The sequence below is a fragment of the Lytechinus pictus genome, chromosome 4, assembly GCF_037042905.1.
Source record: "Lytechinus pictus isolate F3 Inbred chromosome 4, Lp3.0, whole genome shotgun sequence".
Lineage (NCBI taxonomy): Eukaryota > Metazoa > Echinodermata > Echinoidea > Temnopleuroida > Toxopneustidae > Lytechinus > Lytechinus pictus.
Genome location: NC_087248.1, coordinates 23314272 through 23386360, shown reverse-complemented (window position 1 = coordinate 23386360; position 72089 = coordinate 23314272). Strand labels below are relative to the sequence as shown.

Below are 72089 nucleotides of genomic sequence, written 5' to 3'. Positions count from 1 at the left end.
TGAATATCAGTAAAGTAACCAATTTAGTGAAATTAGACATGGTATGACTATATGATTGTAGCTAGATGTACAAGTAGGCCTATATGCCTCGCTGGGTATATCTATTTGAATCTAATTTACAGGGAAAGTAAAGTGACTCACTCCCATGCCATAGTTTAACGCATGGTCAAACCCATTGCTCCCTGTATCTGGGTATTAACGGCCAATTGCTCTGAAAATAAATCGTATATCTATGAAATAGAGAGCAATAATGACTCGCTTCTAATACAGGACACCCAAGGGAAAGTTTAGTCTGCAGGCACAGACCCTAAGTTTTCGCAACTCGCATAGTGCATAATGCAGAGTCTGAAGTAGTGAGACTAAACTCACTACGTCCTGTGGCTGGCTCTACCGTTTGACACAGACAGAGTTTGGTATCTAGTCTTCACTCGAGACATGGTTTGGGTTAAAGTGTCAAATTTGAGTCTGCGCTTGTAGACTAGAGAAAGTTAGTGCATTGGATGCTGAGGGCATTTAATTAGGAATGACCCATTTTGGGGATGCGATCTCTTTGAGAATGGTCATCCAGCGTGATATGATATGATAACATCCTCATTGATTCATTGATCCTCTTCGGACCTCACCTGGACTCGGCACCGAGAGCTTCCTTGCTCATGTACATAACCAGTAGTCAGTTACAACTAGTTGGTGTTGGTATTGGTATTTTAGTGGTGGTGGTGGTGATGGTGTTGGTGTTTTAGTGTTGGTGTTGCTGATGGTGTTAGTGTTGATGTTGGTATCTTAGTGTAGGTGGTGGTGGTGATGATGGATTTGGTGTTGGTAGTGTGATGATGTTGATGTTGGTGTGTTATTGTTGGTGGTGATTATGGCGTTGACAGGTGTTGGTGTTGATATTGGTGATCTTGTTGGTGTTGATGTATGTGTGATGTAAATGTTGAGAGCATGAATGATGTTGCCCCACATAGCTCCAACATCAATGTGGATTCATGACAATGATACTTGATAGCTCAACACCTAGTGAGTTCAATATAAACACCAGTTTCATGTCAAGTACAGTGTTTTGGTTGGTGTTTGCCTTACACCAGCACCTGGTATTCATCATTGAAATTTAAATTGTATTTGTTAAAACATGATTCTAAATAAATTGTTTTCATGAAATATTGAAAATGTATAGAATTTAATTGAATTTACAAACAGGAAATATATGTCAAATGGAATTTTGAGTACAAAGACCGAAACAGATAAAAAATATAAATCAGAAAACATGTGAGAAAAAAAACACATTTAATTGTGACATGCAGTAGCGTCAACTGCTTTACTGTCCCACCCCTGTTTCTTACCTTGTTGTAGAGCTACTGTATGGATGAATAAAGTGAGGAAAGATAATAAGGGGGCACATCTGACCCATGCCCCCCCCCTTTGAGAGTCATACATTGTCAATATTATTTAATGTAAAAATGCCATTCTTACACAAGTGTGCCCCCCCCCCTTTGAAAGTTACAGCAAATCATTTAATTGAATCATTTTAATCATTTAATCATAATGGGAATATATGTCGTTTATACACAAGTGAGGACCTTTTTTTTTCCTCGGGGGAAAATGTGCCCCCACCCTTTTGGAAAATCCTGGATCCACCCCTGATAATCAGGATGAATGTAATGGTGATATATTCCTCATGAATAACAGTTGTTTTATCTTTTGCACAGGCTATCAAGGAATCGTTGGATGACTTGGCTCCGTCCATCGAGTCGGTGAAAGAGAAGGAGCATGTGGCGGTGTCTCAGGTCGGTGCAACGCAACGCAAAGAGATTCAGGAGGTGATGGATCGCCTCAGAGAGAACTGGCAAAGACTCAATAGAGAATATGAAGAAAGGCATGGGTAAGTCTATCAGAGAATGAGTGTGAGTGTGAGAGACAGACAAACAGACACACAGACACACTGAGAGAGAGGTGCAACACAACGCAAAAAGATTAAGGAGATGATGGATCGCCTCAGAGATAACTGGCAACGACTCAACAGAGAATATGAAGAAAGGCATGGGTTAGTCTATCAGAGAATGAGTGTGAGAGACAGACAGACAGACACACTGAGAGAGAGGTGCAACGCAACGCAAAAAGATTCAGGAGATGATGGATCGCCTCAGAGATAACTGGCAACGACTCAACAGAGAATATGAAGAAAGGCATGGGTAAGTCTATCAGAGAATGAGTGTGAGAGACAGACAGACATACACACTGAGAGAGAGGTGCAACGCAACGCAAAGAGATTCAGGAGATGATGGATCGCCTCAGAGAGAACTGGCAAAGACTCAACGGAGATGAAGAAAGATATGGGTAAGACTATCAGAATGTGAGTGTGAGAGAAAGGCAGACAGACATACACGCAGACACACTGAGAGACAGAAAGAGAGAGAGGGAGAGGGAAACAGACAGACAGAGTGAGAAAAGAAGAAATAATGAGACAGAGTGAGAAAGAAAAAAAGGGACAAACAGACGTGAAAAGACACAAACAGATCGAGACAGAAAGAGATAGAAAGATATTAAACAGAAAGAGAGAGACAGACAGAAAAACAGACTGTGTATATATAGAGAGAGAGGGAGAGAGACAGACAGATAGAGGAACATAGAAACATTGAATATAGAAATATTTGTTACCTTTGAACAGTTGGCTATGTGTTATTGGTGTTAAAACTGTTCTAAATTTGCCTTGTGTGTATTACTGTATTAGTACTATTGCCCTGTTGATGAATATCATTTGTGTAATATGAGAACTGCCATCCTATGTCAAAAGGATGGTGGTGGTGATATTTTACCTGATTGCTAAGAAAGCATGAATGCTTATCAGCAAGCAACCAGAGGACTGACAGCTTGAGGTCCTTTCCGAGGGACCTGGTAATGAGGATTAATGCCTTACCAAAGGGCACCAGCGCACAAAGTTGGAATCGAACCTGGGCCACCGGAATTTGAAACCCCCGCTCTATGGACTGAGGATGCAACCCTGTGGAATGTTTAAAATGAAAAAAAAATGAAAATCCATAAAATATTGTTCGAAATAGACATCAGAAATGAAATACTCTGAAAATTTGTTTTGCCCAATTTATAGTGGGCCCGGCAGCCACTGTGCAACATCAGATCGACGAGGCTCTATCCCTTCAATTGTTGAACGCCAAACAGGGTAGTAGCAACTCCCATCTTTTAATGTCTTTTGGTCTGACGCGGCTGGGGTTTGAGCTCCTGGTTGTGAGATGGACGCTCTACCAACTGAGCCAACACACCTGTTGTGAGGAAATGGGGAAACTGTGTCATTGTTGCTTGATTTTTAAATGTCTATATTCCAAAGATAGGGGGGCTGCGATGACTCCAATTTCTTTACCATCATGTAGAGCATGCAGGAAATATAAAAAATCACGAAAAGGGCAATTTCTTGAAGAAAAAAAAATTAGAGCTGCTTCCTTTTGGCATGGGACGGCAAACAAACGGGTGAGCATTTCTTTTGAGATGATGGTATCTTGTTCTCTTGCAGTCAATTCCAGCGATGCTTCGACCAATGGAGACAGTTTCACTGTGATATGAGAGATTTAGCATCATGGTTATCAGAAGCAGAGAGAACCATTCAGGATAGCAAGAGAGCTGACGGGAGACTTCATATAGAGAAAGCATGCAAGCATCAACCGGTAAGAACTTTAACCAGTCGTGTCTTATGCGATCATCCACCCCAAAACCAGCAATGAGTCGCCCAAAATCAATTTTGAGACTTTAATTTAGCTTGAAAGAGCACGTCCTAAGCTTCGAAATGATACCTAACCCGTCGAAATTGGTCAAAGATAACCTACCCAAGTACTATTGATTGAATGCAGAAGGTATTCAGTGAGTGCTTCAAGAAGTCAGAGAAAACAAGGTCTGAAGTTTGGGGTTTTCACTCAAGCATGAAATATGCATACTGTGTATTCTCTGTAAGACTTCTAAGCAGCCGAGAATAAATAATATCAAAGCTTTTTGGCCATTTATAGAGAACCTTCCCTCGCAACTTATTGTTTTTTTTTTGGGGTGGCTGGTTACTTGCGACATTCATATAGCACTTGCGACGGTGTTTCTATACCCTTGCCTTGGCACTGTTTGTCTGATCAGGTGCTATAGTATTCAAGCTATTCCTTCCTACCAGGTACCCATTTACTACACATGAGTGGAGAGAGGCAAATGTAGATAAATACATGTACCTTCCCAAAGTCCAAAGACTTATCCTCGGAGCCACAACAACTCTACACCTCAACACCTATACCTGAGTTGAAGATCACTTAATGAAGTCGCAGCAAACCACGATTTTATAAAATGTCTTCAAAATCAAGGTTAATTTTGTCCATATTGAAGATCTAGATCGGAGAAATTTATAAAAAAATCTAGCTTTGTGAAATCTTTAAAAGCTAAAAAGCTAAATCTGGTGATCACCAACTCAGATAAGCATATGTGGGTCAGTGTATTATCATTGTTTAAGAAAAGGCCAGACCACTTCCTGGAATGCTATGGTTACAGTATCTTACACATTTTTCAGCAATTAACTCATTTCTACCAGCATCGATTGGCACATATTTTTTATGAATACAAATTAAACATATGTGTATTCATTTTAGTGGATTCTGTTGGATCTAATTTTGAGTTTGATCCTACAAAGTTGGATTTATGATTAATTTCATTAGGCTACAGTGTATAGAAAAATCAACTATTTCACTGTATGATTAAGTCCCACGCTATAAAATATTTGTACTGATGTGCCTTTTTTTAAATACCCTGTACCACCAGTCCACCATCATGCCGGATCATATTCATACTGCAAAAAGTGTCATTATTTTGCTCTAATGTAATTCACATCGTATACCAGCATTCAACAACAAGCTATTGTATGCATGGCTGCGAAGATGATTGAATACCCCAAATTATTTGTCTATCAAATATATGTGTAGCAGCAATACGGCGTACATAATTTCAGTTGGGGTAGGGCAAGAGTTGATCGCATGAATAAAGTAGAATCCATCATTAAATTGGTTTCAATGTGCTTGCCATTGGATATAAAAAGGCATTGTATTTTGGAGTTATTCACGAAATGAATATCCATTTGGAACAATTTCGTATGAATCGGTCTAATCGAGTTTCAAATGCCGAGTACTGAATTCTGTAATATCATTCAATTTTGTACAGGAAACAACTGGTTCCGGTACAAAATGTGTGAAATGTTTAAGATAGCTGTAATAAGCCTCTTTTTACATGCAGTATTGTCACAGCAGGTGTTATAGCCATTTCATTCATTTTCCAAGACCTCTTATAATCAATCGACGTCAATCATTTCTATGCCACGTTCTTCCCATAAAAGTAAAGTAGGATCACCCTATGCTTATTATTCATTTATCTTTATGATACAATTCCTGTAAATGTGGACTCCTTCCACCTTAAAGGTATTGTTTAACTTTGTGAGCAGCCGATTTAAAAAATTCTCAAACCAAGATGAAACATGTGTACAAGTGCATGTATTAGAACTAATAAACCCTGAAAACAACCATTATTGAGAATGAAAAGCTAACACTACAAGGCAAACCCCGATTTTGTAAATAGGCGTCTTATAGACGCCTAAATAGTACACATAAGTGTATGGGATGAAATTAAGATGGTGTTTTCGGTCACTTTATATTTCAATTTTTGAAGCACTAAATAATTATTTTCGAACGCAATTTTTTTCTGGGCTTCATTTTTGTAACATATCACAGACACAGTGTGACCTTCTAGCTCAGATTTTTTAAAAGTCAAACCAATGTTAACCAATCACTTTAATATAGCGGAAATGTTCTTGATCTTATCAAAATGAATTAATCTTTACTCTGCCACAACCCTCCTATAAAGTGCAATATAATCATTTTGTATTGAAATTCATATTAATTTGATAAACACATAAATATAGCTGTAAGTTACCTAGTATTTTGTTCGTCATCTTAAACTACCAAATGCTTCTAATGTCACTCCCCCACCCCCTCTGCCTACCCCCCCCCCCCCATACAGCACCCAGTTCACCCATATAACCCCGGCATCCATCCTGCTGTTGAATCGCCATGGCAACGGTAAAAACGTGCATGCCCTTGCATGTCACGGGACGGATCAGATCAAACGCATTTAGCGCATTTGTCACAATGCATTTTGGCAAATTGGAAATAACGGGTGGAAATCAGAGAAATTGGACCATGAGTGGAAAGACTACCACTCTCTTGCATTGAGTGACATGTTTGATCAAATTTTGACATCCTTTCCATTTGTCGTGTTCCCATTTTCGTCTTTTTTTGTTGATGCTTTCTTGCATACCCACCAGGGTTTTTCCCATATTTTTTCTTCTAGCTTCCCGTCCAAATTTATTGGCATGATTGATCAAACACAGTTTATTTTGTGAATGAGTCCTTCATATCGACTTCCTTGCTTATGTTTTATTTTTCTTATGTTTTTCTAACGTTGATACTTTCGTTAGGAGAATGGGAAGTGCACGGCATGAATTGCAAGATCTTTTCACTCTTCAAATCATTTGGAATTTATTCTTATTTTCTGCTGATATGCTTGAATGGGAATGTGACATAATTTCAAAATTTACTTCCTTTAATTTAGATGTATATTAATTGTTATTATTTTCATTATTTACTTAATCATTTGCATGAGTTAATACATGTATCTGCTAATTTCTTTTTAAACAGAATGGTTTGACTAGAAATTTGCATTTGATGCATATTGCATTAAATGAATACTAGTTAGCAAATATGTTGAACTGGGGAATATTTCTTTTTTTGTTGTTGAAAAAACATGATGAATGTAGTCATTGGAGATGTTTTTTTACTCAGAAATTATAATTGTTGCTTCATTCATAAAAAGAAATGAGACTGAATATTTCTCTTAATAATATAGACAGCAATGATTTTGAAATGATTGGATTGGTATATCATAATCAGGAGAGCTTGAACATCAGCAATGTTTTAATAAGGTAATAAAGCAAATTACAAAAGATATACTGTTCTAATCTTCCTGTGGTGAGTTTGGCATACGACATTTGCTCCTGCGACATTTGCTCTGGTCTTAATATCTCAGAGGGCCCAGGGTTAGAGTTAGGCATACGACATTTGCTCTGGTCTTAATATCAGAGAGGGCCCAGGGTTAGAGTTAGGCATACGACATTTGCTCTGGTCTTAATATCACAGAGGGCCCAGGGTTAGAGTTAGGCATACGACATTTGCTCCTGCGACATTTGCTCTGGTCGTATTATCTCAGAGGGCCCAGGGTTAGAGTTAGGCATACGATATTTGCTCCTGCAACATTTGCTCTGGTTGTAATATCTCAGAGGGCCCAGGGTGAGTTAGGCATACGACATTTGCTCTTGCGACATTTGCTCTGGTCTTAATATCTCAGAGGGCCCAGGATGAGTTAGGCATACGAAATTTGCTCCTGCGACATTTGCTCTGGTCGTAATATCTCAGAGGGTCCAGGGTTAGAGCTAGGCATACGACATTTGCTCCTGCGACATTTGCTCTGGTCTTAATATCTCAGAGGGCCCAGGGTGAGTTAGGCATACGACATTTGCTCCTGCGACATTTGGTCTGGTTGTAACATCTCAGAAAGCCCAGGGTTAGAGTTAGGATTGTAATAGAGTCTTGGTTCAGAATAATATAAAGATAAGGATTATTAGGGTTTATTTAGATTTTATGTTTGGCTTAATGTGCAGATATTTGATCGGAGCAATTGTCGCTGTAGAGCAAATGTCATGGAACCAGTGAGCTCATATCAGGACTAGTATTCCCCAGTGATGTGATCATACAAAATGTATCAGGGTGGATCTTGTTGAAATCTGCAAATTGGCAACTGATATTATTCCCCTGTGATGAGTTCATATCAGGAGTAGATCATGTTATAATTTGCAAATCAGCAACCGAGTCTGCTGTAGAGTTCATTTCTTGGAAGCATTTAATTAAATGAAACACACACTGATTTTTCACTGATGTCTGTGATAAGCTGCTGAAATCCTTGCATCTGATTGGCCGAGAGCAAATTAGTCAGTAAACAAAACTTTTCATTAGATGTTCCACCAAATTCTTGTCAAATTGGCAACCAATTCTCCTGTATAGAGTTAGTATTTTTTTCTTTCATGTCAAAATCTTCAAACTTGCATTACTAGTAACTGATATAAGTCCCCTGTGGGGAGTTCATATCTGGAGTAGATCATGTTTAAATTCTGCAAATTGGCAACCAATTTTAATCGCATTTGATTAGTTCATATCAGTGGAAGATCATGAGAAATTCATGGCAACCAGTATTAAGTCCCCTGTGCAGAGTTCATGTTCATGAAAGATCATGGGAAATATCAGTGCCATTGTATTTATATAATGACAACATGAAGTAAAATTTGACAAATCTGCTACTGCTGTAAGTCCCCTTTATGTTCGAATCACAAGTTAATGTCAAAAGTTTAAAATTGGCAACTAATAGAAGTCCCCCGTGGGGAGTTCATATCAGTGGTAGATCATGTGAAAATCTTCAAATTGGCATCCAATATAAGTCTCCTGTGGGGAGCTCATATCAACGCTAGATCATGTGATGTCGTCGTCTCTGAACGAGGTCTTAATTGTAGATGTCATGGCTGTCTGGTTTCACAAGCCTAGGGTTCATTGATTGGTTGATATTCGTACAATCTAAGCTGTCACTCCCGAGTGTGTGCATGAATGAACATTGGGTGTAGCTTGTTTATGTGGTCCCCCATGTTCACTTACGTGTCGGTGCGCTGTGCAGGGATATGAAATGAAAGATGTGATGCTGATAATTATTTTGCTTCCCAAGAATGAAGTCAATGTACTAGACTATATTTCTGTTGTGTATGAGAAAATGGTTTGATCTAGGGAAATATTAGCATTTGTGCGTGTAAACCACACAATTAAATTTGATAAATTATAAGTAACAGTTTTGTATCCCATGAACTAGCTGTTCATGACATTGTTGCTTGAAAATGCTTATGAATAATGCAAGATGTTTAAGAGAAGCATAATGTAAATTGTATGAAAAGCATTTTTTTTTTTTAATATCATTTCATTAGGAATTAATTTCAATAAATTCATGAAGTTTCATATAGGCTCCCTACATATCCAATTATTTCTTGTGAAACCTTTGTGGGGGTTGATTTTCTCTTTAAACTTTGTCATGCATTCCCAAATATATTTTCCCGTCTCAAAAGTATTTAACATTATAATATAAAATGAAATGATAATTGATAATTTTCATACCCGCATGAATTGTGAGATATTAATTTTATTGTTGATTTTACAGTGATACATACTGTAGGTATAGTAATGAGATTTTCTAATATCATGTCTTTTGCTTTGCAAGTTAATATTGTTTTATTACCCTTGATCATTCAGAGCTTATACAGTGCTTCACAGAAAAAAATGATTTATTTTCTGTGATTGAGCTATCAAATGTAAGATCATACTAGTATATTGAACCTTTTGAACATTTGATTTTCTTTTTAAAATTCAGATACCGCCTGCCAACCAAATTGTTATTCTTTCTTCAAATTGTTTATCCTCACTCATGCGTTAATGAGGAATCTCCTAAGTCATACCGGTTGAAAGAGGAGACTAAGCTTTACAATGGTAAAGTTATTTGTCTATTTTTTTCTTTGTTTTTTATTTTTAGTGGGACGCTCTGTATATTAAACTTTTCATCTTGCTGGAATTCAATATGCCTGTTAATTCAATTTTATCCAATGGTATTATTAAATGCAAACAAAAAATCCATTATTGAGAAAATAAATCAGATTGTAGAGTGGCCCTTCAACTTTTGAATAACATTACTTGGCCTTGATATTATTAGGTTTCTGATGAAAATTGCATAATTTGTTGGTGGTAGAACAGCAGTGCAAATAGAGAAGATTAGAGTCTCTCTCTTTAGGAATAGTTTTGATTATCTAGAGAGAGGCAACAACTTAAAGGTCAAGTCCACCCCAGGAAAATGCTGAAATGAATAAATAGAGGAAAATCAAACTAGCATTGTGCTAAAAATTTCATCAAAATCGGATGTAAAATAAGAAAGTTATGACATTTTAAAGTTTCGCTTATTTTTTTCACAAAACAGTGATATGCAAAACTAGGTGAGTCAGTCGATGATGTCCATCACTCACTATTTCTTTGTTTTTTATTGTTTGAATTATACAATATTTCATTTTTTATAGATTTGACAATAAGGACCAACTTGATTGAACCATATAGTATTAAACAATGCTAATTCCCTAATGTTCAGGGAGGAATTAATCGTATCACTTGACAATGAGGAAAAAATTAGAATATGTCATATTTCATATTATAAAATGCAATTTCTTTTTGCATATAATAAAATGCAAAAAGAAATAGTGAGTGGATGACATCATAGTCTCCTCATTTGCATACCAGCCAGGATGTGCACATAACTGTTTTGTGAAATTAAGAGAAACTTAAAAATGTCATAACTTTTTTATTTTACATCAGATTTTGATGAAACTTTCAGTGTTTTGCTTGTTGGATTTTTCTCATTTTATTCAAATCAACTTTTTGTTGGGGCGGACTTGTGCTTTAAAACGTTATTCATCAGGAGCCACCTTCCCCAACCCCCCCCCCCCGATTCTGTGACCCCTGTTCATCATAGTACATCAGAATAATAAAAGGCATAACTAAAAATCTATTCTCAACCCCACATCTCAAGGAATCATGGATGCATGAACCGTCTCTACGTGGGTACTTCTCTGTAATTCTTGCATTCGATGAAAATATATTCTAAGGAAACCCATTTTACATAAGGTATTTACTGAATACAAATTTGTCTTTCTACAAAACTGAGTATTCCAGCGCAGCATATATTTTAATCTGAAATTGATCATATAATTATCCCCACATTGACAACAAATGTATGTAATATATCTATGGACAGAATATGAGGCAAGCATTTTGATTACTTTAAAATGAAGAAAAAAATTCACCTTTATTCGATTGTTTTAGATATTTTTCTTCATCCTTGAAAATGTTGCCAATTGGTGGATTTTCACATTCATCTTTCCTCCTTATGATTCCTGCCTCAAATCAATAAGGCGTATGCAAAAAACCCATGCTGCTCTTGATTTTCACAATCCTTTTGACGCAGATTCTTCAAAATCACGATACTGGGGGGGGGGGGGGGAAACTCGCTTTGAGACAGTTTCTTCAAAATCATGATCAAAACTTGAAATTACCTTTAACATTTGAAGTAAGTACCCTGGAAGAATATAACTCATTTGTCAGCCTTGAGTTATTCATTGACAAGCTGTATAACCAGCCATATCAGTATTCATGTCCATAAACTGGAACAGGTAACAGTTAGTCAACCATATGGTGTAGATAACGCTTGACTTTCATTCTACCTGATTGCTTAGAAAGCATGAATGCTTGTAAGCAAGCAACCAGAGGACCAAAGGCTTAAGGTCCTCTCCGAGGGACATGGTAATGTGGATGAATGCCTTGCCAAAGGGCACTGGCGCACCAAATGGGAATCGAGCCCGTGTTATCAGAATCCGAACCCCTGCTCTGCCGATTGAGGTATCCTGCCTCCTCATATAGCAGACAAACAATTTTTAAGCATGAAATGAAAATGAAATGAAATGAAAAGTAGGAAAATCATGAGTTTCTTTATTTTTGTATTGTCCTTCAGATGAATATAGGACTTTGTCTCTATCATTGCTTTTAGGATAGTAGTAGATGCATGGATGTTTACATGGCTGGCTAACATGCAAGCAAGTCTGTGAGTCCTCATTAAGCTAATTGATATGAATGCTCCGATAGGGCAGACATGCACTGCACATGATAAACATGTATAATTCCATTTCATTGATAATGCATGGGGTTAATCAGTAACGTTCAATCACATCCCAACTGGGTATGTGCTCGATGTTAGTGCAGTGATATTTAAAGTGATTTAGTAACTGTTAGGGTTTCCTGACCCCACATGCTATAAAGGACTTAGATTGGGCCTTGGAAAGAAAAAAATGAGTGGATAGAATAATTTTTCAAAAATATAAATGAATGAATGAAAATATAAGAGAATGTATACAAAATAAAAGTAATAATAAAACAAATAAGAATGATATTAATGATGATAATAGTGATGGTGATGATAATGATGATGATCGTGATTAAGTGAATTTTTAATTAATCTGTACTTTTTTTTTTTTATTTTTTTTTTTTATTTTTTTTTTTTATACAACATTTTACAACAAATGCATGTACTATCAGTATCAATTTATTATTTAATTTAATTTATATCGTGATATAAGTGTATTTAAGATGTAGAATTTGTGTAAATTCAGTTGTTCTTTGTTTGATATTGATTGTATTTTTTATGTAAATGATTGTAAAGGGTAATGCAATTCGGCTTTTCGGCCGCTATAGACACCCTTGTTGAATTAAACCGTTTTAAATTTAAAAAAAATAAAAAGATGATGATGGTGGTGATGGTGATGATGATGATGATGATCTTGATGATGATAATGAAGATGAGAATGATGATGATGATGATGAATGAATGAATAACATAGAAAAGAAAACAAATCATATCAGAAGATTATTGTTTCTATCAAAAAATATATTAAAATATGTTCTTGATATTGAAATTAGGTTATAATTATTGTATTGGGCTGCTTTCATACTATTGCATTGGTTACATTAATATTGCATTGGGCTTGTACCAGTATACTAGCCCTAAACTGACATCTTTTCATGGTATTGGGGTATCACTTCTTCTTATCCAAAAATCGTAATAGGATTTTGATTTATGTGTTGATATCTAACAGAATAATTATAAGCATAGTTTATGCTAGTCATGTATTATTGTATTGTAATCTGAGGGTGAAGGAAAAATCAAATTAATTGTGAATGTTGATTTGAAGGCAGAAATTAGCAACAGGTAGAGAGAGAGAGAATGAGACAGACACAGATTGAGATAGATATGAGAGAGAGGGGGGAGAAGGAGAAAGACAAGGACAGAGAAAATGGAGAGAGACAGACAGAGACAGAGAGAGACCAAGAAAATCGTAGAGAGGCAGAAACACGGGGAGAGAGAGACCAAGAAAATTGAAGAGAGGCAGAAACACAGGGAGAGAGAGAGACAGAGAAAGAGAGAGGCCAAGAAAATTGAAGAGAGGCAGAAACACAGGGAGAGAGACAGAGAAAGAGAGAGACCAAGAAAATTGAAGAGAGACAGAAACACAGGGAGAGAGACCAAGAAAATTGAAGAGAGGCATAAACACAGGGAGAGAGAGACCAAGAAAATTGAAGAGAGGCAGAAACACATGGAGAGAGACAGACAGAGAAAGAGAGAGGTGGAAAGAGAAAGATACACAGAAGATAATAGTGATGAATACCAGAGCACAATACATTCACACCTTCATACTATGCTACCACTGTCCGCCCATTGACAGAATAACTCACCGACCGCCTACAAGCTATTCCACTCCCGCAGCCTTGAGAAATTGGATAGCCCTCATTAAAGCCTCAACTTGAATATGAACCAGTCATTCGGAACATTACCTCCTATTCAACACACACAAGGCGAGCTCTGGCAATAAACCCATAAACTCCCCCTGCTGGCAGCATAGCACCATGTGATGTCCACTTCCACAGCTGTTTTCATTTCCACATCAAGGTGTTTCCATGGCGGCCAGTCCGACCCGCTTTCCTCCTCCTCCCTCCCTTTAATCACGACTCCTCCTTGAAGGTGCCAATTTAGCCATTCAGGAACATATGTTTAGCATTACTGATTGGGATGTTTTATTCAGCTGGCCGAGGATGACTGGTGGGGTATATAGTGCATGAACTTGGAAGTATATAGACTCAACCCCGATTTGGATAGATTTTCAAGTGCTTGGACGTATACATACCAAAGGAGGGGTAGGCTCCGAAATATTCAGGGGAGAGAGTCGTTGGCTTTGTAAATAAAGGTGGTATTGACGTAGGCATAAGACAGCATTGAAGTGTATGTGTGGGATAAGAGATTAATCAAATGGAGCTCGCATCGGAGGATAAGTGACACGATTGAAGAGTATTATACCCAGGGGGAGCGTATGGAATATACACACAAAGCGAGCATATACCGGAGGGAATATATGGATGGCATATTGTCAGGCTGGCGAACGGTAGTATTATGCTGAGGTATGTATGGTGTGCTACATCTCTTAATTTCATATCAGGGTTACTTTTGTATACAATAGGTGGTTCAGATGTTTTAATTTTGCGTGAAATTATCATTTCTTCTGCAATGAAAGAGCCGTGGTGTAGTGGTTCCGACTCTCGCCTTGTAATCAGAGGGTCATGTGTTTGAATCCCACCATGCATGACCTAGCATCCTTTGGCAAGGCATCGATCCACACCTCTGCCACTCTTCACCCAGGTGCTACATGTAAATGGATGCTCAGTAGGATGTGGAATGAGCTGATACTGCATTGTGAGCGCCTCATATGGCGACTGGCTAGAATACTCCCCAGGGAGTGGAGGATGTGCATGCATCGTGTATAGAATGATTGATTGAAATGGATGACCGGGGTAAAATCAAAGGTAAAAGAAAGTAGTTGCAGCAAATAAACTTTTCATGAGAATGTCTTGTAAATCAAGGTTACATGTATTTGTCAAAATATTAGCATACATCTAGATCTGGTACATTAATGTAAACTCATCTTTGTAAAATCATGAAATCTTTGCTAAAAATAAATCTGATGATCACTAACACAGAAAAGCATATGTGGGACAGTGTATTAATATTGTTTCGAAAAATACCCGACATTTGTTGGAATTCCGTGCTTATGTTGCTCATTTCTCAGCAATTACGCATTTTGTTCCAGAGCTGCTTGGCACACATGTTTTATTTACACTTGTACATACAAACACTTTGGTGATAATTTCATTGGGTTATATGTTGGAACTCACTTTGGATTGTTACCCCAACTGGTATTTATCTTTAAGGGACATCTTGTCTCAAGGTTATTCACCCTTCAGTTGCTGCGACATTTCCAAGACCACTCCTCAGTCTCTAACACATTGTTGGCAATGTTGCAGAGATGTGGCTATACCACATTGCAAAAGTTGTCAAGTGATGAAGATGTTACGTAGACCCGCTTTGAAACTGGTTAACTCTTTAATACTGTAAAAAAAGATATGTTTTATTTTATTGCAATTCCACAGTGAACCTGATGGCCCGACTACACAAAGGTGGTTTTGAAAACCCACGGTTGAATCCATGGTTTATGCAGACTACCTGTATAAATTACGCTTAATTTACCGCGTATATTAAAAAATGTCCAATGCTGAATCGCGTTTTTGTCACAGTGCGCCAAGTTGACGCCTGTTACCGTGGTTACCCACGCTATTTTATTCATGAGTCCACTGTTTTGAAATGAGTCCACTCTTCAAACAGTGGACTCATGAATAAGAGTATATTTCTTCTCTAGGCCCGTCTGCACCAGCCCGAGTTTTCATATTAGCCCGCTATTTCTGATCAGGCAAATTATCCTGATCTGAACAATCTCGAGATTATTTGTAATGGAGACGCAATTATCCTGCTAGTTCGCTGGATTAATCTCGAGATTGCAATCCCAAGTCAACTTAGGATTTTTTGCAAAATAGCGCGGTATTCACGAATTATCCTGCTAATTCGCAGGTGCAGACGCACTTGGGATTATTTATTCACGGCCTCAGACCATAATACATCAATGCCTAGCTCGATCAGGAATCGCTCTTCTTGCGATGGTGGAGACAGGGTTTCTTGAATCTCGAGATTAATCGCGAAGAGGGCCGGTCGGGCTAAAATCTCGAGATGAGCAAACCCGGGCTGGTGCAGCACCGCCTATTGAGATTAGTACATGAAACAGCTACAAAACAGTGGATTATGTAAATTTTTCACAGCTTTGCTTACTGTGTATCTTGGTTAATCCTCCTTTGAATAAGAGAATGCATTACCTTAAATGAAGACATACATGTACACTGTAATGATTTTCCAATTGCCATTTATAAAATTAGTTTCTAATTGGCTCTTTCACTTTCGTATCCTTTCATCGTGATATTTCACATATTGCAATAACTTTATTTTTATTATGTTGGAATAATGTAGGAATTGCTTCCTTGTAAGTACTTAAGAAGGAAGTGTAGTTGAGCTTTATGCAGGCAAGTGTTTGATGTAAACAAACAAGTATATTTGTTGGATTTTCATTTTTCATCAAAACACTCTGAAAGAGTTTAGCAATTTAAGGTTAACCTTAAATCTCTGAATATTTTATGCTTAGGAGTTAGCATCATTAAATAACTATTCTTTTCTTTGTTTTTTAATATTTCATTGAAGTAAAACACAACAACAAACAAACAAACAAAAAATTGTGCTACGCTCTACCCAGATGAATGCTGTATTAATCACATTAACAGTATTAATGATAAATTCCTAGTTTAATTTGAGAATGCTTTAAAGGAGCTTTGAATGTTTTTTCAATGTTAGAAAATTTGATCATGTGCTTAGTCATGTATTGATTCTGATGTGTTGGTGGTTTTATACTGAACAGAGAATGAACATTACATGCAATATTACCCCCCCCCCAAAAAAAAAAAAGGAAAAAATAATAGATAAATAAATAAATGAAAATAAATTAAAGATAAATGAATGAATAAATAAACAAATGAATGAATGAATGAATCAATCAATCAATCAATCAATCAATCAATTAATGAATGAATAAATGAATTAATAAATTAATGAATAAATAAATGAAATGAATGAATGAATAAATAAATGAACAAATAAAATTGTACCCTCAAGGTTTTTCGAGTTGCAAGCATGAACGGAAGATGAATAGTGTACAAAATCAAAGGATAATGAAAATTAAGAGAACAGTTTGGAGGTCTAATTGGCTATCAGAAGATCTTGGTAACCTTTTTAGTATTGCCAGTTACTAAATATGAAAACTTGCTGAAACGATACAAGTGTGTGCACACACTCTTTCTGTCATCATAGAATAAGGTATGTTAGTTTTTTAAAGGATTTTAAAAGGATTTTAAAGAAATATAATCATAATGAAGGGTTCAATTAAAAATATGATTGTGTATATATGTCATACTTAATCAGTTAATATGTGAGCTTTTCAACATCCGACATCCATGTTAAGTGCCTTAAAAGTTCATTATCATTGTAATCATCATCCTAAAAATATAATAATACAATTTGTCATGTTGTAATTGAATTAAAAAGTAACAGATTTCCATGCTGTGCACTATGGGTTGATTTCATTGTCCACGCCACCAACCTTAAAATCAATACTTAAATTTGAGCAAGGCAGACAAAATCAATACCATTTACACATGCAACCAACACATAGGAAATCATCAATCGATTCTCTTTGTATGTTTGATTTAAGTTCTGTATTCAATATTGAATTATATGATGTTGTATGATATGTCATGATGTGATATGTATTATGGTTGATGGCGAGACAGAAAGGGAAATTTAAAGAGAAAGAAGTAAGAGATAGAAAAATTGATAAATCTGGAAGAGATGAGAGAAATGTATAAAAGGGGATATATATAATTGGATTTTAATTGCATATTTTTACAATAAAACTATCAAAATATACACTCACAAGCAGTTCGAAGAGTGAAGTATGCGACTGTTTACAAATAGAATCATAACGAAACATGAAGAAAACATTATAAGTAAATATTCGAATACAAATATACAATACACTGATTCATAAAAAAAGTAGTATCATAAATGCATTAAATTAAATGAATGGGAAATGAGACCCAAAAAGAACTAAGAAAAAGGGGTTTGGGGACAACCAGGACCCCAAAACTGACCTTTAATTTGAGCCCATATCAATCTAGATATGAAGTATAGAGAGGGGATGGTGATGTGTACATTTTGAAAATGATGTAGTGCCTTTCTTCATCATGTCCTTATTTTTATAAAATGTGGAGCCTTCTGAAGAAAGAGATTAAATGCAACTCAGGATATTAAAGGAGAATGAAACTCTTGGAGCAAGTTAGCTTTTGTGAAAGCAGAAAAATCAAAAAATAAGATCAACAAAAGTTTGAGTAAAATAGGACTAGCAATAAAAGAGTTATGAGCATTTGAATGTCGAGATCACTAATGCTATGGAGATCCTCCCATTGGCAATGCGACCAAGATCTGTGATGTCACACACGTACAACTCTCCCATTTGGACACTGAAAATATACCCCAAAACATTTCTTTTTGCTCATTCTAATCATATGACAAACGATTCATCAATGATATAATGTTGTGAAACCTCTGTACTTGTCATCTCATAAAGAGAACACCTCACTTTGTGATAGACTCTATAAAAGTGAGAATATAAGTGAAATAAGTACTAAAGTAATGAGGGAGTTGTACGTGTGTGATATCACAGATCTTGGTCGCATTGCCGATAGGAGGATCTACATGGCACTAGTGATCTCAATATTCAAATGCTCATAACTTTCTTATTATTCATTCAATCTTCCTCAAACTTTCAACAATGTGTTCCTTTGATTTTTCTCTTTGATATGGATTCAGCTAGTTTCAAGGGTTTCATTCACCTTTAACCGCAAGTCCTTTATACATGTTTTCATTTGTTGAAAATGAAGTTTTTTAAATATTTTTTTGAGTTACGTTTGATCGCAACTGTTTCTGTCATAGGCCCTGTATCATGTATTAGGGAATTCAATGAAACTAAAAATCAAATATCTTGAATTATTCATCTTCCTTTACTGACTTTCCAAGGTTGAAATGTATGATACTGTACATGTACATCCCAAGTGAATGTTCTCAAAATGATATGGCAGCATCTCTCAATGCCAATGGAGAAGATATCGTAGCCCATTCTTCCTCTGTGGATAGGGGTATGCTTTTCTGCCATGTCTTGTGTTTTTTCAAAGAACATCTCACCATTCTTGTTCCCTTCTCAGGTGCTGGAGGATGGTATTGCCACACACCAGGCTATGGTAGCATCTCTCAACTCCAACGGCGAGGATATCGTAGCCCAGTCTTCCTCTGTGGATGGGGGTATGCTGCAGGAGAAATTGGAGGGACTCAACGCTCGCTGGAAAAGTGTCTGCGCTGAAGTGGCTTCTTGGAAAGAAAGGTCAGTAACAAGGAATTTCATTGGTTTGATATGGTGTCGGATCTATGGTTTGTTGCTTGTCGTCCTCCACAGGGTGACCTTTATACATGGCCATGTGCCTGTTATAATGTTTATATCAAACGCCTACTGACTGAAAACAAAGAATAGTAGATAAAGAGGCTTTAATAGGAGGAAATTATAATTTGTAAATTTTCGGCATTTCTCCTATGTGTTTAAGATCGCATGCTCAATCTGTAATGAAAATCATAAGTCAGAAAAAATTGGAACCAGTGGGATTCGAACCTGCCATCTACTGCTTTCCGGGCATGCGACTCAACCACCAGGCTATTCTGGTTCATTTAGCCAAATGGAAGTGACCGATGTGAGTCCAGTCACAGGGCCTTTAGGAACCCGACTTGAATTTCTTATGTTAACTATTGTTTCTGACTCGTGATCGCTACCTGAGAGGAAGCAACCAATCAGCAAGTGTATTGCATGACCCTGGGGTCTCACCAACTCTCTTCAGGGCCCCGTCTTACAAAGAGTTGCGATTGATTGGATCAATTGCAACTATGGAAAGCCAGCAAAGTCAACATCTAAAATGCATGTCTATTTTTAAAAAAAATCTAGATATGAATGTATATCCATCAATTTATTGATTTCTTGACAATTTGGTGTGATCTCATTTCTTTACAAAGGACATTTTGCAAATGTCCTGTAGAAAAATTATGACACTGATGGATTTCCATAGAGTTATGATTGATTGGATCAATCGTAACTCTTTGTAAACAGGGCCCTGGTCTCAGCCACTACTTGACGAGGAGTATGGCCAAGTCACGAGCCCTTGTCAAAAGGCTATCCACGGTAGAAACTGGCCATAATTACTTGATATCTAGATTTGATGTAATTTAAGGGTTAATTATCTGGACTACGAAAAAGAAGTTACTGAATTTAACCCTCCTTAAATACTAATGGTGAGCTCTTTACTGGTGGTAGCTACATGTACTGTCTAGGACCATAAAACAAGTCCTCTGAAAAAAGCGTTGGCTTATGTGGGTTCTCCACCATGATCATCATCCTTGTGCAGTTTCCAGCAACATAGTTTCTATCCTGTAAATATCTAAAATGATTCACCTTTTACATGTACCTGTTACACAAATGCCAAGTTCGTTTTGAGTTTCTACGATATTTGACATGTTTTCTTTCAAAAGGTTTGAGTTTAGTCCAGAGAAAGTTGATACCTTCACGGAGGATTGGAGCCATCTGCAGCATTGGCTTTCCGAATGCCAGGCTTTAATAAGACTTCAGGCACAAAATATACCACGGGATGCTAAAGTATTTAAAGAACTTCTCTCCAAATTTTTTTTGTTTTAAGGTTTGAGTTCAGTCCAGAGAAAGTGAATGCCTTCACGGAGGATCGCAGCCGTCTGCAGCAATAGCTCTCAGAATGCCAGGCTTTTAAGACTTCAGGCACAAGATATACCACGAGATGCTCAAGTATTTAAAGAACTTTTTCCCCATAACTTTTTTTGTTTTAAGGTTTGAGTTCAGTCCAGAGAAAGTGAATGCCTTTATGGAGGATTGTAGCTGTCTGCAGCAATAGCTCCCAGAATGCCAGGCTTTTGATAAGACTTCAGGCACAAAATATACCACGAGATGCTCAAGTATTTAAAGAACTTTTTCCCCACTTTTTTTTTAAAGGTTTGAATTCAGTCCAGAGAAAGTGAATGCCTTCATGGAAGATTGCAGCCATCTGCAGCATTGGCTTTCCGAATGCCAGGCTTTGATAAGACCACAGGCACAACCTGTTCCAGGGGATGCTACTGCATTTAAAGAACTCATCCTCAAAATAAAGGTAAGAATAATCATCATTCCCTCTCGTGAATAGTGGTTTTTCGCCATATGATAATCTCTCTATGGGAATTGAAATTGAAAAGATGTTCAGCCGGGGGTGTTTCATCAAGTTGTTAGTATGTTATGAGTGACTTTCCGCATGACTGGTGAGCCTTTCTTGTGCTAAATGACATAGTCGTATGTAGCTGACTTAGTATCTAAGAACATGCTCCAGTCATGTGTGAAGCCGTGCCTAAGTTTATGAGCACCTTTGTGAAATGCCTACCAGGATTCTTGCTAACGCTAGCATTCAGTCCAAACAAAACTCTCAAAGCCATTAATAATAAACAGAATGATCAACATAAAAGCTGACACCCAGATTCGATTCAGAGGAAATAAATATGATATGACACTTCTTAAGAGAGTTGTAGTCCTCTAAAGTCAGAAATTGGAAAGTAAAATGTCAGGAAATAATGGGATAAGTCCCTTCTAGTTAATCAGTAATCTCGGTCAAGCCAATAAATTGGTATTCAGGCATGAAAAACTTTACACTCATCCTTGATGATTCCGGGGGAAAAAAATCAGAAGCGAGATCGTTAATCTAATTTTGGAGCTGATGATTCAGTTTTATACTTGTGTGAGCACCATATATCACCACATCCAATCTCCCTTACTCTCATGCTGGTTTTTCTTTCTGTCTATCTTTCTGTCTGCCTTTCTGTCTCTTTCTCCTCATCTTTCGTTCTCTCTCTTTCTGTCTCTGTCTCTGTCTTTCTGTCTCTCTCTTTCTCCTCATCTTTCTTTCTCTCTCTTTCTGTCTGTCTGTTTCTCTCTTTATGTCTGTCTGCTTCTTTCTTTCTTTCTCTCTCTCTTTCTGTCTTTCTGCCTCTTTCTATCTCTCTTTCTATCTTTCTGTATTTCGGTCTCTTTTTTCTGTCTTTCTGTCTCTCACTCTTTCTCTCTGTCTTTCTGTCTCTCTTTCTCTCTCTCTTTCTCTCTGTCTTTCTATCTCTCTTTTCTTCTGTCTCTCTCTTTCTTGCGCTCACTCGTATACATCCGAATACTATTGCATTCACTCCGGTTTGTTTTGATTTGAGATCAAATAAGTATAAGAAAGATATTTGATGTGTTACTCCAATGGGAGGCTTTACTCTTATGATAATAATGATAATGGTATTTTATTCATCAAAATCTCAAGCAAGCATATACAAAATGATTTACAGAGTACTATATAAAATGGTTAAAATACAAAACATTACTACGATAGCAGAAATTCTGAACTGTACATGTAGTAACATTGTTTACACAATAGGTGGCCTTTGACAAATTCCAAATACATATTATAATTAAATATTAGAAAGTATCAACGGAATGTGAACATTACAAAAGAAACATAATGGTTTCTGAAATTCCTTTTGCCTGTCATCATTTTCACGTGTGTATATGTGGAATTAAATTTTTACAGTATGAATCCAATATTATCGTTCACCTCTGGGACTGACCTTTAATGGGCTCCATCCTCAAATTTCTCTGATCAATTTGTACCTTCCCCCCCCCCCCGTAGCTTCGAACAAAGGCACATGCCACTATGATTTCTCGGTTACACTTCGTAATTCCGAAGGTTCGTAATTCCGAAGGCAAATTGCCTATACCTCGATGTTCATTAATCCGAAAACGTAAAAGGGTTCGTTAATCCGAACATTTGTGGCGTTATTCCGAAGATTTGTTATTCCAAAGGTTCGATAATCCGAAAACGAAATAAGGTTCGATGTTCCGAAGGTTTGTTAATCCGAAAACGAAATAAGGTTCATTGTTCCGAAGGTTCGTTTATCCGAAAACGAAATAAGGTTCATTGTTCCGAAGGTTCGTTAGTCCGAAAACGAAATAAGGTTAGTTAATCATTTAGTTTTCGGACAAACGAACCTTCGGAATAACGAACCTCATTTCTTTTTCGGATTAACGAACCTTCGGAATTACGAACCTCGTGTCGTTTTTGGACTAACGAACCTTCGGAATTACGAACCTTCGGAAATACGAACCTTCGGAATAACGAACCTTCGGAATATCCGAACCTTCGGAATAACGAAGCTTCGGAATTACGAATGTATGCGGATTTCTCAGTCTTGTAAAACCTGGGCCCCGTCTTACAAAGACTTACGAGTGATCCGATCAATCGTAACTCTTTGGAAATCCATTAATGTCACAATTTGTTCTACGAAAAATTTGCAGTGTCCTATTTATGCAAAGAGTAAGCACAGTGAATTTTCAAGAAAACAATGAATGCATGAATATACATCATAGCTAGAAAATATTTTGAACAAGCATGCGTAATAGATGTTGACGTTGCTGGCTGTCCATAGTTAAGATTGATCGGATCAATCGTAACTCTTTGTAAGACTGGGCCCCATCTTACAAAGAGTTGCGATTGATCCGATCAACCACTACTATGGAAAGCCAGCAACCTTAACATCTAAAACATGTGTTTGTTCAAATTATTTTCTAGATATGATGTATATTGATACATTCATAGTTTTCTTGAAAATTCAGTGTGCTTTTCTATATTTACAAAGGGCATTGTGCAAATTTCCTGATGAAAAAAATGATGTTGATGGATTTCCATATACTTGAGGTTGACCGGATCATTTGTTATTCTTTGTTAGATGGGGTCCTGGGCTACTCACATGTATAATTCTGTTTTGTTTACTATTGAAGGCCTATGTTTCCTAAACACCTGCTAATGAGTAGCCATTGTGTTGTGAATATCTTTGTTATATTGGATTCCTCAGAATGGAATATCAGAAATATTCCAAGAGTTAGGGTCAGTTTTGCACAAATCGTATATGAGTGTAATATTGGCCCTTCAAAAATGGAACATTTCCAATATATTGCTATCTTCAATTATAATAATTCATTAGACCATTCAATATGACAGGATATTGTACCACAAATTTTCTACATTGGGAATTCTTGAGATTTCAACCCATCGTGCAATATGCTTTAATATTGCACAGGCAAACAATGCGCACCAAAATACACATTTTTGATTCACCACCAAAATACCATTATATTGTACAAATGATATACATATATGAGTTAACATATTTGCAATATAATTTTGACAAGATGATGAATTTTTCTTCTTTTTTCAAGGAGCGTGAAGAAGAATTAGAGCAAAAGGCCGAAGTGAAACGGAGGACAGAGGAGAATGTACATATTCTTCTGACGGGAGGTTCCATTAGCCAGGAGAGGGGGATCAGCATCAAGAAAGAGACCGAGACGCTATTTAAATTATGGGAGAAGGTAAACGTGGTAGTGCAGTAATTAGATAGATTGGTTGATTGTAACTTTTTTTCAGTGATTGATGGTTTGCGAAATTAGTAAGTATTGCCGAAAATTACAAAGGGGCGAGGGATGGTCAAGTTCATGGGGAGTGAATCAAAGCACAGCAACCCCCCCTCCCCCCCCCAAAAAAAAAAACCTGTGAAATGAATTTTACTTACCCCCTGAAAGTCATTTCATTCTTCTTTTTTTTTTTTATACAAATGTGATATCTTTAAAAATGAGACATAAAATTGACATGTGAGAAATTTTCAAATCATAGAGAGGATTCTGAATGATCTTTGAGTTATGTTGATTATAGTTACATGTAATTTGTGTTTGGTTTTCTTGTATCAAAGAGTACACGGACTTGTTGTAGATAGATTTTTATGCTTTTAAATAAATTATTTGGCCCGTATTCTGAAGTCGGGTTAAACTTAAACTCGGGTGTAAAGTTGTGGTTTAAGTATGGATAGCAAATTGTTACATAAATCACTAACAGTAGAGATATCATGTTTCAGCTCATTTGGCTCTCAAATCATTCATAATTGTCTAGGAAGTATACAGATGATTGTCTTCACCATCGATGAATCAGGAAAGAGCACAGTAAACATAAGAAACATACAACTTAATAAAAATGTTGACCCTTTTGGCTTCCCATAATTTTAGCACAGAGTTAGACCATGGTCTATGTCAAACCTGACTTCAGAATACGGGCCATTGTATTTATGGTTACACTTCGTAATTCCGAAGGTTCTTTATTCCGAAGGTTCGTAATTCCGAAACACGCAAATTGCCTATACCTCGATGTTCGTTTATCCGAAAACGTAAAAGGGTTCGTTAATCCGAGCATTTGTGGCGTTATTCCGAAGGTTCGATAATCCGAAAACGAAATAAGGTTCGATGTTCCGAAGGTTCGTTAATCCGAAAACGAAATAAGGTTCGTTGTTCCGAAGGTTTGTTAATCCGAAAAAGAAATAAGGTTAGTTAATCATTTAGTTTTTGGACTAACGAACCTTCGGAATTACGAACCTCATTTCTTTTTCGGATTAACGAACCTTCGGAATTATGAACCTCACTTCGTTTTCGGACTAACGAACCTTCGGAATTACGAACCTCATTTCGTTTTCGGACTAACGAACCTTCGGAATTACGAACCTTCGGAAATACGAACCTTCGGAATATCCGAACCTTCGGAATAACAAAGCTTCGGAATTACGAATGAATGCGGTATTTATCATTGCTATTATCCCTGTCAGTACTGTTTTTTGGTGTCACTGGGGTGGGTTTCATGAAGCTGTTCGTAAGTTAAGGGGAATCCAATCCAAATAAAAACTTGTTTTTATAAGGAAAAGAAAAATCAGACAAGTTGATAGGTGAAAGTTTGAACAATATTGGACAAACAACAAGAAAGTTATGAATTTTTAAAAGTTGTAAATATTTGTAATCACTATACCCATGGAGACTTCAAATTGGCCGCATATGAGATGTCATAGTGATGTAAGGCAAGGACTACTCTTCCTTGTACTCCAATACATATTATGGCTAAAATGTCATTTTTCCCAAAAGTTTTATTTCAAATTATATATTTCTTTCATGAGGACATAAAACAATGTACTACCTGGGTTATATTTAGATTACTGCCCCAGGGGAATGGGTACTTAGGAGAAAACCACAAATCACTGATAATAAAGTACATGGCCTATGGGAAAGTTGTCCTTGCCCCTTGTCATAATTTACTAACCCAGTTGCCAATTTGAAATCTACATAGTATTAGTGATCTTAATTTTAAAGCAGCTATAACTTTCTCATTGCTTGTCCAATTTTTTTTCAAACTTTCACCATTCTGTTTAATTTATTTTTCTCCTTCCCAATACAACATTTTATGGCCAAGGCTGGATTCCCCTTTAAGAACGACTGGTGATCCTTTCTTGTGGTAAATGTTATACACCATTGGCGATGGTTTAGCGCGTACGAAAGGTTATGAACAGCTTTATGAAACGCCCCCCTGGGCCCCCGTAACACAAAGGTTAGCGATTAATCACTTATTTGAAAGAACAATGCTGATTGGTTTCTTGTCCTTCTACTGAGCAAAATACGCATGCAACGATGATCTTGATAGGCCATTACATGTACATTTAGCGATTAATTGATTTCCTTTGTGTTCCAGGGCCCTGGGAGATAATTGAAGGAGAGGTTAAGAGTATATGACATCACCTAGTCTGCAGGCACAGACCCTTGGTTTTCGTAATTTGCGTCGTGCATAATGCAAAATGCAGAGTCTGAAGTAGTGAGACTAGATTCACTGTGTACTGTGGCTGGCTCTGACACAGACACATACAGCCTTTGGCATCTAGCCTTCACTCTAGACATGGTATAAAAACTGGTTAAAGTCTCAAATGTGAGTCTGTGCTTGAAGACTACACCTCACCAATGTTAGAAACCTTTCATGCACAATCCCTTTGCCCCCCCCCCCCAAAAAAAAAAAGAGTTGAGAAATATGTTTGTTCTCCCCCTCCATACATGTAGGTCTCTGGCACGATACCCAAATACCGAGCACAGCTGGAGGAGAAGCTGGAGAAGACCGAGGCATTCCTCGAGGAGCTCCAGCAGATGAGGGCGTGGGTTCAAGCCACGATGGATGTCCTTGAGACCCAGGGACCGGTGGGATCGGCGACATCCAACGATGAACAAGACTCGGTCGTGGTTGATCCAAAGGTATGGCAATTATGAAAAAAAGGAATGAATCAATATTGTCGAAATTTGAAAATTTGCTTCAGGAGGAATGAGTGGTGTACTTTACCTCTTCTTCCGCTATAATATTCAACAATACCTAGTGAGCATTTTCATGAAAGGAATTGTCAGATGTTTTTTCCTGATAATTTCCATAGGAACTCTGCTTCTCAGCCGATCAAAGTCAAGAACAGTTGTCAGGTTTCACAACTCGTCAGACAAGAATTTTGATGAAATGTTTCCCAGAAGTTTTGAAACGAAACCAAAATTGTTAACTATCTAAAAAGATGACAAATACATGTAATCAAGGTTTGTTAAACTATAACCAAGACCATACCGTATTGGTGTCCCAGCACAGCGTCATGTGACGCAAGGAGACCAGAATGGCGGTACTCTTGTAGCTTGATTAACTAATTGGCTTATAGAACTGTGGTCATTGGAGGAGGTGACAGAGGACAAGGGGAGGAGGAGGAGGAGGAGAAGGAGAAGAAGGAGAAGAAGAAAAAGGGTGAGGAGGTGGATGAGTAGCTAGTGGAGGGGGAGAAGGAGGTGGAGGAGGACGAGAAGAAAAAGGAGAAGGAAGAGGTAGATGAGGTGGATGAGTAGTTGGTGGAGGAGGGGGAGGAGGAGGAGGAGGAGAAAGGGAGGAAGAAGAAGGAGGTTGAGTAGGTAGTGGAGGGGAGGAGGAGGAAGAAGAAGAAGAAAGGGGAGAAGGAAGGGGTGGAGGAGGTTGATGAGTAGTTAGTGGAGGAGGGGAGGAGAAGGAGGGGGAGGAGAAGGAGGAGGAGTGGAGGGGAGGAGAAGGAGGAGGAGAGGAGGGGGAGGAGAATGAGGAGGAGTGGAGGGGGAGGAGGAGGAGGAAGAAGAAGGAGGAGGAGTGGAGGGGAGGAGAAGGAGGAGGAGTGGAGGGGGAGGAGAAGGAGGAAGAAGAAGGAGGAGCTGTATTTTTTTTTGGTTGTTGATTAGTCAGATTTGTTAGGGATTTAGCAAAAGCTGTGTTGCTTTTATATATAAATTTCAGAATTTCTTATAAACTGATTTTCCTCTCCATTGACAACTCAGACGATGAACGATGCCCTCAAAGCCCGGCAGGAGAACATGGACAGCATCAACCGTCTCAACACCCAGCTGACCGCGGAGGCTCAGGCCGCCAGTCGACAGCTTGCCGACCCTCTCCGGGGGGACGTGGAAAGGCTGAACACAGACTGGGAGAGGATTCGATACCTGGCTGCTCACCTTCGACCTAGGTCAGATGTCGAGCTGGAGAGGAAGGTGGTTATACAGCAAAGAATAGGTAAGAGGTCACTTGGGGGTTAGGGAAGGTCATTGACCTTTAAGAAGATTAACCTAAAGTCATCAGTTCTCCACGATAATGATGATAATATTTATATAGCGCCATCTGGGTAGAAATAATATATCCCAGGGCGCGCTACTTTCACCCTGGCTTTAGCTGAAGCTGCCATTCTCGGCACTAATTGATTTTAAAAAATACAGATTTCAAGAAGAACACTGAATTTCGTAGCTATCGCTATTTTTCAGGCTCCAAAAACGAATGCCCAAAAATGCAGTAAAATTATTAATATCAAAGCATATTTCCAACAGAACAAAACTGTTTATTAGCAGAGAATATGGCGATAGAAACCTGTTTGCGCTGTTAATCATGTATATTCACTAAGATTTGTCTGCATCTCATTTTAGCTCATAATATTTTCATATTATTATTATTTTTCTTCAAAATATGAAAATGACCGGATAATAATGAATAAATTGTTGCCAATTTGTGAACCAAAATTACATGAATCTTCACCTCATGAAACCTGTGTACTTCTATGGGTTTAAGAAGAGATATGCAGTCCGTCTTCGTATTGTGGGCAGTGGCTTACAGCAATCCTTTGCCTAATTTCTTCTCTTTGTGCTATTTTAAATGACACTGACCCCGGCTCACGAACAGTAAACTATCTAATTCCACCGACTGATTGACGTTCTAGTAAACCTGGCCTATCCCTGCTTATCAATGACCTCCATATCCAGTATCAAATTTCCCTGTAATTACCCCGGTACAAGATCTTTAAGGCCAATCCCTAAATAGCAGAGAATATCAAGTTCTCAGAGGATATTCGTGGACCACATTTTTGCTGTTATTTATTTGTAAATTTCGAAAATGCTTGAGGTACAGTGTTAGGTGTGCATTGCAAGTCTAAGGTCAATAAGTCTTCAATAGATAATTTGAGGTATTTCTTCCTTTAACCCCTTGCCTACTGGAAGCAGGTGGTCCTTGACAAAACCTACACATGTATGGAACTAATGAGTCGGTAGTCAACAGGTTATTTGCATTTATATGTCTGATAAAAATCAATTTGTTTGATTATGCAGGCTTGTTCTTATGATAAATGAAGTTTCTCTTTTCAATAATAATAATAATAAACAGTTCTTAATTGTATAGCATATATCACATTCTGATTATAACGTCTCTGTGCGCTTCCAAAGGACTTGGATATGGTTACCCAGGCTCACTGTAATAGTAATAATTTTGCCATAATTGTTTGGCTGTTTCCTGGTGCTGACAGGAAAAAAAATAAGTTCTTAAAGCCTAAACATACTGAAGAAAACATTAATGTTCAAATGGCACTCCATAAAAGTGTGATCTGAGTCAGCCTGGGGTCAACTGAACTATTTGCCCGCCACAGCCAGAATCACTCCAGCGCCACATTCATTTCATGGTGGCAACGTACCTGAAGAGGGGTTTTGCATGGACTATGCTAATTCAGCTCACAATAGCTTTTGATTGGCTTATTGTAAAGAAAAGCTTTGTGTGTACACAATACAATGCGATGCACACATCACTATTGTGTATGTGTGTATGAACAATACACCCTGTGTGTATTAATTGTGATTGATTTGTGACTTGAGTCGAAGTTGGCAGCCTGTTGTATGTGACTCTAGTCGAACAAAGCGGGCAAAGAGTTAACCACTGACAGAGAACACTATTCAACGAACCTTTTTTCTCAAATTGGTTATCTTATCTAAGATAAAGAATATGAACAATATTTTGCATCCTGTAAATTCGTGAAACATCAGAAATAACAATGGAATTCTTGTATTTCGCTTGGAATAGATTACTTAGTCAACTTCCTGTGTGTAATAATCCTCTGATTCGAGATATACTCCCTATTTTTTCGTACTTTTTTGGTCTGCCATGAATAAAATGGGAACACGGAATAGTTCTTTGGATTTTTTTTTTGGGGGGGGGGTCTTGATGCCAATCTGTCAGAATGATCGTAAACTTTATTAGTATGACTGACTGCTTGTATTAAATAGTGCCATCAATTATATAAATCAGCCCACTGATCTATGGTTACGTTTCGTTTGTTATAGGACCTGGACTCCATTTTCATGTTCAAATTGTTTATTCATTGTCATGAGAGTGACAAACATAGAAAAGTAGTAATACATTTTGTCCTGCTCAAAATAAGATTCAAAATCAGATATTGATTATTCAAAATCAGAATCTTTAAAACTTATTCCTTGCTGTTGTATGCTGTAAATTGAAATACATGTAACAAAAAAATCAAGAAACATACTGTAATTCTGTTTCATAATTTTTTTTAAATAACACAAGGTTGGGGCATCTGGAATGTACTAAATGTATTTGAATGGCTGATAACAAAGTCATATAAATTTGAAATATTCCTCAACAAATTTTATGAAGCTGAAGCTGGCACTGGATGAAAACACCCCCCCCCCAAAAAAAAAAAAAACCGAACAGATTTTGTTTCATGAAATTTGTGATAATAACGTAAGTTAGAAGCTTCTGAAATTGGACCGATTGACTGGCTAATATTAATGTATATTCAAGTTTAGTAAAGAACAAAGCTTACAATTTTTTTTTTTTCATGTACATGTACATGTAACTTTAACATAATTCTTTAACAAATTTGTACCATTTTAGTGCCTGATATCAGAAATAAACTGTAGTTCAGTATAAAAGAACACAGTAGGAATAACCGTTTTAATAGATAATATAATATATCAAAGACTTTTTCATTGTTCTTTAGCAAATTTTTGATGAAACTGGTACAAGATGATAACAATAACATTTCTTCTGAACCAGAGATTGCTGACATCATGCGGTTATGAACAGACGCAACCAAGTGACTAGCAATGGTTGTTATGCGGTTGTCATGTGTTACCACACCAACAACATTCAGTGGTCCCTGACGACGCTGTTTCATCGCTCCTGCTTCCCCTAACGAATAACTTCCTTTTCTTATTAAAATCACCCAGACGAACTTGAGCCGATAATTAGGGTTATTTTTGAGAAGCACTGATACTCATGTGTCCCGGATTTACTCAGTTGTCGTATACATTTCAGAACTTCTCTATATTTTTATCATTCTCTCGTTGTTTTTCCCCGTTTTGAAGACTTAACCAAATGTTGAGTTTCCTGGATTGAGCATACATTGCCTCATATATTTAGATATGAATTTTGTGACTTTCTAAATGGAAATTATCTGAAAGACCGAACTACATGTACATGTAAATGTTAAATTTAATGGATCAAATGTATGTATTTCTGGAGGAGTGCTTGGAACATTTTTTGTGATATATGATCTTTGTGGCTTCTTGATTGGGATTGTCAAACAGATAAAGTTTGTACTTCGGCTTGATGCCTCTGATCTTCTTGGAAACGTTTTTGTGATTTCAATAATTGAACTGCACCGAGCTGTAATTGACCTTTCATGGATCTAACCAAAATAAAAGAGGACCGTGGACATGGCAACTGTTGTAGAAGAATTCTGTATGGTTCAATGAATGGTTTAGATGTATGGCTTGAAGGTATCCTCAAGGAACTAAACGTAGATCTCTTGGAATACAAACGACTGTGTAACTTCTAAGGGCCTGGACCTGGTGTTCCTGTCTGACCCCAAGGCTTAATATTCAATCTAGGACCAGATTGTAGAGTACTCCCACTCTCCTGTCTAAGCTCCTCTGTCGTGCAACTAGCTTTGACTCTAACCTCTTAGCTTCAATAGCTGCAGCTCTTTCTGTATCTACATGTAGTAGCTGGAAATAGGAAAATACTTACCCGATTTTCTTATTTACGAGATAATCTGATGTATCCATCTTCGAGGGCGAGTTCATAAAACACAAACTAGGCTAAAGTTGATGGATACATCGCGATTATTGAAGAAAATAGGGATATCTATTTTAAATGTTGGATAAAGTTACTAGTAACTGCCTTTAAAGGTATTGTTTTATCTTTGTGAGCAGCCGATTTAAAAAATTCTCAAACCAAGATGAAACATGTGAAGAAGTGCATTTATTAGAACTAATAAACCCTGAAAACAACCATTATTGAGAATGAAAAGCTAAAACTACAAGGCAAACCCCGATTTTGTAAATAGGCATCTTATAGACGCCTATATAGACGCCTAAATAGTACACATAAGTGTATGGGATGAAATTAAGATGGTGTTTTCGGCCACTTTATATTTCAATTTTTGAAGCACTAAATAATTATTTTCGAACGCATTTTTTTCTGGGCTTCATTTTTGTAACATATCACAGACACAGGTGACAAGTGTGACCTTCTAGCTCAGATTTTTTAAAAGTCAAACCAATGTTAACCAATCACTTTAACATGGAAGACTGAATAATAACAACATGTTCTGACAAATGCCTGAATTGGAGCCAAAATACGTATCTGTGCATCATGCTCTTGTGATCATCTGTGCTACAAGAGAGGATGTCAAGACATGTCTTTGCATAAAGGACATCATTTTCTTGCACAATCACTATCATCTAAACCCTGTGATGTGTGCATATTGCGCAACTTGTGAATTGTTATCTGGCATGAATGTGAGGATGCTGAATCACGTTGCGATCTCGGTGAATGTGCAGGAAATGTGAGAATCACAAAAGATTCTTTGTGAGACGGCCGCCATCGCGGCCGACGTTGACTCCCTCGTCAAGAGGATTGATCAGGGTGAAGTCTTTCGGTTTTTAATTGGAATCATATTGCATTGTTGCCGTTCAAGGTTGTTCAGTGATTGGTATTCTTTTCTGCTGGTAAACAGGGGAGCTTTCAATGAAACAAATGGTCAGTGATTTTCACTGACTATTGTTATAAGCTACTGAAATCCTTGCATCTGATTGGCTGAGAGCAAGTTAGTCAGGGAAAAATCACTGGCTAAACTTTTCATGAAACGCTCCCTAGGATACAGTAAGATACATGTACAAAGTGAATGAACCAAAACAATTGGACAAAGAAACGGCAAAGATATATTATTTTTTATCAGGGATGGTGCTTAGAAATACCACATAACCAGCAAAAAAACAAACAGAAGACAAAGTGCGATTGAATCAAAACACAGTGACTTTGACTCCTTCGTCTGCAGTGTGTCTTTAATCCAAGCAGTTGTTTGTTTTTGTACATTCAGCAACCATGTATTCAAGAGGATTTTTGCAATGTCATTCTTGGCTTCGATGCCAGCTAGGGAATGAACTTGGTAATCTTGGGGCGTTTCATCAACATTTTTTTTGTCCTACAAATTGTCAAATCTTTCCTTGATTTTGATTGGTGGAGAAGCACAGGTGTCTGGATACACTATGATAACTGTGGGTACTGTCAGTTAAAGACTTTGTCATAGAACACATCCAACAAGTAATTTCACAAAATACTCCCCTGAAGAACATTTACCAATCTTCAACAGGCTTCTAGTCGGGAACCTGACTTCACTAAGGATTCTGGATGATTTGTTGAGCTGTTTCGATTACTGAAAGATCCTGCAACATCACTTGCATAATCGGGATATCGTGTGAGAGCTGCCGGTTGTTTCATAAACATCTATCCGCCAACTACATGTACATACTGTCAGCGCTGACTGAATTTGAGATTGTTGATTGGCTAAGAAGCACTGACCTCTGTTACTATGGGAACTGTAAGAGAATGACTGTCTGTTGATGCCAACAACTTTCTTAAAACGGTCTCCTCTATCCATTGTCAGTCACGTTCCTTGTGCAATTGACGTGCTTCAAGCCCCTTGATCCTACCAGAATGTGATCTTCCTAGAACTATACATCCCACACCACCGATTATCTCATTTGGATTATAAATATATATTTATATATAACCCCTCCGACGCAATCATGTTTTCCGTCACCCGCGCTCTTCACTGCGCCTCCCTCTTTGTCTTCCCGACAGTCATCAGCGAGCCAGTGGACGCGGTCACCGCCGAGGTCCAGAGGTTGCCCGTCCCGCCCCCGGCCATCGACGCCAACCGCCGTGACTCCTCCCCGTGGCCCGACATCGACAACGTCGTAGCGGAGCTCCGTGATTGGCTGATGCTGCTTGAGAGGATGCTGAGGTCGCAGGTCGTGACCGTAGGGGACCTGGAGGAAATAGAGAACATGATCATGAAACAGAAGGTTAGTCGATTCTGCCACTTTTAAATAATCCTTATCCCTCCTTTGAATATTGATTACATATCAAATTATTAATGATTATGATATTTTGATTCATGAAAAATGGTCAAACATAGTCTTTGAGAAGAATCCTTTGTCTATATGAGATATGTATTATGAGACATCACACTTCAAGTGTATGTTCTGTATTATGTAATGGTACTGTACATACAGGCCCGAATTCACAAAGGTGGTTTTGAAAACCCACGGTTTAATCCATGGTTTATGCAGATTTCCTGTATAAAATACACTTAATTTAGCACGTATCGGGCGCCTGTATAAAAGATGTCCAATGCTGAAGCACGCTTTTGTCACAGTGCGCCAAATTGACGCCTGTTACCACGGTTAGATACACTATTTCATTCATGAGTCCACTGTTTGAAGAGTGGACTCATGAATAAAATAGCATAGATAACCATGGCAACATGCGTCGATTTGGCGCACTGTGACAAAAGCGCGCGTCGGCATTGGACATTTTTTAATAAACGCAATAAAATAAGAGTAATTTATACAGGAAATCTGCATAAACAATGGACTCAACAGTGGGTTTTCAAAACCACCTTTGTGAATTCAGGCCAAAGTGTGCTATATCTGTATAATATTTAGTGTACCAGCTTCCATTTGAGTGTGCCACTTGCTTATTAAAGGATTCCATTCTCTTAATTGGTATAAATTTATAGGTCAGATATATTTAAAAATAAAAATTAGTTACCTTTGTGGAAACAAATCTGATGGCTTCCAAATTTTGATTTCCAGTTTTACTTACAAGGAGCTTCTTATATATTTCAGGCTGGTTGCATTTCACAACACTCCAATCCCTTTATTGTTGCTCACAATTAGAAAAACACACATTTTTTGTGTGATTTTATTTAATCATTGTCCTTAAACTCCTCTTGCCCAAAGAAAACAAGAAGATTATTATCTACTTTTAATTATTTTTGTAAAGTTGTTGAATATGAACAACGACGTTGAGGTGACTGGTACACTTTAATCAGGGAAAAGTTTAGTAGTTCCATTTCCATATTGAATTAAATGGTTCCTTTGTTATTACTAACACCCTTGCCTGCCCCTCCCAATACCCCTTTCATTGTCTTCATACATTCATATTAACCATTATACTTGTCTTTGAATATATTTGCAAATATATATTGCAGTCCGGTGCTGTATTGACCAGGTTTGCGTCTCTTTGTAATGTTTTTGCATTCTTTTCTGTTTCTTTTATGCTTTAAAAAATTTACATCTATTTTGTAGGAAAAATGTTTCTTCTAAAATATAATTTGTCCCAAAGAGATAATGAACAGACTTGTGACAGGTATACGAATCTGTAGATCCCATTGTAAATTTCAAGTATGTCTCAACACTGAATATGAACATTTATATTATTTCTAAGTAAGCGGATCATTTTCAATTCATTTCTTAAATCTCTTTAAAAGAAAAAAATGCATGTTTTTTTTTCCTTACAACCTCCGTCCCAATAGGATATTTGGTCGACTGTCTTGCCGACATTCTATTCCTTGGATGCTAACGATCGGCAGCTCATTGGAGGGCTAGTCGTAGATATAGTGAGCATGTTAATTGAACTCGAGGTCAGTTCAAAGTTCAAAGGTCATCCTTTGAACCCATTTTCGGCTTATTTCACTAGGTATACGTATTTAGCCTGCACCTCACCACTGCGCTTCGTAACAAGTCTTATCACGTTTCGTTTGAAAGTCACCGCCAATTTTTTTGCCAAATTTCACACACTGAAATATTTTTTAGCCTAGAATATATATTTGGCCATTGCCAAAATTGATGTCATAACATTGTGCTGTCCAACATAACTACCTGGTTCGTATATTGCAATACACGTACATGTACATGCATTTATCGGTATAACATTCGGCTATTTATTCCGGGATTTCCATGATATACACTCTAGAAATGTTGAACATTGTTAAGAGCCATTCTCACGAGACTCATAAGCATTTTGCGAAGGTTTTGCAAGGATGAGAAAGTGAAAAATGAAAATGTCTAAGTCCAACATTTGTATTGTATGCGACAAAAGTGCGCAAAACATGAGCTTAAATGTTTGAAAGCTTAGCCAATTGTTCATGCAGTCGGTTGGAGTAGCTTTTTGTTTGGAAGAAGTTTTAAAATTACTTGCAAATGAAGAGCAAATCCAAGTGACCCCCCCCCCCCCCCCCACACACACAAACAATTGGCAACGCTTTTGAACATTTAAATGCACGTTTTGCGCACTTTTGTTGCATAAAATAAGAATGTTGCACTTTTACATTTGCTTCCTTTCAAAACCTTCACAAAACATTTGGGAGCGCAGTGAAAACTGCGCTTTAGGTCGCTGTGAACTCGACTTAAATGGTCAGTTCACATAAAAGCAACCTCTTTTTCTCTCTTCTTTAAAAAAAAAAAGGTGTATGTGTATCTAACATCTAAATGTACTGTAACAGCAAGACCCTGTATTTACACCTAATGGAAGTATAAAATAACATTTTTGTAATGATATAGTGGTTCATTTTTGGATGCTCTATTCATGGGCTTAGGGTTCAAATCACAGACATTACTCCTCATATTATGCCATGCACTCACCCATCATGTATAAATCAGGTTTTGGGCTATTAATGCTTTGGGTAATATATATGCAGGGTCATTAAAAAGAAACTAATTAGATTTTTAATTCAAAGTCATATTGTACTACCATATTAATCCTGAAGTATAGTGATGGAACTAATCACTAACATTTGAAGTGGCCATTTAAAGTAATGAATAACCCTTAAGTTAAAGTAGCAACTTCCAGATTTTCAATTACATAGTTATAAAAAAAAAAGAATATACGCACCCTTCTGAAACTTGAAACTTTTATAACATTTTAGAAGGTTGTATGTTCAAGATGACGCACTATTCATATTTCCATTTTTCATAGCAAAAAGAGTCATAAACTTGCAATTTTTCCATACGTATTGCAAATTTATACCTTATTCAAGCATTAAGTGGTGTTTACATTTTGCATCACATAATGTAGAACAACGAGGTTGCACTTAACCCCCCTCCCCCCAAAAAAAAGGAATAGAAAATATAGGAAAGCACAGTTTTTAGTCACAAGGTGCTGTCACATCTGAATGTTTACTAAAGCATATTCCAGTATACTGTTCATGTGTGTGGCCGGCCATTTTCTCCTTGATGCTATTTCTTGAAATAACGATTTCACTGATCAAAATAACAAGAAATATCAAGAATTCAAATCCCTCATCTGGAGAATCCTCTGTACAGTATTTCTAACATTTGAAGGGCAATTCTTGATTTTCAAGAAATGAGAGTAAGAAAACGGCTTGCCATATGATAATAATATAATAATAATATAGGTATATTTACCCTGCTATTATTATTACCCTGGCTTTAGCTGGGCTGCCTAGGCGCTCAAAGCATTCATATAGCCTACGTACGTCGTTATACGCTTGATAAAATTTTCGGGTACGACATCCCTTTATGTTTTTGCAAATTCGAGACATCAATTAGTGCACTTCTAGTGGAATAGGTCATGAAATTTTGTAGCCCCTATTCCTTAGATAAATAGGCTAAAGTTTTCCGCACAGAAAATTGTTGTTTTCTTAGGAAATCATGTCGATACCATACTGTTCACACTTGGAAGCACAGGTTCTAGTCACTATGTCTGTCACACTGTGAAACCGGCTCCATGCTGACAAATTCTATTATGTTATTAACAATGACATGAATGATACCATCATCCGGTTTGGCATTGGTTCCAGTATGACTGCAGCGTAATAATTGTCTGTGGTGGTTTTTGTAACACACATTTTTATTGTCATGACTTGTAAGCATTTTTTTTTTCATCCTTGCATTTCGTTCCTTTTTGTACCATCCATTTCACTCCAAAACTCCTCCTCTGTGCCATCCCAGGGCTGCTTTTTATAAAGCTGTTCTTAAATTTATTAACAACTATGCGAATGACTGGTACAGTGAAACCGGTGGGTATTTCATAAAGCTTTTCGTCAGTTATGAGCGACTTTATGAGCGACTGGTGATCCTTCCTGTTGGTAAAAGATATAGTCTACAATCACAGACTCATATTTGACACTTTAACTAAAACCATGTCTGGAGTGAAGACTAGACTCCAAAGTCTCTCTCTCTGTACGTGTCAAGTGCCAGCCACAGTACAAAGTGAATGTAGTCTCACTGCTTCAGACTCTACATTATGTACGATGCGAAATTGCGAAAACCAAGGGTCTGGGCTTGCAGACTAGTAAAGATACACCAGTCATTTTCATTGGTGTTGATTCGGTTCTTAAAAAAGGGTCACCAGTCGTTCGTAAAGTCGCTCGTAATCTACAAACGGCTTTATGAAACACCCTCCTAGTCTTTTTCCATGAGCAGATAGCCTTTATAGGCAGTTTCTGTAATACAGGTCTCAATGGGAAATACTTTTCAAGGAAAATCTTTATTCTTTATAAAGACCACCCAAGACAGACAAAAAATGGTCTTTATGAGCAGGCTGTCTTTCTAAATAGGTAGTCAAAGGAGTAGGCATGATTGGTTACACTTCGTAATTCCGAAGGTTCGTAATTCCGAAGGTTCGTTATTCCGAAACAAGTAAATTGCCTATACCTCGATGTTCGTTAATCCGAAAACGAAAAAGGGTTCGTTTATCCGAACATTTGTGGCGTTATTCCGAAGGTTCGTTATTCCGAAGGTTCGATAATGCGAAAACGAAATAAGGTTCGATGTTCCGAAGGCTCGTTAATCCGAAAACGAAATAAGGTATGTTGTTCCGAAGGTTCGTTAATCCGAAAACAAAATAAGGTTCGTTAGTCCGAAAACGAAATAAGGTTAGTTAATCATTTAGTTTTCGGACTAACGAACCTTCGGAATTACGAACCTCATTTCTTTTTCGGATTAACGAACCTTCGGAACAACAAACCTCACTTCGTTTTCGGACTAACGAACCTTCGGAATTACGAACCTCATTTCGTTTTCGGACTAAAAAACCTTCGGAATTACGAACCTTCAGAAATATGAACCTTCGGAATAACCAAACCTTCGGAATAACGAACCTTCGGAATAACGAAGCTTCGGAATTACGAATGTATGCGGGCATGATTGGCTTATGACATGCCAAATGTGTGTGTCTTTTTTTTTTGGGGGGGGGGGGGTTAAGTAAATTTATTTTGTAAAATATTTAATCATATTGATTTAAGTAGAATTAGACAGATTTTGATCAAATATAATACTGTAAAAAACACCTTTTCTGGGCAAAATATATTTGTTGCTTTTAATGAATTTTATGAATCTGTCTGAAATAGAGTCATAATTTATTTGTCAGAATAAAAACCTGTGCTCACATACTGGTTTTCCATACTCCAGTCATTCAATAAGTTACTCAATCAGTTAAGTTATTCATAACTTTGAGAACAGTTTTGTGAAATACCAACTATTTTCAATCCAAAGTGTAGTTGAAGCATTTTGGTATTCTTTGTATTTCCATGCAAAATGAGTTAACCCATTGAATACTTAATTCTGTCATTCCCATAGACTCTGTACAAGTATAACCAGGTTCCAGTTGGCAATGGGTTAATACCTGAATTGACGTTGAAATCTGACCTTGTGGTTAGAAATAAATATAGGATGTGGTGTTTTTCACGGTGAGGAAAATGTGCATACATCTTATGACCTTCTGACCTTGTTTTTTAATGTTGTAAGATGTGTTGCCCAGGGTGTGGAGAATGTGCAAACAGCTTGAATTGGGACCCCCCTCCCTTTTTAAAACTTTTTTTTTTCAAACATGAATTATGCAGAATATGCACTAATTGGTCTTAAATCAAAGAAGAGATTTTATCTTACTATGAGTATAAAATTTATTGAAACATTTCTATTAATTGTGATTTACTATCTTTGAAAATGGGTTTCCTTTTTCTATGGGACACACTATACAATCATGGTTTCTGAGGTGAAAAACCACAATGCAATTATGACCTTCTTACTTCTTACTTCATTTCACATTCACAATGGCGTTCATTTATCGAAGGAGTGTCGCCTTTTCTTTGGTGTTATTAAATCTCTTGTTGGATGTCTTTGTGCGTTGATGCCCGTTGGTAAATGTCAACACGAAACGATTCATTTTACCCAATTAGGACCTTTCACAATTGCTTTCATAATGATCACATCATGGGAAACATCAAATACTGGAGGTTTTTTCTCTTTAAAGGGAGAAGTTAGCCCGGTGGGTGTTATAATGATGTTTGTAAGTTACTGGCGACTTTACCAACGGCTGGTGATCCTTTCTTGAGGTAAATCATTCGCACAAAATTTTTATAGGCGTGGATTTAGCCTCTGAGAAAAGATCACCATGCAGTTTTTCGTAAAGTTGCTCGTAACTAACGAGCAGCACCAAACTAGAAGTTTTGTCCAGCATACATGTATACTGACGTGCTGTAAGTGTGGCCAGCCAATTTCTCCTTAAAGGTCAAGTCCACCTCAGAAAAATGCTGATTTGTATCAATAGAGAAAAATCAGACAAGCACAATGCTGAAAATTTCATCAAAATCGGATGTAAAATAAGATAGTTATGACATTTCAAAGTTTCGCTTATTATTAACAAAATATTTATATGAACGAGCCAGTTACATCCAAATGAGAGAGTCGATGATGTCACTCACTCACTATTTCTTTTGTTTTTTATTGTTTTAATTATACAATATTTCAATTTTTACGAATTTGATGATTAGGACCTCCTTGCCTGAAGCACAAAATGTAAAAATAATGGAATTCCACGTGTTCAGGGAGGAATGAAACTTCATATCACATGACAATGACGAGAAAATCAAAATATTTCATATAATAAAACACAAAAGAAATAGTGAGTGAGTGATGTCATCAGTTCCCTCATTTGCATACCGACCGAGATGTGCATATAACTGTTTTGTGAAATGAAGCGAAACTTCAAAATGTCATAACTCTCTTATTTTACATCCGATTTTGATGAAATTTTCAGTGTTATGCTTGTTGAATTTTTCTCTTTTTATTCAAATCAACTTTTTGTTGGGATGGACTTGTCCTTTAACAAAAAGCAAACTCTTGATATCTTGAAATGGTATTAAGAAAACGGCTTGTCACAGTCTACTTATGTCGCCATAGAGATTACAGCCCTTTTTTACATTGTGTATATACATGTATCTATTTGATATACTTGTTTTGTTTTGACAAGTATTATGATTATCATTATGAACAAATTCAGAATACCACTCTTTTTTAGTGTGGTTAAATGAACAAAATATCTTTTAGCTGTATTATTTTTTTCCTTCAATTTTTTTGGCATCTCATTGGATACATTTGAATAATTTCACATTTTCATGACATTCATGCCTCATGTTATGGCTACCTCATTAAAGCTTAACGGTTTTAGAAGCTAGAAAATATACTAGATAAAGCAATTTAGAGAGCAAAAGTCTTCTAAAAATCATGTATCATGTTTTACTGATTCTCTTACATTTGAAAAGGTGATTGTGCAAAAGGAAAATGAACTTTAGAATCAAATTTTCAGCTTATTGAGTCACCCTTCTTTACACCTGTGCATATGAATTTTTTAGACATTAGGAATGTTGCCAATTTGAGGAGGTTGGTTGAAGGAGCCTTTAAAAATAATCACATGTAAGAAAAAGGGTGTTTTTCATATGTATGAAATCTTGCATAATCAATAAAAATGTGTTGAATAATATTCCAATTGTACTCATTCTTACCACTGATATTAAAAAAAAATCTTAGTATTTATTTTGTGTTCATTCTCTTTTATCTGTCCAATGTTCACTGGGTGGTGGCCATTAATTTCATGCACCCTCGCACCTGTGCAATTAATTAATGAATTTCCTCACATTTTACCCCTTTTAGAATAAAATAGCATAGTTTTTAAACAACACCGGAGATTGAATAGAATTAATGCTTGGAAAAACAATTTTTTTATGTAAGTTTTATAGCAATTACATGTTCTAGATAATAATACATTTGTTATGTTGCCTTTAAGTTTAAAGCTGTAGTGAAAATTTGCACAATACTTTAGAGTAGTAGGCACACTTAACCACAAAAATGTTTTCTTTTGTGCAGCAAATATTCATATTATTGAAATTCATTTTTAAAGAGATTGTACAGACACTTTTAGCACCAAAATAGAAAATTAGACAATTAAAATAGAATAATGTTTTTAGCCAATGTCATTGTTTACATTGTGAATTGAAAGCACCTTGTCTTCTACTTTTCTTCAACATTTTCCTTAAAATTAAATTTCTTTTATGTTTTTTCTCTATATTCGAAAATCTATTTGTTCTTTGCACTAAGAGTCCATGAGTAATTGAATGAATCAGTTAATCAGTCAATCACTCCTTCGTTTATTTATCTTTTCTTATGAAATATCTGATCCTCCTCCCCCCCCCCTCTGTCGCTCTCTCCGTCTTTCTTGTTTCTCCTGTATCTCCTGTTCATTCAATCTTTCTCTTTCTTTCACTCTCTATATCTCTCTTTCTTTTTCTCTTTCAAACTCCTATTCTCTTTCCCTTTCTGTTCCTTTATCTTTCAATTTCTTTAACTTTTCTCCCTTCCTCTGTATGTTTTATCTACCCCATCAACAACTTGACCCCCCCCTCCTCCAATCTCAAATCGTCTCTTTTCCAAGCATGTTCTATGTCTCATCTGTCCTTTAATTCATTCAATCACTCACTCATATTCTCCATCTGTTTATCTTCCATTCCTCTTTAACACAGTCTCACATTCAAGACTTGGACATCAAGCATCCGCAATTAAAGGAGCTTCTTGAAAGGGCCAAGTCGATACAGGAGGAGACGGCCAACGAGGGCGACAAACGACTATTACATGAGAAAAGTAAGTGCCCATCGGTCCATTTCTTTGCATTGGTGGAAAAGGAGGAGGTCTCTGAAAGAATCATCTAAATCTAGTTGTCATGTATTCACAGTTTCTGTTCGTAACACAGGGTCCCTCAACACAAAGTTTAGCGATTGATTGTAAGCTTGATTTTTAAGATTGATCGTACATTGTAGTCAATTGAATCAATCGTAAAAAAATGTTCTACGCTGATTGCTAAGCTTTGTGTTACGGGCCCCAACAAATGTTGTTAACCTGAATTCTGTAATTCCCATAGACTTTGTACAGTTATCACCCAGTTCTAGTTGGAAATGGGTTAAGACTTATTCTATCTTAAACAACTTGTCAAAAGTGGTTATTCTTTTAGCAGGAATTCCACTATAAAGGCCTGGGCCCGTCTTACAAAGAGTTGTGATTGATCCAATCAATCACAACTATGGACGGCCAGCAACGTCAACATCTAAAATGCATGTTTGTTCAATTCTGTATTCATACATTTACTGTTTTCTTGAAAATTCAGTGTGCTCCTCTTTGTTTACAAAGGACTTTGAGCAAATTTCTAGTAGAAAAAAAATTATGACATTGATGGATTTCCATAGGGTTGAGATTGATTGGATCAATCGTAACTCTTTGCAAGGCGGGAACCTGATGCATCTTTTCATAGCAGTTTTCCCGTATTCCCTATTAATTGTGATCAAAAGTGAGAATTGGTATTCAAAAGCTGCAGAAAAGATGCAGCTCTGCCTATGGCAAGGTGCCTTAGGATTACAACCTCCTGGTAAAATACCAACTTATGAACTTATAGGACATGCTTTTAAATTGATTATTCACATCGTCTAGTTGCTATAGATAATTGCAATTAGTACAAAAGAGACCCTTTTTATTTTTGCAAGGCGTCATGCCATACTTAGCCACTGTTCACCCAGGGAGATTGCAAAAGCCAATATAGTATGCCGAGCAGTTGAGTTTGAAAACCTGTTGGAATTCTCCCCAGGAAGGAGAAAAAGTGCATACATGTATATAATGTGTTTTGCAAGCAAGAATCCAATGATGGGGTGATTATACATCTGTAAAAGCACTTCAGAGATATTGTTCTGATCTAATAAAAAAAAAGTCAAACAGATTAATATGGTCCCAATAGTAAACGTGATATAAACGATTTGATTGAATTGACGTACATGTGTATCATGCAAAATACCTATATTATTACTTTTGTTTTCCAATAGTGGCAAGACTGCTAGAATTATGGGAAGGAGCCGAGAAGAGAGCTACCCATCGTGCCGGTCAACTCGAGACGATGATGACCGACTCCCAACGCTTCCACCAGTTGACCCAAGAGCTCCTAACGTGGCTCAACAAGATGGAAGGGACGCTGGATAGATACCCTCCTGTAGCCCAGGAGATGCTGATGCTTCATGCTCAGCTAGAAGCGCAAAAGGTAGGTCTTTCAGCTGGTACAATCACTGATTTGGGAGATTATCCTGAAGCTGAATGAAAAATGTATGTCTTTAAAAAAATATTTGTAAATTTATTTTGTTATTTTTTGTGTGTATCATTTTAAATGTTATATGAGCTGTATTACATGAGCAACACAGGGGCCGTTTCATAAAGCTGTTCATAAGTTAAGAGTGACTTTAAAGGAGAATGAAACTCTTGGAGCAAGTTAGCTTTTGTGAAAGCAGAAAAATCAAAGAATAAGATCAACAAAACTTTGAGTAAAATAGGACTAGCAATAAAAGAGTTATGAGCATTTGAATGTCGAGATCACTAATGCTATGGAGATCCTCCCATTGGCAATGCGACCAAGATCTGTGATGTCACACACGTACAACTCTCCCATTTGGACACTGAAAATATACCCCAAAACATCTCTTTTTGCTCATTCTAATCATATGACAAACGATTCATCAATGATATAATGTTGTGAAACATCTGTACTTGTCATCTCATAAAGAGAACACCTCACCTTGTGATAGACTCTATAAAAGTGAGAATATAAGTGAAATAAGTACTAAAGTAATGAGGGAGTTGTACGTGTGTGATATCACAGATCTTGGTCGCATTGCCGTTGGGAGGATCTACATGGCACTAGTGATCTCAATATTCGAATGCTCATAACTTTCTTATTATTCATTCAATCTTCCTCAAACTTTCAACAATATGTTTCTTTGATTTTTCTCTTTGATATGGATTCAGCTGGTTTCAAGGGTTTCATTCTCCTTTAAGAACGACTGGTGATCCTTTCTTGTGGTAAATGATATTCACCATTAAATTCTCATTGGTGAGTATTTAGAGAGGTTCACCAGTCATTCTTAAAGCAGCTCTTACGTTATGAACAGCTTTATGAAACACCCACCAGATATCCTACATGTATTTCTTATAGTTCATGCAAAAAATAAAAAAATTGAAGTTGAAATCTACATATATTCAAACTTGGCAGTGAAGGAGTTAAAAAAAGGTATGTACAAAGTGTGATAGGAATCTGAAAAAAAAATCATTTCAGATGTGATATCATCGCATCAGTGCATTGTGCATTAATGCCTGTATCCCATGTTTGAAGACATGGAGTCAAGGTTATTCTCATTTTAATGCTATAAAGGAGCATGATTGAGTAGATGCCTAGTCTTCAGGCACAGACCCTGATTGAAACTTTGATCATCATGTGTGTCTCCGCGCAAAGGCTAGCACATACAAAACTTGCTGTCTCAATTCTGAGCGAGAGGGTCTTCAATACACAAGGCATTATACATGTAGGCTGCACATTCAGACCCTTTATTGGAGTGAAGGGTTTGCACAGCAGACTAGTCAAGGCCGGCCTCGAGGCCCCATTTTTGCCAGCCTTGGCCTTGGTCTCTGGCCGAGTCCCGTGTACAAAGTCTATGGGAGGATGTGTTCTTCAGCTGCAGCCTTGTGACGCAAACCTCCTGGCCTTGGCTCCATCCCTGTAAATTAGTGGTAAGAACCTTTTGGTGCCAACCTGATAACATGATCTTTCTTGTTTTTCAGGGGTTCCTTGAAGAAGTTGAGCAGTGGAAGCCTTGCCTTGATGCAGTCAACGAATCCGGTGACAGGTTAGCCGTGGAATACAAGGATGATGACATCACCAAGATCAGACAGGTTCTTGATGGCGTCAACCAGAGATGGGCTAATATATGTCAGAGGTAAGGATGAATGGTGATGATGATAGATGGTGCATGGGGTTGGTGATTTTTTGGTGACTGAGGTGATGATTTGGGTTCAGGATGATGATGATGGTGGTGGTGGATTGGAGGGTACTGTTGGTGACAGAGGTGGTGGATGGGGTGATGTTGGTAGTATTGGTATGGATGATAATGGTGCTGTTGGTGGTGTGATGGCAAGAAAGGTATTGAAGGTAGCCATGGAATATATGGATGATGACATCACTAAGATCAAACAGGTTGTAGATGGTGTCAACCAGAGATGGGCTAATATATATCACAGATAAAGATGAATGGTGATGATGTTAGATGGTGATGATGGTGGTGACAGAGGGGATGTCATGGGTTCGGGATGGCGATGATGGTAGTGGTATTGGTGGTGGCATGGATGGTAGTGATGGTGACATAGGTGATGTGATGTGGTGGGCTTGGAAAGTTAGAATGGTGGTAGTGGTGGTGTTGGTAGGTGTGGTACCATTAAGATGGATATGGTTTGGTACCAATTCTTTATGGTGTGGTGTGGTACCAAGATGTACCAAAATTACTAACCAAAATGACCCATATGAATAATGGGTCATTTCCAACAGTAGTGATGGTGACAAAGGTAGTGCTTAGAATGATGGTGTAGGGTCAGAATGGTGGTGGATGTAGTAGTAGTAGTGGTGTGGATGGTACTTACATTTATGGCGACAGAGGTGATGGTTATGACAGGGGTTGAGATGGTGCTAGTAGTATGTATGATAATAATGGTGTTTGTACTGTAGGTGGTGTGCTGTTGCAGTAGCAATTGGAGTGCACATCAGAGCAATATGATATAATACATGAAATCTCACACAGGTCATGACCTATTGACCTTTGATCTTATCCAGAGATGCCAACCGTTATGGATTCGCCGTATTTGTTCCGATTTTATTCCTCCAATTACGGTGTTACGGCAACAATAAAAAGGTTACAGAAAAAACAACTACAATACATGTGTATTGTGTATTGCTTTGCTGTGCATGTGTATATATGCGTGTATTGTGTATTGTGCATGTATATGCGTGTATTGTGTATACATGTAGCGTGCATGCAGCGTGTGTGTGGCCAACGGTAAACCAACGGGAGTTTCTCTACTGAGATTTCTATTGCAAGCGCCTCCGCGCGCTGCTGCTGAATACACAGCGAAGTGCGGAGTGCAAGCCGCGGTTCATGCATGCACAATTCAATGGCGATTGGGTGGTTGAGCGTATAAACGATGCTACTTCGCGGGATGTTCCTGAGAAACTCCCATTTGTTCCTGACAAATATGGTAAATATTCCTGACAACCATCCCTTTAGGTTGGCATCTCTGTCTTATCTAGCGTATATGAAAATCAGACACCTTGATACTTTGTCTTTCATTTGTTTCGTGCCAAAAATATGTTGCTATCACTAGTGTTCCATACCTTTAAGATTTTGCTATACATGTACAGTATATAACTACAGAAGAACAGATATTAGCATTTTCCTCTTGAAATACTGCTCTTGCTTTATTCTTTTGGATATTGGCCCTTTCTTCTAAATACAGGTCTTGACTTTATGTAACAGATATGTGCCTTTTTCGTTTAATTACCGGTCTTATGTTATTCATTTGGAACAAATATTAGTCTTTTTCTTTTATTATTTTAAATACCAATTTACTTTGTGTAACAGATATTTGTCTTTTTCTTTTAATTACAGGTCTTATGCTATTCTTTTGGAACAAATATTGGTCTTTTTCTTTTACTCTTTTAAATACCAATATTACTATGTGTAACAGATATTTGTCTTTTTCTTTTAATTACCGGTCTTATGCTATTCTTTTGAAACAAATATTGGTCTTTTTCTTTTACTCTTTTAAATACCAATATTACTATGTGTAACAGATATTTGTCTTTTTCTTTTGATTACTGGGGAGCGTTTCATCAACATTTTCGTCCGACAAGTTGTCAGGTCTGACAACTTTCCTTGGTAGTGATTGGCTAAGAGTCACTGTTACCATAGTAACTGTCGGATAAAACATTACTTGTCGGATAAAAAGTCTGACAAGTCCTTTCATGAAACGCTCCCCTGGTCTTATGTTATTGTTTTAGAACAAATATTGGCATTTTTTTGTAATACCAGTCTAGCGTTATTCCTTTCCACTCTCGAAAGAAGCACATTGTGAGGTCGTGCATGCAACATACCAATTAAAACTCCTGGAATCCCTTGATACTGGTTGAGCTGTGCAGGTGGCTAGAATTCCTCGGGTGTCACTTTGCTTTTAGGGGCTCACTTTAACCAATCATTCTTGACATGTGTATTTACACACTCCCTCCCAACCGAGGGGTGACAGAGTGCATGGAGGCTCTGTTCACGTTGCGCTTTCCACAGAGACGATTCGATAGCTTGCCGAATGATGGTGACGGGACATTTGCTCATGCAGGCTGGGACAATTGCTCCGGTCTTCATATCTCAGAGGGCGTAGGGTTAGAGTTAGTCTGCTGGGCAAACCCTTCACTCGAGTTCAGGGTCTGAATGTGCAGCCTGCTCATGCCTGTGTACTGAAGGCCCTCTCACTCAGCAAGTTTTGTATGTGCTAGTCTTTGCGTGGAGGCACACTTGTTGATCAAAGTTCCAATCAGGGTCTGCGCCTGCAGACTAGGTTAGAGTTAGGATTGTAGTAGAGTTCTTTGCTCAGAATAATGTAATGGTAAAGATTATGGTTAATTTGGTTTTGGAGGTTAGGATTTATGCTTTGCTTATTCTGTAGATTATCCATCGGAGCAAATGTCATGGAACCCGATTGGTCTATGCCGTGTTAGTCTAAATGCCATTTGATCCCAACCCACATGGTCCAATCCTAGTTCGTCTACAACCAGTACACCTACTAACCATTAGGGTTCATGTGCCATTTATAGCCCACAGCCTGTTTCATAAAGACTTGTCATAACAAATGCACAATTTCTATAACTAGTTTACTATCAGCCAATCAGATCGAAGGATTTCAGTAGCTTAAAACTGTTATTGCAAATTGATTATTATATCAGATTTTATGAAGTGCACTGGTCTCCAGTTTGTGTAATTTATAATCAGGCTATACCTATTTGGTCTAATATCAACTTTGTCTAACTCCATTTAGTCTGTGAGGATTAGACGAACTGTCTATAAAACAAATTTTCATTTGATAGTACAAAATAGTAAATGAAGTGGAAATTAGACTAGATTGGCATTAGACGAAATGAGACTTAGACTTAGTGGATATTAGACCAAGTGTAGTGTGGACCAAATGTCAATTAGACCAAATTGATAGTAGACCAAATGGATTTGGCATTTGTGGCATTAGACTCTCTGAGAAATAGACCAACTGCCAACAATTTTGTCCATACGAGAAAAAATATAGAGGCCTCGGCCCATAAACCAATGCCAGATTATACCATGTTGTATATAGATGTATGAGGTATACTGTTTTGTCTCAGATATGAAGGGCACCCAAACGGATTGCATACCGGTTTTGCCTTGGAGGGGGATCTGATGAACAAGGCATCAACCTTGTTGGCAATTTTTTTTTTTTTTACAGATTTGGTAAACTTTGGTGGAAGACACTCTTATTCTTCAAATTCAGATGTACATGTATTGACGGGAAGGGGGCAGGGGGTTTAGGGGGTGGCATTCATACATACACCGTATATTTCAACATGTTTATTTTTTCACTAATAAGCAGGCCTATCCAGTACCAAAGATAGTTGCAAATTCAAATTTTAAAGCAAAAAAAGGCACCTCCCTACATATGAAAGAAAATAGACAGGGGAAATAACTGAATACTGTATCAATTCACATCCCCAGCTAGTGTATTCCTCTCTAAAATTTGCTGGCTGTATCATGCTGTTGTGCTGTTAAAAGCTTGTATCTCAAACTATACAAAAATTAGTATGCCTCAGACAAAGCTTGATTTCAGAGCTTTTGACTGGGAGGTATTCTCCACAGGAATTAAGAGACTTTATTTCCACACTTGCAACCATTGCCATATTTCTAAAATCCATCTTTTTTCTAAGCTGCCCCCCCCCCCAAAAAAAAAAAGCAGAAGAAAGAATTGTTAAATTTTGAAATACAAGGTTTTAACTGGTGTGTAGGCGCAGACCCTGATTGGAAATTTGATCAACAAGTGGGTCTTCACAAAGACTACCACACGTAAAACTGACTGTTTCAGTGAGAGGGCAATCAGTACGCAAGTCATCATAGGCTTCACATTCAGACCCCTTACTCAAGTGAAGGGTTTGCACAGCAGACTAGGTTTCAATGGCCTAGCGATATTTTTTATTTCCTGATTAGTGTATGAGATGTAAGACTATCGTGAGGGATGGGAGTGTTCCAACATGGGACTGGAGCGTTTTAAGAGGTCATGACCCGGGTTTTGAGTAGTAGAGCTTTACATCAACTACTCAATATGGCTTGAGAAAACAGTCGGTGGGTTCTGTTTAGATGCAAGAATGTTTAACGAAGCTGAAACGTTAAAACTTTAACATCTTTAGTTTGGTAAATCCCTCAAAAGTGCATGTCACTATCCCGTTTCATTACTAGATTATATTAATGCATGTGCCCCAAACCAGTTTCAGTGTGAACTATATTATCTAGAAAATGTATTTTATTGGCTAGATATTGTGATTTTACATCTGCACAAATTTTGATGGGATGCCTGATCACAGTAATAAAAATATCTGTATATTTTTGTCTTTTTCAAATAAAGCATGGAATGGGCTGATAATTCAGGATATAATCATCTGTCTTTACTTTATAATATTCAATTCCTAAATTACAAGCACCACTGTCATACATTTTCATTTGCCTGTTTTCTTTACAGAGTTTGAAAGTGTAAACACATTTATGTTTCGTTGTGTGAACATACCCAAGTAACGGAGTTCACTGGGCACCAATGTCATACATATGTTACAGTTTCATGAGTGTTTTGCCGTTTACGTTTTCATTTACCTGTTACCTTGACAGGAACTTTGGAGTATAAACACTATTAGCTTACATCATGTGAACACACCCATGTGTTGGAGTTCACTGGGCATCAATGTCATAAATAGGTTAGAGTTTACATTAGCGTTTTGCTTGAGCTGATGAGGGTATCATAAACATACCCAGCTCCGCCTCCCTCCCTCCCCAATATGCACCTCATATTCGGCAAAGAACTCCACTACTATTCTCTATTGAATTGGAACCCTTTGAAGCAAATTATGCTTGTATTCTGTTACATTCTTCTCTGAAAATGGTGGAACTTTGGAGGCTGAAAAGGCATGTGTTTGGCAGCGGTGATTGAAGACTGAATTGGTAGTTGGGGCAGAGGTGATAGGTCCATGGTAAGACTTTGGGGAAAGTTGGCTGGAGCTGTCGTGGAAGCAGAACTTCTGAAAAAGAAAGAAAAAGGGTAGACTCCCATACTTTTGCAGAGCAGGTAGGCCTCCACACCTGAACCAATAAGCTACCACCACCTGCAGGCGTATACATGGAAGTTGTATTTACTGGAAGGACAGGTATCTCTTACTGGAATATCCCGATTCTTTTGAGAAGAGTTTAGATATTGCAATTGTGTTTGTTGGTGTCTGAGTTTATTATGCAGATGATGATATGAATTGGATCAAATTCGCTGAAGTCACATGTTCCTATTTTCCAAAATGAAATATACAAAAGTTTTGAGTGATAAATATGGGGTTGACGCTGTGTTTCTTGCTTAGTTTCTTGGTGTGTTTGTGAAGAAAAGAGTATACTTGTTTTGTTTTTTAAACCACCTACCAACGGTTGGTTAATGCAAAGTGGCATGCAATCCATTGACAGATTGGAGTTGGTTAAAAATATTCTGTGTGTGTGTATTGGAATGAATTCTGTGAGATGAGTGTCAAGGGTTTGTCGTAGTCTGCAGGCAAAGACCCTGATTGAATCTTGATCAACATGTGGGTCTTGACACAAGACTAGCACAAATACAACTTGTAGTACCTCAACAAGTAGTCTGCAGGCACAGACCCCTGGTTTTCGCAATTTGCATAATGCAGAGTCTGAATTAGTGAGACTAGATTCACCATGCATGTACTGTGGCTATGGCCATACCAATCTACTTCTTTGACACTGATAGAGTCTTTGGCGTCTAGTCTTAACTCTAGACCTGTTATTGGTTGAAGTGTTAAATATGAGCCTTTGCTGGCAGACTACTCGACATGATTGAGGCACCTTCTGAACCCAAATTCCATCCCCGTCTTAAGGCTGCATTATCAGACCTCTTCCTTGAGCAAGGGGTTGCCCAGCAAGCTTCGGCCTTCATACATTGCATATAGTCCCATGTGTGCTGTGTCTATTTCTTATACATTTTCAGTCACTTCCCAAACCTATGCCTCATCTATGACATCATCTCTCTGACTTGGTGTGGGTAAACAACACAGTGTTTAGGTCAAATACTTGTTTGTTGACAAAAGTACTTGAACCTTGCCTTTTCCTCTTTTTTTACTTAATCTTCAATTTACTCTTTTACAAATACTAGTCCAAAAGCTAGGGTACATCTTCCTCAAAGTTGTGTGAAGAGTGGGGATTGGAATGCTGATGGTCATTGTACACTGTAAATTTGCTCTACGGTGGCCGTACGGCGAGTCAAAGACAGTCGTTTTATTAATTTTAATTCAAACCACCTTTATGCAGCTGGTACAGCAAATGTTAAAATGGCTGTTTTCAACTTGCCGTACAGCCGCCGTAGAGCAAATGTGACCAAGGTACATGTATATATTTCATATAACTTCTTAGAGAGAAATTTTACGGATATTTTATGGGTTCACGTCAGAAATTAAAAGATTTGGCGCTAATAAAAACAGTTCTTTGTTGTGAGGAATAGGATTTGAAATAAAGACAAAAATGTGAAATAAGCCTGATGTTGGATACATGCTCTACGGTGGCCGTACGGCGAGTCAAAAACAGTCGTTTTATTAATTTTAATTCAAACCACCTTTATGCAGCTGGTACAGCAAATGTTAAAATGGCTGTTTTCAACTCGCCGTACAGCCGCTGTAGAGCAAATGTGACCAAGGTACATGTATATATTTCATATAACTTCTTAGAGAGAAATTTTACGGATATTTCATGGGTTCACGTCAGAAATGAAGAGATTTGTCGCTAATAAAAACAGTTCTTTGTTGTGAGGAATAGGATTTGAAATAAAGACAAAAAGGGAAATAAGCCTGATGTTGGATACATGCTCCAACAACATTTTTAGCTCATCCGGCCCGAAGGGCCAAATGAGCTTATGCCGTGGCGTTTGTCATCTGTCGTCCGTCAACAATTTCAAAATGCTACTTCTTCGCCATTTCAATTCTGTTTGCTTTATATGATAGCACTAGGTGGGGGACTCAAAACTTCTACACAGAATTTTGAAATTCATTAAATATGCTAATTTATGCGCATTTTTCAAAATTCACAAAAAATGCTTCATTTGTTGACCGATTTTGAATTTTTTGCTTCCATCTGGTAGAGCTTCATGAGGTTCACCAAACTTCTACACAGAATTTTGAAATTTTGACCAGAACAATTTTTATGCTAATTTATGCGAAATTAATTTATGCAAATTTTTAAAAATTAACATTAAATGCTTCTTCTTTATTTGTTGACCGATTTTGATTTTTTTTCTTCCATCTGGTAGAGCTTCATGAGGTTCACCAAACTTCTACACAGAATTTCGAAATTTTGAATAGAACAATTTTTATGCTAATTTATGCGAAATTAATTTTTTTTTTTATTCACATAAAATGCTTTTTCTTCTATAATTGTTGACCGATTTTGATTTTTTTTCGTCCATCTGGTAGAACTTCATGAGGTTCACCATACTTCTACACAGAATTTTGGAATTTTGTCTGGAAAATTATTTATGCTAATTCATGCATAATTTATTCATAAATCACAAAAAAAAAAATTCTTCTTCATTTGTTGATCAATTTCAATTTTGTTTGCTTTATATGATAGCTCGATTTTTTTTCTTCCATCTGGTAGAGCTTCATGAGGTTCACCAAACTTCTACACAGAATTTCGAAATTTTGAATAGAACAATTTTTATGCTAATTTATGCGAAATTTATTCATAAATCACAGAAATGCCTCTTCTTTATTTGTTGACAGATTTTGATTTTTTTCTTCTATCTGGTAGAGCTGCATGAGGTTCACCAAACTTGTACACAAAATTTTGAAATTTTGTCTGGAAAATTATTTATGCTAATTCATGCATAATTTATTCATAAATCACACCAAAAAAAATTCTTCTTCATTTGTTGATCAATTTCAATTTTGTTTGCTTTATATGATAGCTCGAGGTGGTGATTTCAACACAGAAATTTGAAATTCATAAAATATGCTTATTTATTCATATATTTTCAAAACTCACAAAAATTACTTATTTATTTGTTGATTGATTTTGATTATTTTTGTTCCATTCCATCTGAGAGCTACATGAGGTTCACCAAGGTTCTACACAGAGTTAAGAAATTTTGACTAGAAAGTTATTTATGCTTAATTTATATGAAATGTATTCATAGATCACAAAAAATGCTTCTACATGTATGTCATTTCTTCATCAATTTCAATTCTATATCCTCAATTTATGTCACCAATATAATTCACTACAGTGTCAACTGGGCTGAAATTAAAATTGTGTTAAATTTCGTTGCGAGATGCCGGATGAGCTCCACATCATTGATGTGCTAGTTTGTTTTATTCTATTGTGATTCTGAAATATAAGTATTGGAAAAACTAAAATTCTGGTCATATTGAACAAGCTATTATTAATTGTGGTTGCTGAGGTTTGGGTTGTAGGAGTGAAGGTTAGGTTGTCTGTTCTACTGTCCCGGTATTTCTACTTTTAGGAGTAACTGCTTTTGTGTAGAAATCACAATTCCTGGTAGAAATTGTAAGGTCATCATAAGTACTATTCCTATGGTAGTTCTGTATCATACAGAGATAACTCAATTTTTCTGAATGATAATTGGTATGAAAAATGAATAATCATTCAACCATGATTGATATACCAGCATATTCATACACATTTTTTTTTTATTATTAGGAATCGTTTGAATAAAATTAACCATGATTTTTTGTATTGATCAAAGTATGAAGCTAGAAATACTACTTGCTTCTGCATTGATGCCCCCAGTATCGGGTTGTACGATTTGTGATTGGTCATGATTTTACGTTTGTGACAATTAGATTTAAGGATTAACCTTTTGCGCTTCTGGCAGAAGGACAAGACTCGAGGCTTGAACTTAGAACCTCTGAATTGGTTTGAAACTTCCATATATGCTAGTAATGTAGCTTCATGCTTTTGGAACATGGCATCTGCGTATGTGTTATATGATGCTGGTGTCAGTGGGCTGTTGGCGTTGTCTGCAACACGCATGTCAACAGCCCCCTCTGAATCCGAGGATCATGCACCTTTAAGCTAGGGTTATCATAATAGACCCCGTTCTCATTACCCTCCTAAAACTAGTTTAGTGGAAATTAGTTTAACGTGCGATGAGAGCGGTCGAAACGGTCTTGGAAGCATCCTTCCTAACCGGTTCATAAAACCACCTCGCGATGTAGTTTTCAAGATCGCTTTGCCTTGCTTGTTAAACTGGTTTTAGCGTGAGGACACAACCGTTCTTCGGGAAGCGATCTTCGCACATGTTGTGTGGAGAATGCCTGCGCTGTGGTTTCAAATTTCGTGCAAAACTGAGAGCGTACCCAACGCAACAAGATCGCCTACCGTGAAGTGGTTTTGAAAACCACTTTCGGGTGATCTAATTGGAACGCTAGCAAAGCGATCTGCCAGACTGGTTTCCCAAACCGGTTTCCAGTGATCTAGTTTTAGAAAGCATAATGAGAACGGTGTTATAGTGTGTCTTGGAATAGACTTATCTAGATGGATGGCTTTATGTACAGTAGATGATTATTATTATGATTATTGCCATTATTTTATTCCCTTATTGCAGATCAAACGTGAGACTCGGTAAAATAGAGGAAACGGTTCAATCCATGCAAGACATTGACAGTCAGCTAGCGGAATTCACATCCTGGCTAGACAGCGTAGAGAGCCCTCTAGTGGCCTTGTATAGCCAGACGGAGGACAAGGCGGCGAGGGAAGACAGAGATAAAGTCAGGGTGTGGCTACAACGGCAACAGGTAAGAAGTGGTGTGAAATATGTCTGTTTGATAATGTTGATTATTGGGCAGTTTTGTTGTCGAGTAGGGGTAAATTGCCAATTCGTCTACTGCCGACTCGTCCACTCACCACATGGTCGAACTTCATTTAGTCTAATGCCATTACGTCCATCAACATTTTCGTCTAACACCTGTTTGGTCCAGTCATCACTTTGTCTAATCACCAGTTCGTCTATGACCATTTCGTTTCGTAACCAGTTGGTCTAATATCCATTTTATTTTCATGCATTTCGCCCAATTAACACTTTGTCCAATTAGACGAAATGGTATATGGACCAAGTGGCTATTGGACCAACTGGTTATTGGACAAAATGGTGGGTGGACGAAATGGCAATTAGACCATGTGGATAGTGGACGAACTGACGGTAGACCAAATGATTGACCATTTCCTCTCGTAGTTGATCTAATATCCATTTTATTTTCATGCATTTCGCCCAATTAACACTTTGTCCAATTAGACGAAATGGTATATGGACCAAGTGGCTATTGGACCAACTGGTTATTGTACGAAATGGTAAGTGGACGAAATGGTAGTACATGTAAGACCATGTGGACGAACTGACGGTAGACCAAATGATTGTAGACCAGCTGGTAATTGGACGAATTGGCATTGGACCAATTGAAAATAAACCGAGTAGGGTACCTTGTTAAAAGTCAGAGTCCCATCTTTACAGCAGGATACCGGCAAGCAGCTTTTCATTTCAAGTCATCACAGAAGCCATAGACACAACAGTGACTGCATGAAAGTTGCACACAAAAAACGAAAAGACACGTACATGTAGCTTCGGTTCCTGCTATAAGACGTGGCGCAGGCTTGTGCTAAGTTGCCGAATCTGTTTGATTTGATGATCATTGGGCAATGTTGTTGCTTAGTATTGCAGAAGTGGCAGGTCTTTGTACCTTGATATTGCTGCTTCGCATGGAGAGATAGATATTTGGTGCTGAGTAACAATATTAATGAGTTAAAACAAGTGGTGGATTTTGAGTGGAAACACTATATGGTACTTTGTATGGAGTGATGGAGTTTGAGTGGTGAGTAACAATGTTGCTGAGTAAAACGTGTGTTGGCTTTTGAGTGGAAACACTATATGGTGCTTTGCATGGAGCAGTGGAGTTTGAGTGGTGAGTAACAATGTTGCTAAGTAAAACGTGTGATGGATTTTGAGTGGAAACACTATATGGTGCTTTGTATGGAGTGATGGAGTTTGAGTGGTGAGTAACAATGTTGCTAAGTAAAACGTGTGATGGATTTTGAGTGGTATGCAATGATTTTGCGTTGTATGGAGTGGTAGGCCTATTTATCATTGAGTGGTCACAGATACTGTTGGTTTGGATAGAGTGGTGGGTATGTATTGGTAAGCCATTGATGCTCAGTATTGAAATTGTGGTATATTGACATTGGAATTGATTGTATTGTAGAAATAAGATGATGTTGTATGTAGCTGACATTTGTATTACACATTTGGTGCTGTTACTTGTTAATAAGTGGTAGGTGTGTCTTGTTGCGTGTTATTGCTTCCTGGGAATAGGAATGTATTAAACCATCAGTTTGATAATTTGTAGCCAATATAGATGTGCTATGAATAAATTCATTTGCTATTATTACTGTTGTTCATTGTAAATGGTGACATTTACAGCAGCATTTGTGTTCAAAATTTAAATGATAAATTTTAACATGGTGATTTACATCACTGATACTGAAATTTGAAACAATTTGAACTTGTGATATGATTTAGAGCTATTTCTCGCCCTTGCTCATCATAGAGAAGGCCAAGAGAGGATTGTTTTACGTTGGCGACTTGTGCCATTTTTCTCTGAGCAGACACACTATCAGAGCACCTGACCAGTTCAGACTATATGGTATATGACCAGTAGAGGGCAGTATACTGGTTTCCCTGCAGTGAGCAGGTTCTGTGTTTTTTGTTAAATTGTCTTGGATCATTTGAAGCTTTAGGGTATGATTTACATCTGTTGGTGTGCAATTGAGACCTGATTATAATATTTTGAAGGAATTCACAAATCAAAGATTGCTGACTAGAAAGAAGGAGGTGGAGACAGAATATTCAACAAGAATGTTGATGATGGTATTACAAATACTGAATTTATTCATTGTAGCTGTACTGAGGTGCAGATTAAGCTACTGAGAATACAAGAGATATTGGGGGATTGATCAATACATGTAACATTTTTTTAGATAGAGAAGAGAAAGAAAGAAGGAGTGAGAGGAGTGAAATGAAGACAAAAAGAGGGAAGAAAAGGGGAGTGAGAGAAGCTTGGGAGGGGGAAAGAAGAGGGAAGAAAAAGGGGGATGTAGAAAAGGGGAAAGGAGATGAGGAATAGAGAGAAAGAGGCAGTGAGAAATAAAATAAGATCAAAGAAGAGTATGTTTCAGAAAATCATGATTATAATTAATAAATAAATAAGTGAATAACTGAATGAATAAATGAATACAAAAATGAATAGATGAATAAAAAATAAATAAGGAAAGAAATAAATAATTAAAGATGATTATTTTTTCTGATTTACTTCAACAGAATTAAATCATTTCCACAGCTTTGACCATATCCTATTACCATAAACATGATGCATAGGCAAAATATCTGTATCGCTGTACACCTATATTAAAGCACAAAACACCATAATTTGCATTTCAGAAAATGTATTTTAGCAGTAGTAAATTTCTCACGATTTGCTAAAGTATGAGAAAGATTGTCCACCCATCTTCTTCCTCCTCTTTTCCACTCGGCATCATACAAACATATTTGATAGATTACCCAGGGGGTAATAGAAACTCCCATTCACATCCTATATTTATTATTTGATAAATGAAATATGCTAGTTTGTTTTGGTATCAGTGGGAGCATCGTGGGTTACATTTGGTGAGTCATACTTTTAGCCGCACAGTCTTTCGCTCTGTTTTTATTTTGTCTGGTTATCAACATCCTCTGGGTCTGAAATGCCATTGGTTCCCGATGTTTATCATTTCGACCCCACTGCACACAAATTGTCTGAATATGCAGCCTAAGGTCTCTCCCTGCCATTTGCTAGTGTACTGAACTTTTATTTGTGCTAGTCTCGAGTGAAGACCCACTTGTTGATAAAAGCTAACTTTCAATCAAGCCAGGTCTGTGCCTAGATAGGACCTGATTTCAGAGGAAGCGGCATTTTGCATATTTTTTATAAAATAGAAAATAATATGTGTAGCAGTAATGTCCTTATTGGTTTCAAAATGGAGCTACCAAGCTCCATAGTTTCATGAATAAAAATAAAAACAAAAGAAAATAGTTCATGGTCTGGTTTTCAGACTAAGAATGACCCACTTTAATGATTTATGCTGAGGTCAAGGAAGCTGTTAGTTTGGGTTGGCGCTTGCTCTGTTGTCATGCCTTTGGAATGTGGTTGCCATGGAAACTGACCAATCTCAGCTGCTTGACATCAGTGTCAGGGTTTTTTTTTTCCTAAAGAGATCGTTTATTAAAAATAAGGATATTTTTCCTGTCAATCTGGCTGTACTTGGGAAATCCCTGGGGGTTGGTAAAATCCTTGTTACACAAGTATTTTGTTTCTTTGCCAAGGATTTTTTTTAATGTTCTAGAGCTGGTTTCTCTCAGAAATTTACAAATTTGAGTCTAGTTTGAGCAGTTTCTGAAATCTGATTGGATAAAAGGACAAACACAACAACTTTGTTTTATGGAAACTTGCAGACTCATGTAAATACTGCAGACTCTTGTTAAGTGATTTTTGCCCCCCCCCCCCCCCAAAAAAAAGGGGAAGATTCCGGGGACCGACCCTAATTCTCATGTATTTATTTTTCCCAACAATGCAAGCAAAAAATATGGTTAGTGCCTCAAAGTACCTTCACCAATAATTCTAATTATTTCGGGGGTATTTATTTTTTTACAATGAACTTTTTGTCTGGGTGAACATTGCCTTTAATAGCGTTGTCCAGGTTGAGGGGGGGGGGGGCAGTATACAGAAAACTGCAGTGAAAATAACCACAATATTGCATTCTTTATGAAAAGTCCATAATCCTTGAGAAGGAAATCTCAGTATTTTCAGGACTGGTGGAAACTATTTTCATGAATAATTGTTCCAATGCCCTTTACACGACCATCCCCTGAAAAGGGATAACAATCTGATCAATTGTAGCAGCACGTCTTTGATCTGGAAGTCATTTCAATCTCCACATCCACAATTCTCTGCATTCTATTCACTATTCCTTTGTGGAAACTATCATTATCGTCTTTTGAATAAGTCACAAAATCTCATTTGTGTTTTCTTTATGTTTGTGGAGTTATATTTATAGAGTTGAATAATTTATAATATTCTTGGCACCTGTATTTAGTCAAACATTTCATTTTTCTGTTCATCAAAATGTTTAGATACTTGAATTTTGATATTGATCTATTTCTTGAATGTTCTGGGTGACCTTTTTACCTTTACAATTACGTGCAACTCATTTTGAAAAGAGCGAGAATAAATAGAGAGGAAAATGCTCTATTCAGAGGTAGATTATTGTAATAGTTGGAATGTGGTGGTTACTCCATATAATTGTACCAGTCTATTCACATTGCTATCAAGACAACATTAGTGCCATTGATATTTGGTGCAGAAGAGCTATTATAGTTTCCAACATGGAGGAGCCGTGGTGTAGTGGTTCTGACTCTCGCCTTGTAAACAGAGGGTCGTGTGTTCGAATCCCACCGCGGTCTGGTGTCCTTTGGCAAGGCGTTCATCCACTCTTTGCCACTCCCGACCCAGGTGCTAAATGGGTACCCGGTAGGATGTGAAAGTCATTGTAGCTTGTCCAGTACTGTGTGCGCCTCACCGGCGACTGACTGGAATACTCCCCAGGGAGTGGAGGATGTGCATACATTGTGTGCGGGAATGACTGATTGAATCCGATGACCGGGATAATAATATATCTGTAAAGCGCTTAGACACGTCGTTCCGATGTATTAAGCGCTGTATAAAAGCGGATTATTATTATTAACATGGAGATTGTCCAGTCTATATGCGGCCTAATGGTGGTTTCCTGGAATAATCCCCAGGGAGTGGATGATGTGCATAGGGCCTATATGCATGTTATGTGCATGCAGGAATGACTGATTGAATCCAGCTAGTGACTTGCTTAATTTCACAAAACAGTGTACATTCTGGTCAGTATGCAAAGGGGACTGATGACATCATCCACTCACTATTTCTTTTGTATTTTATTATATATAATATTCTTATTTTTTCCTCATTTTTCTGTTAAAAAAACGTTTTATTTTTCCCTGAACATGTGGTATTTCCATTGTTTTAACATTTTATAGTTCAGTAAAGTTGGTCCTTAATGTCATATCTGTAAAACTTGAAATATTGTATAATTCAAACAACAAAAAACAAAAGAAATGGTGAGTGATGGACATCATCGACTGTCTCATTTGCATGTCACTGAGTTGTGCATATCACTGTTTTGTGAGAAATAAGGGAATTTTTAAAATGTCATACCTTTCTTATTTTACATCCGATTTTGATGAAATTTCAGTGTTATGTTTGTTTGATTTTTCTCTATTTATTCAAATCAGCATTTTTCTGGGGTGGACTTGACCTGTAAGTAGATGTAGGTCTTTTTTCACCAAACCCATGTTCCCTGCATGATCTAGTATGATTCTATGTGATCTGGCTTTATTCCTTGTGCTATTGCCTTGCAGGCTTGCACTGATGTGGCCTACACTGCATTAAACTTTAATTAAAATGCAAATTAGAATAGGCCGATGTCTGATTCACCTAACTGTTCATAAAGTGGCCTTAATCTATTTCTTTACACAATGTTTGCAAAATTCCTGTGAAAATTGCTCATCTGATTTTGATGCAAGGCTATCTTTAAAAAAGGTGAAGCAATGTTTTTTTTTCTAAGATGTGAACATGTTTCGAAACACTCTTGGAATCCTGTCCTTGGAGATAAATGGCTAAATGTCAGAGGACTGAGAAGGTTGTGGATTTATCCATGGATTGATAATGAAGCATTCAGAGTCCGACCCTGAGTCTTGCAAGAAAGTTTACATGTTTTTAGAGAGTACAGAACTATTCCATGATAATGAGAAATTCTAACCTGATGATGCATGTATATATGTGTGTTCCATTAAAAAAGCAAAAGTTTAAAAAAATAAAAGGGTTAGTAAGTTTTAATCTATGACCATCCCTGCATAAAACAGCAGCAATACTTTCTCTCTTTTCCTCTAAAAGTAATTAAAGAGCCTATTCTTCTGCAAACTGTCTTTTATATTGGAAATAATCTGTGGGACTCCAGCCCCTCTGCCATTTACCCCCATCGGCGGCGGAAGCCCCAAAAAAAAGGTTATCAACCAAAAATTTTAGGGGGGGACGCAGGCAACAAAATTGACAAGCAAAAAAAAAAAAGGGTTATCAACAATAAATTTAGGGGGAGTTGTCCCCCCACCTCAAATTTAGGGGGGGACATGTCCCGCTTCCGCCGCCTATGTTTACCCCCCCCCCCCTTATATATCACACACACACACACATGAGCATACATCTTCTTCACCTCTTTCATGCATTCCTCTCTTCTTCTCTGTTTTCCCCACCTCTCTCTACCACTCTCTATCTCTTCTCTGTTCTCTCTTCTTCCAGTCCCACTCCCTTTCCACCTCCATCTCTTTGCCCACGCCCTTCCTCTCCCTTTCTTTCTATCACTCTCTCTCTTTTCTCTCTCCCTCTCTGCATCTCTTTCTATCACTCTCTCCCTCTCTCTCACCCCCATGTAGCATTTCAACTAAATAGATAGGCCTAACCTCCTCATCTTTACCAATAAACGCTGTCTTCTCCGTGGCCTCTCACGTACTCCCCCACTTTATGACATTCATACGGAACATTTGTCCTCAATTTTACAACAATTTGATGTAATTCAGTGAACCCACTTTGCTGAAATTGTAGCCTCCCCGATGAGGGGGGAAGACTTCGTGGGGGAACTCGAGATACTATTAAATCCCTCTTCCTTCTTCATTCTGCGTCTATTGGTTGAGCAAATGGAACTGTAGGCCTACTTCATGTTAGCAAAATTTGAAAACACGTAATATGTAGTGTGTTTTGTAGGCATACCCAGTTTGATGGGTTAATAGTTGGTTGATTAAATAAAGGTTCGGGGCCTACCCTTAGAAAAGATATAAGAGTTACACATCTATCATAGTACAGCACATAGAGACAAATTGTGATATAGCCTATGCTATTTGAATATGGTATATGTATATCATTATTTTTTTGGTCATAAGGTTACGAAATGAATATTTGACATGGCCAAAACAAAAGGAGTCACACAGGTTTTCAGGCCAACATTATTGGAGGAAAAATACAAATAAAATATGCCATATGGATACTAGGGATTTATTGATCATGTAGCTTCATGTGCCTCCTCATATGTATCCCGCCTGTTGTGCAATCATTTCTGTTTTGTGAAAGTAGGGCCTAAGCAAATTTTTTACGCAAATGAGTTGTTGTTTTTTTAATTCAAATTTTCATTGGAGTGGTCTTGGCCTTTGAGCTAGGATTGTTTTGATGTAGGCCTACAAGAATGTAAAATTCCTCCATATGTTCCATTTATTTTTCTTTTTTGAGTTGACAGGAGAATATTTTTTTGGGGGGAGAAAGGTTTCTCTGTTTGGCTCGTGATGAAAGGGGGCTATTGTTTGAGTTTAGGATCAGCTGTAAGTTGAGGCTTGCTCTTCAAACCACTCTGCCTTGGGCCAAGAATTTTTTAAGAAACCGGCCATATTTGTTTGATTCTCCAAGATCTTCAAGAAGAAAGTGATGTATGTCATATCGGACTCCTTGTTCAGACTGGAGACAATCACTCCTGATCTTGACAGCCCCCCCCCCCACACACACACAGTAGGTGGTTTCAGACCGCCTCGAAGTTCGTCAGTTCAAGGTATTCTCTGATCGGGAAATTTACCCCGATCAGAAAATACCAGGTATTTTGGTAATGTGAAGCAAACTACGCATAATTTCCCCGAAAGAAAATACCCGCTAAATAGTAGGTACTTGGCGAAATTACGAGAACTTTCGCGGGGATTTTTCCAAGGTCGCAGGTATTTTGGCAATGTGAAAGCAATTTACGGGAACTTTTAGCCCAGCGTGTCGTTGGGCGCGGGCGCCGTGGGTGGCTGCTGGGCTAGTGGTTTTGAATCTCGCGCCTTGCCTGCTTATTAGACCATACTGCGCATGCTCCTAACTTCAGGAATTTATCCCGAAGGGTATGTTTCGGGGCGGTGTGAATGCAGGAATAATTAATGGGTATTTTTTAGCCTAAAAATGTTCTCGTAATTTAACGGGGATTCTTGTGATCGAGGCGGTTTGAAACCGCCTACTATGTAAAATAGAGCCCCCAGGAGCATTGGGAACCCATAAAAGAGCCTTTGTTAATGTTGAGCTGGAATGCTGATACATGATACTCTTTTATGTGATTAATCTGCACGTTCAGTGCCAAAGGGATGCATGCAGTGTCAAGCCAGTATGGGGGGGGGGGGTACTGTATGTAATTATCTATGCCTATAACGTTGGTAGAAGAATCACAATGTGTGTTTGATTTACACTCAAACAAAGCGATCTTCCAAACCGGTTCATAAAACCACCTCGCGATGTAGTTTTCAAGATTGCCTCGTTAAACTGGTTTTAGCTTAAGTGAGGACACAACCTTTCTTCGGGAAGCGATTTTCATACAATATGAGCGCGCTGTTCAACGCGACAGGTGTAGAATGCCTACGCTGCGGTTTCAAATTTTTGCGCGAAGCGTGTCACCCCACTTAGAGCGTTTCCATAGCAACAAGATCGCTTTACCTGAAGTGATTTTGAAAACCACTTTCGTATTATCAAGTAGGAACGCTAGCAAAGCGATCTTCCAAACTGGTTTCCTGAACCGGTTTCCAGCTCCCTAGTTTAAGAAAGTGTAATGAGAAGGGGGTCTTACCCTACTCGGCTATAAAATAAATCTCTCCTAACCAAATACCACCAGTCTTTCCCCAGGGCTGGGAGCAATGGGTTCAGAGTTGAACGGGGGTAAAAATCACAACCCACTTTTGTCCTACAAATTGGTTTTTGGAGAGCCTTTTTTGTACATTTGACTGTTCCCAACTTGATCTGTCTCGTAATGGATTTCTGTTGTTGTTGTTTTTGTAATTGGGAGGAGAGGCAAGACTGCCAAACTCTTCTCAGAGCTGCATTTGAACTGATCTTTGGTTCAGGCTGTGTGCAATCACATTGGACATTAAAGAAGAGAAAGGATGAGAAACTATACCATTCTTTCTGCTGACAGACACCCCCACCCTGTAGCATGTGTATGTTCATCCCACCATTTGGATATGGAGTTCTCCTGGTAGGGGTATATACTTCCATCCCACCTTCATCGCCTGAAGGTTGAAATGTTACACATGTATATATTGTGGAAAGGTGTCACTGTCATCTTCTTCAATTCATGGTTTTATTTTGGATAAATTGACTCAAGATCAAGAATGAGAGACAAGAAGTAAGAGCAATTTTGTAACTTTGTCAACATCTTGAGAAATGTCCATCTCCTGTATCAGCCTATGTTCTGAAAGCTATTCAGTTGATACTGATAGCATGTAATATTGCACAGTGAAGCATTCATCATCTTGTTCCATTGGTATGATAAGTTGATATTATTACACATTGTCTGGAATGGATGGAATATCATGGGATCACGGCTGCTGGAAAAGTGACAAGACTATATTGGATCTTGGAAGAAGTTCCGGAGGTAGCATTATATTTTATTGCCGATGAGATATATTGCTTGGAATATGTAAAGTGATATTGTATTAAACTTAAAGGGGAATCCAACCCAAATAAAAACTTGTTTTTGTAAGGAAAAGAAAAATCAGACAAGTTGATAGGTGAAAGTTTGAACAATATTGGACAAACAACAAGAAAGTTATGAATTTTTAAAAGTTGTAAATATTGGTAATCGCTATACCCATGGCGACTTCAAATTGGCCGCATATGTGATGTAAGGCAAGGACTACTCTTCCATGTACTCCAATACATATTATGGCTAAAATATCAATTTTCCCAAAAGTTTTATTTCAAATTATATTTTTCTTCCATGAGGACATAAAACAATATACTACCTGGGTTATATTTAGATTACTGCCCCAGGGGAATGGGTACTTAAGAGAAAACCACAAATCCCTGATAATAAAGTACATGGCCTATGGGAAAGTTGTCCTTGCCCCTTGTCATAATTTACTTACCCAGTTGCCAATTTGAAATCTACATAGTGTTAGTGATCTCAATTTTAAAGCAGCTATAACTTTCTTATTGCTTTTCCGATTTCTTTCAAACTTTCACCATTCTGTGTTTAATTTATTTTTCTCCGTCCTAACACATCATTTTATGGCCAAGGTTGGATTCCCCTTTAAGAAGCAGTCAATATTTTTTGCTATTGCCTGCCTGTTGGTTGGATGAGCATGATATAGTATTGGATTTAATTGAAGTGAGAGCGCAATCCATAGATGGAGCACACATTGCTGCTGTTGTATATTATATTATATGGCCCACTCGAAAGATCTATGCAGGTGGGGGCATCCTCTCCCATTGCTCTTCAGAGAAGTCTGTTTTGGATGAAAGAGAATGTACGTTTACTTGATCTTAATGGTCGTCCGGAAAGTGCAGATTTGTTCTAGGTATTGAATTGTGAATGACAGCAAAATGAAGCTGTTCATTGTCAATGTCATATAGAATCAAAAGATTCACTCATTTCTCTTTTAAGTATGAATGGAAAATCTTCATTCCCTTTTCCCCTTTCACATGGCACTTTATATCATTTATTGCCTTATTTATTGAGATACATGACAAAATGGGGATATGTTGGCTTCATTTTGGTTGTCATATTTGTTGCCATTGTATTTTCTGTTGTTTCATTGTGTACTTTGTCCTTATTTTCATTATTTCTTATTTTTTTTTATTATTCTCTTTTCTCGTTCTCCCTCTTTCTCTCTTAGACTGCTGTTCCCCATCCCAATATGGTCCCCTGTTCTCTCATTCTCGTCTTCTCTATCCTCTGTCTGTCTCTCTCTGCCTCTCTCCTTCCCCCTCACTCCTGTTCTCAAGTCTTTAACTCTCTTACTATTAGAGTGTTTGTTCTGCTAGGCATGTTTTCCTACAAAGTATCTTGGTTTTATTCAGCAAATAGGCCCTGGATGCAACATTCGTGAAGAGGCCTATTAGTGTTAGGGAGTGTTGTAGAAAATTACACAAACACTTGTCTTCTCATGAACTGGTTATATATTCACAATTCTGTGTCCTACAAATTACAATTGTGACCTGTTTCTTGTTCAATAAGTAAGGTTTACGACATTGGCATCATGGGAATTACTAATAGCATAGAGGTAGAAAGAAACCTCCATGGTTCTAGCTAGACCCATTTAAGTTGTGGATGCTATGCTATTTCACAGCATTAAAATGTTTTTCCATGCAGAGTTAGCCGTCTTAAAGCCAAACGTGAAAAAAATTAGCAAATCTTTGAAAATAAACTTATATTTATCAAATATTAGAATCTATCAATGTAAATTATTCAAATAAATCAAGATTGGAGATGGAAATGAACGCAGGTGCAATTCCTCTGCAAGGAGTTAGTTTTAAAACATTTTGCATTTGAAATTAGTGGTGGACGAAAATAGTGTTTAAATTCATGATGAGTGGTGGTCAGATATCTTCTGTGCTGGTTGGGCCCGACCACTGCCGTCCACTGTTGGCTATATCACTGGTAACTACCATGGTAACAGGGCTCAGCAGCCAATCACAATCAGGGTTTCCATGGTAGCTACCATAGGCGAATGTTTTCCCACATTTGTAAGTCATTATGAAATTGGGCCCCTGGTATTGATGTAAATGACTTTTGTAAGAAATTCTTTGTCAGGAGTATGGTAGTCGATGATTTCCCTTTAGAAATGTATTTCTCCTCGCGGCCAGGTGTTGGTAGACGAGCTGGAATCCAAGATGCCACAACTGGAGCTTCTTTCCTCATCAAAAGCCATCATCATAGGCTGTGTTCAAGCGACACCTTTTTAAGCTAAAAACACAGTTTTCAAGGATGGTTTAGGGAGCCTACTGGAAACCATGGGGGTTTAAGTGATTCTCGTTCTTAAATTTTACCATATTTCAATATGCAAACATGAATCACGGGAAAGGGTAAGTTTGAAAAAAGATGAGTTATTTGAAAGGGTTCTGTGACATTTGCCCTGGCGACAATGGCTCCACTCTAAATTCCACACACTAATTAAAGGATTTTATGATTCGTATTTATGTTTTCGCTTATAAATAACTGATGTTATATGCAGTACGTGGGTGGGCTTGAAAAAAGAGGGTGAAACATTGTTGATGGGAAATTGATAGAAAGCTATTGCAAACTAGTCTGCAGGCACAGACCTTTGTTTTTTACAATTTGCATAGTGAAAAATGCAGAGTCTGAAATAGTGAGACTAGATTCACTATGTACTGAGGCTTAACTCAGACAGGGACCTTGGCAGCTAGTCTTCTCTATAGACATGGTATAATTGGTTGAAATGTCGGTGCTTGAAGACTAATCCCAAGCCACCAGAAGTATGTTGTCTTTCTTGATTTAGTCATTCACGTTTGCGATTCCAGCTTAAAAGACATCGATTGAACACAGTCCCGGTCTCTCTACGCGAGGTCTAAAACCAGGGCATTTCTGAAATCCACGGGATTACACGACGGAGATGGAAACTGATGGATGAGGATGCGTGTCAGCATCTTATACCAGGGGAATGTCATCCTGGTTACCATGGCAACAGGGAAGGCATCATCTCCCCAAGTCTCTGGAATACCATAACAACCTCATCTTATGTTCCATTAGAAAAGATCACTTATGCATCTTTATTGAGATTTTCAAGTTGGATGCACGTAAATGATTGACCTAGTACAAGTATGATTTGCAGGATTTGATGTGTGTACAGTTTATCTCCTCGGTTTAACAATGTTAGATTTTGCAGTTTTTGTGTACTTCAAAGTTCCCATAAAAGATATCAAGAAAGAAAATAAGACCTATGGATATCTAAATAACCTTTGTAAAGTCATTCTTTAAAGCTTTTATTGGAGTACTTCTTTGATTAACATGATTAAAGTGATGAATTTTAGATATAGGCCCCTGCTTTACTGGTACATCAGAAATTCATTACAATGCTTTGGAGTAAAGTATTGGAAACAGTTGCGTATGAAAGTGAAGCTCCGGGGGGGGGGGGGGTGCAAAGAAGGTAAACTTTTGAAGAATAAATAAGGGGGAAACTCTAAATGTTTTCTGTGACAAGTGACAAATAAAGCACATAAAAGGGGTGCTATTAATTAAGCACCAGTTGGCATCAACCAAAAGTTGAGGCGGTGAACACTTGTCCTTGCGCACAGGTTTTATCGACATCATGGAGGACTATAAAGGCCTACCCTTCATGTCTCCGCAGTACTTACTCTACTATTTTGAAAATCTAAAGAGGTAAATGATTTGCAGACCTACCCCTTCAAAAACTGTAAAAGTTTGCATTTTCAGGACAATAATTCATCCAGTGAAACCAAGAGTGCTTTTGAAGGGGCAATCCCTGTCTCATGTCATTGCACCAAAGATGTAACGGAAACTTCATGAGTGACAGTAATTGCTCCAGACCAAATTATGATTATAAAGAAATAGGGCATGCGTAAACAAAACCTGCTATGGATGTATAGTCAGGTGATCTTTACTCTGCAGTGTCTGCATCTCTTTAATGTTTTTGTATTTACTCATGACAGTAATGAGTCCAGAGGATCTCCGTTATAAACATTAATAACCCTGGTCATTCACTTTTCTAGTTCTTTCTTGCCGAACGCCGAAAATTTATCCTGCTTGTAAATCCGGATATATCTTTGCAATAACTGTAACGCGCGGATGTCGCACCTTAGGTCTGTAAACTGAATATATGTGGATTTCAAGAACAGATTGTGGATGTAAGTGCTGATTTTGTTGGATTTCTCATCTAACTCTGGAACAGCCCTATTTGGTATTTGAGCCAGACCTTAGTCCCATCTGTATTTTATTGGAGGATAAATAAATGAATGAATTAATTAAAGTTGTTTAGGAAGAACATTATTGTACAATGGTCCACTGCAGTGCAAAGGGTCGCACATATACATGTAGGGCCCCATTCCAAAGAACTTGTTATAATAACAACTGTGCAATGACAGTTTAAAGCTACCGAAATTATTCAACTTGATTGGCTGATAGCAAACAATTAGTAGACATTGTGTATTATAAAGCAATAATGAACGGGACTTGGGACGCCCAAAAAGTGACATGATAATATAAGAACAATATTCATGTATGAGCAAACTTCTGTCATACACATCTACAGTATAACAGATCCTCATATTTTTTTTTTTTTTAGTAATGGCTGTAAGGGATATCAGTTGTAGTGTATCTGTTTCTTATCTATCATCAGAGGCAGTTTGTGTTGACATGATTACTCAAAATATGACACAAATGGGTAATAAAAGTGTCGAACTTTTGCACCCCCTTCATAATTTGGTTGCGAGATCTGATGCAGATCACTCGTTTGTCAAACCAGTGAATTCTGTCTTGAATCATCGCAATCATAACATTTCTCTGCTTCTGCTTTTGCTAGAACCTGTGGCCATTTCATCAAAACTGATATCTGTTGTAACTTTGCCAGTATTTTAACTACCATGGAAACCTTGATTGTGATTGGCTGCTGAGCCCTGTTACCAACGTAATGGCATAGTTACCATAGTTAATTACTCTTTATGAAACGGGCCCTGTCTCTTCTTAAAGGTTGTTTAACTTTGTGAGCAGCCGATTTAAAAAAATCTCAAACCAAGATGAAACATGTATACAAGTGCATGTATTAGAACTAATAAACCCTGAAAACAACCATTATTGAGAATGAAAATCTAAAACTACAAGGCAAACCCCGATTTTGTAAATATTTTCTAAATAGTACACATAAGTGTATGGGATAAAATTAAGATGGTGTTTTCGGTCACTTTATATTTCAATTTTTGAAGCACTAAATAATTATTTTCAAACGCAATTTTTTCTGGGCATCATTTTTGTAACATATCACAGACACAGGTGACAAGTGTGACCTTCTAGCTCAGATTTTTTAAAAGTCAAACCAATGTTAACCAATCACTTTAAGGATGGACGTTCGTAAATGTCGTTCTGACTTTTTCATTTTGCTCACATGGTCATTATTGCATCTTTGGAGGGGGTCATAACTACACCCACGCTCCCCTCCGCTGGAG

At 37.5% G+C, this 72089-nt stretch overlaps 1 protein-coding gene across 2 annotated transcripts; it reads left to right on the top strand.

The window, feature by feature from the left end:
- The first annotated feature begins 13778 nt into the window (after window positions 1–13778).
- On the top strand, window positions 13779–59240 carry LOC129259316 (dystrophin-like). Of its 2 annotated transcripts, XM_064098675.1 has the most exons (12): window positions 14129–14216; window positions 19008–19183; window positions 20864–21017; window positions 24146–24295; window positions 26843–27031; window positions 28109–28340; window positions 34251–34474; window positions 35989–36096; window positions 43273–43390; window positions 44617–44828; window positions 46397–46551; window positions 56546–59240. In XM_064098675.1, the coding sequence occupies exons 2-12, from the start codon at window positions 19041–19043 to the stop codon at window positions 56979–56981; spliced, it is 2121 nt and encodes a 706-aa protein (XP_063954745.1). In that variant the 5' UTR covers window positions 14129–14216; window positions 19008–19040; the 3' UTR covers window positions 56982–59240. The 2 variants fall into 2 exon arrangements, with proteins under 2 accessions (XP_063954746.1, XP_063954745.1); XM_064098676.1 differs by lacking the exon at window positions 35989–36096 and having other exon boundaries at window positions 13779–14216.
- The last annotated feature ends 12849 nt before the right edge of the window (window positions 59241–72089 follow it).

Bases quoted from the DNA above. Each gene is read 5' to 3' on its own strand.
- LOC129259316 (XM_064098675.1), top strand. From the start codon at position 19,041: ATGGTAGCATCTCTCAACTCCAACGGCGAGGATATCGTAGCCCAGTCT. The intron at 21,018-24,145 runs GTAAGAATAATC...TCTTTTTTCAAG, and splicing joins AACTCATCCTCAAAATAAAG to GAGCGTGAAGAAGAATTAGA. The intron at 24,296-26,842 runs GTAAACGTGGTA...CCATACATGTAG, and splicing joins TATTTAAATTATGGGAGAAG to GTCTCTGGCACGATACCCAA.